Source organism: Quercus lobata, chromosome 5, assembly GCF_001633185.2.
Source record: "Quercus lobata isolate SW786 chromosome 5, ValleyOak3.0 Primary Assembly, whole genome shotgun sequence".
Lineage (NCBI taxonomy): Eukaryota > Viridiplantae > Streptophyta > Magnoliopsida > Fagales > Fagaceae > Quercus > Quercus lobata.
Genome location: NC_044908.1, coordinates 3,711,631 through 3,783,698, shown reverse-complemented (window position 1 = coordinate 3,783,698; position 72,068 = coordinate 3,711,631). Strand labels below are relative to the sequence as shown.

At 35.1% G+C, this 72,068-nt stretch overlaps 4 protein-coding genes, 1 non-coding gene and 1 pseudogene across 9 annotated transcripts; 3 read left to right on the top strand and 3 right to left on the bottom strand.

Annotated features, from left to right (window-relative positions):
* Nucleotides 1–11,707: 11,707 nt before the first annotated feature.
* On the top strand, nucleotides 11,708–19,558 carry LOC115988954 (oligouridylate-binding protein 1B). Of its 2 annotated transcripts, none has more exons than XM_031112591.1 (12): nucleotides 11,708–11,963; nucleotides 13,937–13,998; nucleotides 14,348–14,450; nucleotides 14,603–14,679; nucleotides 14,753–14,814; nucleotides 14,920–15,007; nucleotides 16,302–16,377; nucleotides 16,474–16,504; nucleotides 17,024–17,143; nucleotides 17,523–17,605; nucleotides 18,273–18,449; nucleotides 18,901–19,558. In XM_031112591.1, exons 1-12 carry the CDS (start codon nucleotides 11,859–11,861, stop codon nucleotides 19,183–19,185), a joined length of 1,269 nt encoding a protein of 422 aa, XP_030968451.1. In that variant the 5' UTR covers nucleotides 11,708–11,858; the 3' UTR covers nucleotides 19,186–19,558. The 2 variants fall into 2 exon arrangements, with proteins under 2 accessions (XP_030968451.1, XP_030968450.1); XM_031112590.1 differs by having other exon boundaries at nucleotides 17,520–17,605.
* A 766-nt stretch (nucleotides 19,559–20,324) lies between these two features.
* LOC115988953 (protein FLUORESCENT IN BLUE LIGHT, chloroplastic) lies at nucleotides 20,325–24,706 on the bottom strand. 4 transcript variants are annotated; one of them, XM_031112586.1, is made up of 5 exons: nucleotides 24,556–24,706; nucleotides 23,153–23,262; nucleotides 22,381–22,552; nucleotides 21,489–21,809; nucleotides 20,325–20,783 (listed from the first exon to the last, which is right to left on the bottom strand). In XM_031112586.1, the coding sequence occupies exons 1-5, from the start codon at nucleotides 24,656–24,658 to the stop codon at nucleotides 20,581–20,583; spliced, it is 909 nt and encodes a 302-aa protein (XP_030968446.1). In that variant the 5' UTR covers nucleotides 24,659–24,706; the 3' UTR covers nucleotides 20,325–20,580. The 4 variants fall into 4 exon arrangements, with proteins under 4 accessions (XP_030968446.1, XP_030968447.1, XP_030968449.1 ...); XM_031112587.1 differs by having other exon boundaries at nucleotides 22,381–22,549; XM_031112589.1 differs by lacking the exon at nucleotides 24,556–24,706 and having other exon boundaries at nucleotides 22,381–22,549; nucleotides 23,145–23,241.
* A 2,724-nt stretch (nucleotides 24,707–27,430) lies between these two features.
* On the bottom strand, nucleotides 27,431–30,375 carry LOC115989369 (annotated as a pseudogene).
* A 6,417-nt stretch (nucleotides 30,376–36,792) lies between these two features.
* Nucleotides 36,793–37,326, top strand: LOC115989367 (secreted RxLR effector protein 161-like). Its single transcript, XM_031113036.1, has one exon. It carries the CDS (start codon nucleotides 36,793–36,795, stop codon nucleotides 37,324–37,326), a length of 534 nt encoding a protein of 177 aa, XP_030968896.1.
* Nucleotides 37,327–54,248: 16,922 nt separating this feature from the next.
* Nucleotides 54,249–54,357, bottom strand: LOC115993404. Its single transcript, XR_004092945.1, has one exon. It is a non-coding gene; the product is annotated as a small nucleolar RNA R71 (small nucleolar RNA).
* A 361-nt stretch (nucleotides 54,358–54,718) lies between these two features.
* LOC115989363 lies at nucleotides 54,719–56,632 on the top strand. Its single transcript, XM_031113033.1, has 3 exons — nucleotides 54,719–55,859; nucleotides 55,925–56,509; nucleotides 56,601–56,632. The coding sequence occupies exons 1-3, from the start codon at nucleotides 54,719–54,721 to the stop codon at nucleotides 56,630–56,632; spliced, it is 1,758 nt and encodes a 585-aa protein (XP_030968893.1).
* The last annotated feature ends 15,436 nt before the right edge of the window (nucleotides 56,633–72,068 follow it).

Genomic DNA, 72,068 nt, shown 5'->3' with positions numbered 1-72,068 from the left:
AACCATAGACTTACAAGAAAAAGAGAAACAAGATGCTATAGACACAAAGATAAAAGAAATATGCAAAACATGTGAAAAACAATGCATGCAAGAGGATCTCGATCGATCGAGAGGTGTCGAGACAGGTGTCGAGAGAACAGAACGTCGACAGATGCAAGTGTCGAAAAGGTATCGAGGAACAAACCAAAGACACAAGAACAAAATCTTAATCGATCGACCCAGCTGATGAGAAGTTGTTGAGGAGGTAGGAGAAATCTCAATCGATCCATTAGGTATCGAGAAGCTATCGAGAAGGCAGAAGCATTCTCAATCGATCCACCAGGTGTCGAGGAGCTGTCGGGATTGCGATAAGAAAAAGCTGAAGAAGCTCGACAGACAGCAAGGTATCGAGGAGGTGTTGAGCTAACTTTTAAAACCAGTTTTTCGAGATGTGAAAAACACAGACATGAATACAATCCAACATGCAACTCAACCAACGATCCAATCAACATATTAAGCTCTCAAAATCATCTTTCAATAACAATTTTAAGCACATGGATCTTCAAAAAGAAACACACACACACACACACACACAAAACAAGTCTAACCAATTTTATATTTTAAAAACAAGTCAAGCCAGTTTAGTGAGCATACATTAACACATGTAAAACCTTGTGATAGCCAAATCACATTGTACCTGTACATGTATCAAGAATAGTAAAGAATATTGCGTGTTGTGTGTGAAAAACATTGCAAGATTGCATAAGTGTATACATTTTATGACGATTTGAGATATGAGAAAATCGCTTTAACTCGCACATAATCATAACTGCTTGATGGGGACTATCACCTTCGAGGTACATCCTATAACTCCCACATCTCTTATAATACACGCTTGCAATCATATTTAAAGCATTTTTTATCTTTTTGCTTTTGATTTTTCTTTGCATATTTTTCTTTTAAGCATATCATGTATGGGCATATACAAGAGAGAGAAAAGAAATACCCAATGATATTTGACATTTCAATTTTGCTATGCCGAAGCATATAGGTGTCATTTTATGATTGGCGGGCAACAGTGGTGAGATGGTTATTTATACCTTTCTCTTAGGATTTTCTAGTCCTTTCCGTCAAAAAGAGTGATATGAGTGTTAATTATAAGAGACAACTTAATCTTACTCATCACAAACACGAGCCACAAAGCTCACTTGCTTAGTTGTGCATAGAGATGCTCATCTAAGTTACAAATGATACAAAGTTTAGAAGACTTTGTTTTAATGGCCATCCAAGGTACACAAGTACCAATGTACACAAAACACACATTGTTTTTGTATTTTTATGATTTTTCAATTTTTTTTTATATGAAAAACAAAACTAAGCAAAACCAAAAAAAACAACAAAAACATATTAAACAACCAACATGAAAGCATGAAAGAAATATGCATAAGCATGAAGTCATGATAGACGGGTGCAGATGCATGAAAGCATGATTCTAAAAGCAGATAAGAAATCAAGTAAAGAGAGTCCTACTTTAGATAGAAATAATTAAAGTAGGGGACAAACAGAAAAGACAATTAAGTCTTAGGATCCTTTATCACCCACACAGTATGAGTCTTTAGCTGTGAAGATGAAAAGACACGTGTCCTAGTATGACTATTATAGGACATAGAGGAATTAGAATTCCCCTGAAATTGAGTTAAAGAGTTCAAAACTTTTAATAACTCACCAAGAATAGGTACAGAGCCTTTAGACAAAGGATGAGACCTATTTGACACTCGCTTATGAGGAAACAATTTGAAACAATTAGAACGAGTGTGACTGGAAGCACCATAATGGTGACAAACATGAGTAGTTTTCGAACTACTATGCTTCCTAGAAAAGGTCTAACCTTAGAGGTTGACAAATTAGGACAATTTGGCCTAATATGACCAACAATATGACAATGATGACAAGTGGGGACAAATTCAGAATTTTCATTCTTCCTAGGAGCAGTTTTAAACATAGGTTTAGAAATTTCAGCGTTAACATCAGAATTTTTACCTTTGTCTATCCTAACAATATTAGCCTTCAACTCTTCATTATTCCTTTTACATGGAGGAATATAAAAATCCTTTTTTTTTTTAGTTAGGCTCAACAACAAGTTTGGCACTAGTTAATTTTTCAACTTTAGTTTTAGATTCAACTAGTTGCTCTTCCAAACTTTTAATTTTGTCCACCTGAGATGAAATTTGATTTTTAAAATTCTCATTCAAATTTTTGGCTTCATCCAATTTTGAAATCAAATAATCTTTTTCAAGCTTGACCTTTTTAAATTTAGCTTTTAATTTTGCAGAATATTCAAGAGATTTCATACAAAAATTATAAAGCTTGCAATAAGCATCTTGAATATCATTATCATCATTCAATATAAGATCATGCAAATCAAAATAATCAAGAGTTTCCATGACAACAGAGGTCAATGGATCACATAACAAAGATTAACCCTAATCAAAATGTGTCTGCTCTGATACCACTTGATATGCCACAAGCTGAATGACCCCTTGTGATATAAATTAATTAATTAATTAGCCAAGTTATTAATTAATCAATTTATCATGCAAACACGTGGTAGTACAAACAAATCATCAATAAACTAATAACGCAGCGAAAAATAAATAACACGGTGATTTGTTTACGAATGGGGAAAACCTAACGGCAAGAACCCCACCGGGTGATTTTCAGGTCACCACTCCCGAAACTCCTCTATTATCATAACAAGCAGTTACAAGTAAAGGAATCCCAAGTACCTTACCAACCTACAGTTGAACCCTTACCCCAATACCCAATTGGACTTGTTCTGTAGTGACAGTTCCTCCTTTTGATGCACGGCTCCCAAGTACATGACTAACCAATTTGATGCGCGGATCTCGGTACGCGGTTTACTCCTTTGCACGAATTCCAGTACGTGACTAACTCCACAACAACCCTTTGATTGTTGAAGTTGATTTGCAGCAGCTTCACATAGAAACACCAATAAGATCTTCAATATTGGTGCAAGAGACTTTGCTTGGTTACAGAACCCAAAGGCATACAAGAAACTCTTTCTTCTGTAGAAGGCTACGATTTCAAAAAGAAAACCTTATGAAACTCTCTAGGGTTAGGTTTTTCTTTTTCCACCTCCTTTAAATAGGAGCTTAATGGGCTCTCTTATTCCAAATAGGTTTATACAAACCTTGGGCTTTCCTAGTCCAATAAGAATTATACAAACCCATAAACAAATAGCATTTTAGAATAAAAACATTGCTGGCTATAATCTAAAAACCCGTAAGCTCGATCGATCGAGACATCTATCGAGCTTTAATGAATCTCGACAGATTGAGCTTCTGTCGAGGAGGATCGAGGCCTGCAGATTTGCACTTTTCTTGAGCAGTCTTTATGTCTTCAATTTAACCATTTGTAATGATCATCTTGAACCTACTTAGATTTACCCAAATACAAATAAAGTGCGTTTTGTCAAAGGATATGTCAATTACATAAAAATATGTCCCCAACAATAATCACTATTCACAGCCTATATTAATTTATTTATAAATTAATGCGCTTTTCTTGGCATGATGTCACAAAAATCAAGTCTATCCCATCCAAGTTACTGATCAAATTACTAAGCCAATCCTATCAACAACAACGACAACAAAAACTAAGCCAAGGAAATGTGAATAGATAGTAAGATTTAATTTAGATTATTTACACATTGCCTTGCAAATTATAAGTAAGAAGTTTTGGGAGTCACATAAAAGTATATCATGCATGCACACGTGGACACGTATACTCACAAGTATGTTGACCCCTTTGTTGGAGTTGTTTTATTCTTTTTACTAATTAGGAGAATTGAGTACTCCTTAGAATTTAAATGTTAATTACATAAAAAGGGTATGAAATGTTATTGTTATATAGGTCTATATTTTTAGGTTGGCTAATCATATACTATTGTAATAGTTAGAACTTACACAGTTTGTCTTGTTAGTTGGTAATTGGTATCGATTAAATATTTGATAAAGACAAATCAAGGTTCAAATAGTTAAATCTCCTACGTGTGGTTACATTAGTAAGTACTACATGAGGTAACATTAGATTAAATGTTAAATATTATTTATAAACTTTGATTCTATTTTAGTGGATTTTTTGCCTTGAGAATTGATGGTTAAATCCCTTCAAGTTTTTAATATGAAATGGTTTGTTTTATCGGTTTTCTTGAATTATCAATTTGGTGTTTTATGTGAGTCATGTTTGTGTGATGTTATTCAATTAAGATTTAAAGTATAATTAATCTAATTAGATAAGAGTTGGTTAATATTATGACAATTGGGCCTAAAATCCTATGATCAGTTATTATCAGTTATTAGATCAAACAATCATTTTTTTTCCACTCTAAAAAAAACAGGAAAAAAAAAAAAACCATATAATCATTTGCCTCAATTGATTGTACAAATGAAATGGACGAAGACAACATGATATGAATCGAGGGTAGTCTCTAGCTAGACCGACATACCATGATATTCTCACATAAAACCTCGATAATGGAGATCAACTGTGTGTAAAAACATGAGCCAAATTTGCCATATAACACCCATTTTCAAACATATTAGTTAGTAAGCATCGTTTCTAAACTTATTAGCAAACTAACATCTCGCGTCTCTCAGACTCAATTTCACTGTAGGAACTCAAGTTTTAAAAACTCGAATTCCATGTACTGGTAGTGCTGAGACAAACCTAGAAAACACAGAAACCACTGATGGAGACAAACCTAGAACCCAGAAAACTGATCCTCTTCTTCTTCTTCTTTGGACCTCTTCTTCTCCCTCTGGGAAAAAAAAAAAAAAAATCCACCAATTCCTGCAAACCACACCATTCTCTCTCACTTCCAGCCCCAAAAACCCAAGAATAAAACCAAACATAAAACCCAAAACAAATACCCAAATCAATCTTGGTAATTTGGCAGAGGAGAGGAAGTAGCTTCCCTGCCCACAGCAGCATTGATTTTTTAGATCTTTTCACTAGCGATTTTTTTTCCTCTTTTTTTTCCTTGTTCCTTGTTCAATCTGGGCTAGTGTTTTTTTTTTTCTTCTTCTTGTTTTTCCTTGTTCCTTGTTGAATTTGGGAAATTATTTGTGTTTGCATTTGGGCAATGAAGGAACTCTTTACCTGCAAAACCAAACCCACCTGCAAAAAACTCTTTCTTCTTTCTTCTCTGTGTTCTCCAGATGTGTAATATTTCTTCTCCAAAGCATAAATCGAGTGTATTAGACTCGAGTTCCACATGTACAAAAAATTCACATTAGTCTCTGTTAGAGCATAAATCGAGAGTATTAGACTCAATTTCCATCATTGGAATTGACTCTAACAAACTTGAGATGCAAGTTTGCTAAAATGTTTCAAAAACGCGTTAAGTTGCCAAATAACGAAATTGTTGCTAAATGGAAAAAAAAAAAAAAAATCCTAGATACATGCACTTATTGCCTCCCTCTCCCATTTTGACCTCAAAGTTAGTGTTTATTAGGATTTTCTTGAATAAGAATTGTCAATAGCCTATGTGGATTTTAATAGCATTTGAGATTGATTACATATATTGTTAGTGCCTCAAAATCTATGAATTTTGTTAAAAATATGAACATGGATACAAAAATTTTGCCTCATATTTGTAAAGACATTCTAAGCAAAGGTAAAATGCAAACAAATTTATTGATCTTTTTTTGTTTTAATATTATTATTATGTTCTTGTTCTATGTTTTTGGTTGATTTCTAGGGATGCTAAGCTCATTAAGATGATAGGGCAGAGTCAGAGTGTTATGTTGTCAAGTTTTGATAGACATTGAAGCAGTCATTTGATGAGATTATACTGAGTTACTCATCCATTTATCCATCAAGAACATTATAGAACTAGATGTCATTATTTTAGTGCTTGTTTGGTTAGAGGGGAGAATGGGAAGAAATAAAAGGAAAAGGAAATAGAGTGGAAGAGGCTTCTCTCTTGCTTGATGAGATATAAAAAGGAAGGTCTAGGTGGGAAAAGGAAAAATATTCATATCAAATTAGCAAAAAAATATTTTTCAAAACATAAGAGGAAATATGATTAAAAAAATGAAGGAGATAAAAATAGAAATTGAAATGAGTAATCTAGTACCACATAAAAGTCACAACTTTTATCACAACTATCTTATGTGACAAGATATGATTGATTGTTTGTCACTTTCATGTGGACCCATTACTTTTTTTTCACCACTCACAGTTTGCCATATAAGATAGTTGTGACCAAAGTTATGATTATTTATGTGCTCTTATAATTTTTGTAATGAAATGACAAATCACAATATCCCCCAATTCATTTTTTTTGGTGAAACTTATTAGAAGTTAGAACTTTGTAATGGACATCTATACTTGCGCATTAGGGGAAAAAAATCTATACTTGCAAAATTTGTAGGATGAGATTTTGGATGTGTTCCTAGGAACTCTAATTTTTGTAACTATAATTTAATTGTTTGGGTTGATTCTTGTTATGCATGGAGGCCCATTCCCATCTACTCTACTCCTCCTTTGGGTTTGTATGAAAGAGTGAGATGGACTGGTCCATCTTGTATTATTGTCTACTCCAAACTTATAGAATTTTTTGTGCTTTATTTATTTATTTATTTATTTATTGTTTTCTTTTATTCTAGAAAAATAATAATCTAGAAACTTGAAAGTTCAATTAGTGTATAAAATACCTTGAACGTTTAGACTCCCAATATACAAATTACCAATTTAAGCTTAATATCAAACAATTTATGTGCGGAAAATGAACACAAGCTTATAGCAGAATTGATAAACAATCTAAAACAAATAAAATCACATCCACAACAGAAATTAAATGGCAAAGATTAAGGGAAGAGAGATGCAAACACAGGGACAACACAACGATGTGTTATCGAAGAGGAAACTGAAACCCTTGGCGTAAAACCTCTACGCCGCCCTTCAAGCGGTAAATAATCCACTAAAGAATGTAATTGGGATACATGAATAGCAGAAAACCCTCCAAGCCTAATCTATCCAGTGTACCTAAGCCCTCCAAGCTCCTACTCCAACGAGGTTGCGCCGAACTTATTTCTTCTTTAGCTTACTGGATTTTGCTACTAACCATAGCATCAACCAATATGAAATTGGTCCCTTCCTTAACTGCTTCCCAAAGTACCAAAAAGCGTTCTCACAGATATGGGTATGATGAGAAAAGGGTTTGGCTAAGAACCTCTCAAGGATGTAACAATGGAGAGGAAGAGAGTAGAGGAATTTGAAGAGTTTTTATGTGAAGATTGGGGATGAGTCAATTTTGTTTTTTTCTAGGGTTTCTCTCTCAAATTTCTCTCTGAAAACTTTACATTTCGTGGGTATAAGGGGTATATATACTAGGGTGAGAGTGGAATGCGAAGAGTCAGTTTTTCAAAACAAAGTTAGCTGGCGGTCAGATATGGGTATGGTGAGAAAAGGGTTTGCCTAAGAACCTCTCAAGGATGTAACAATGGAGAGGAAGAGAGTAGAAAAATTTGAAGAGTTTTTATGTGAAGATTGGAGATGAGTCAATCTTGTTTTTTTCTAGGGTTTCTCTCTCAAAATTCTCTCTGAAAACTTTACATTTCGTGGGTATAAGGGGTATATATACTAGGGTGAGAGTGGAATGCGAAGTGTCAGTTTTTCAAAACAAAGTTAGCTGGCGGTCACATATGGGTATGGTGAGAAAAGGGTTTGGCTAAGAACTTCTCAAGGATGTAACAATGGAGAGGAAGAGAGTAGAGGAATTTGAAGAGTTTTTATGTGAAGATTGGGGATGAGTCAATCTTGTTTTTTTCTAGGGTTTCTCTCTCAAAATTCTCTCTGAAAACTTTACATTTCGTGGGTATAAGGGGTATATATACTAGGGTGAGAGTGGAATGCGAAGTGTCAGTTTTTCAAAACAAAGTTAGCTGGCTGCTTGGCCTCGCAACTTGACTGAGCCGCGAGTTCCAGCCGCGAGGTAACTGAATGGCCAAACTGGACTTTTTGTCCTGTAGTGCTACAGGTGGCATGACGGTTCAGCTTCTTTGCAAGCTTGGCACGTGTGCAACTTCTGGTGGCTTGCAAGCTGCGAGCCACCTGCGAGATTCAGTCACGAGTCTTTGCTTCTTTGCACAATCTTGAGCATTTCTTCATACTTTCTCACACACTATCCTTACATGATTCCCATCTAAATACAGGGTTACTAATTGCTAAAATACAAGCAAATTAGGCACGGAATAAAGCCAACAAGATGGTTGATAAAATTCAACTTTACAAAACCCTTAAGAGTGGGATGCTTACAGCATGGGTCAAAGCATCAAGAGTCCTGAGTTCAACTAACATGTTTTTTCCTTTTTGATAACATATTGGGTCATTGTCTCTGCCTTGTTCAATCATTCTATGGGCTTATCCATTATTGGGCAGCCCATCAAAGTTACTTGGTGCCTTTTTTTGTGTGTGCACTCAAAAGCTTGAAACTGATTTTTGCAATGCAAAGGCATGCATTAGCATGGGCTCTGTATTAAGTATTAAGTGGTAACTTAGTTTTAAGAAGTTTAATTCACAATTTTTTAAAGTGAATTATTAATTTATTTTAAGTTGGTTTAAAAATATAAAAATAGACAAAAAAATAATCGGAAAAAAAGAGAGAGAATGTTATTCTCAATTAGACAAAAGGAGTTCCACTATCAAATAATTGCAATTATAAATTTATAATCACTATTTGCAAACCTGTATTTATTCATCGATGCACCTTTCATTGATATGATGTTACAAAAATAAAGTCTATCACATCAAAGTTACTATCAAATTTGTCAAACCATGGAAATGTGAATAGTATTGACTAAGTAACATCTAATTTTAGACTATTTACACCATTGCTTTACAAATTATGAGCAAGAATTTTTTGGATATAAAAAAATGTGTTGTGTATGTACTTAGACACGTATACCCACAAGTGTGTTCATTTTTCCATTGGAGTTGTTCTAAGTGAGGAGATTGACTTTTTAAAATTTAGATGTTAATCTCATAAAAGAGGTGAAATGTCATAATAAATGGGTATTTGAATTAAAACAATTTAAAAAGTCGAAATAACTCTCCTCTCTGTAGGAGCTCTCTCTCCCGTGCTACCGCGTGGTATCTCCCTCCCTTGGTGCCTTACTAAGGGTTTGCTTTTGCTTTTATCTTTTTGGACAACGATGGCGGAGGACGTGATAAACAGTTTGGAGAAGATGACATTGACGACGGAAGAGGAAGAGGTTATAGCTTTGACGGATGAGGGTAGAAAGGAAGAAATCGAGAGCTGTACCCAGAGCCTGATCGGAAAGTTCCTTACCTGCAAACCTTTTAACAAGAAAGCTGCTCTGAATACTTTGAAGAGAGCCTGGGGGCTGGAGGAGAGTGTACAGATCGTTGAAGTGGGAACAAGCTTATTCCAATTCAAGTTTAATACAAAATATGATCTGGAGAGGGTTTTCAGGGGTGGTCCATGGACCTTTGACAATCAGGCACTTATGCTCCAAAGGTGGAAAAAAGGGATGACAGCGGAGAACGTTAGGTTCGAGTCTGTCGCCTTGTGGATTCAAATATGGGGCGCCCCATTTGATATGGTGTCCCCCAAGGTTGCGACGGAAGTAGGTAGCCGACTGGGTAAAGTAGAGGAAGTGGAGAAGCGTCGGTGACAAGATCCTCTTAATGAAAGTTTGTTGATGACACTTTCTAAATCCTCTCCAAAAACTACCTACAGTTCCTATAAAAAAAAAAAATTGCCCATTCCCAAGTTATATCAAAAACACAAAAAAAAAACCCTACCCACATCACGTTAAAAAAAAAAAAAAAACCCTCATTATACGTGCAAAGTGCATTTGATGAGGCTAGTATTCATTGTTACATTAGTTTTGTAAATTTTTTCTAGAAGCTTTAGCATTTCCTAAAAAAGTTATGACTTAGTAGTAGAATTTCAACTCAATCACCATTAAGTAAATTAGATAGTAACTAATGTACGTTTTTAAACCCTTTAATACAAGTTGTTTAACCTAATATTAAGCCAAATCGATTAACAAGTTCGTTAATAAGATCTAGGTTAAACCAACATGTGTAAGACAGATATAATGCGGAAAAATAAAGAACACAAAGATATGATGACCTAGGAAAACCTAACCGGTAAAAAAATCTGGGGATAATTTAACTTAGCTATCCTCAAGGTAAAAACAAATCCACTATAAAAGAATTGAAGTTTGTACAATAAGACTTAGACCACTAATATCCTATTACTATCTCAAGTAGAAAACTTACTACCACGACCACTTGACAGCTCCAAGTCCATGAACTATTTCTTTCTTTGATCTGCAGCAACCACAAGTTCTCCTACTTGTGACTTTGAAACTTCACTTAAAGGTTTCAGATCTTCTTTTAAGTTTTTTATGCAGCAACTGAAGAGATCATCAAGTTCTTGATGTGAATCTTGACCTTGACAACTCTATGTGTGTGTATGAAGGTAAACACTTCTCAGATCTCACAGAAGATTCAATACACAACTCTCCAAAGACTTCTAAAATATAGTCAGGGTTTTTCCTTTTATACTTGAAGTAAAACACTTAACCCTACACGTCATATAGGCTTGGGCTGAATTGGAATTTCTACAGAAAATTAAATCTGTATGAGTTTTGATCAATCGAGTCTAATTTTCGATCGATCGAGCCTTGCAGATTTTGTCCAATAAATCCTGCAATCACTCGATTCCAATTACACATTAAGGTTACGTTTGGATTCAGTTGAAAAACCCAGCGCGTTTATGTCTGGCATTTTTTTTTTAGCACGCGTTTGAGAGACAAACCTCACTGTTACAACTATTGTTCATGCACTGTTCATGAACAGTAACCGCAATGTTTGACTTTTCCCACTCTTTTCAGCACATCAGTGGGTCCCGTATACTGTTCACCAGACTCACAAACCTCATTTTTCAGCAACTTTTTCATTAAAAATAGGTCCCACGGTACTATTCACACATTTAAAAATTATTTTGCTATAGTGTTTTTCAATTTTCAGCTATATCCAAATGGATCCTAAATCACACTTTGATCAAATCTAAATTTAAACTCTATGTTTTGATCATGGTTTGTCAACATAATACATATTAAAGTTCTAATATATTAGTTCCTAAAGTCTTAGAATTTAACAGCTAATATATATAAAATTAAAATATATAACATTAACTAAATACTTTTTAAGTGATCTTCAAATATGAAAAGGATCATTTAAAATTATTGCCTTAGAACTCAAACGGTATTGAGTAGACTAGAAAACAGAGAACCGTTGTCCTTGTAATAAACAAAGAACCCTTTTTACTCCTTACTTACGAGTATAAAGTGTTTATATTATAGCTTGAGTCCCTCATCATGTACCAGAAAATTAAAAATTCCTTTTTTGTTTTGTTTTGAAAATTCTATATCATCATCAACATCATCCAAGAAAAGATCCAAAATCTTAGTATATAACCATGGAACCACTTGTCAATACATAGTTGGAAAGTACTTCTTTTTCCCCCAATCACAATCCTTGTAACGTTATCATCACTCCCCACAAACACACTCACACACCAAAAAAAAAGAAAATTCCCTCTATAAATACTCATCTATTATTTCACTCATTTCTCTTTTTCAGGCCTCTCTCTCTCTCTCCATTTTTTTTTTTCTTTTTAAAAATCTCAATTTCTCTCTCTCACTTTCTCGAGGCCCATACAGTCTCTCTCTCTCTCACCATCTAACCCTAACTTTTATTTTTCTCTGCTCGGAAAAAAAAAGAAACCGATTTTATCGGAAAATCGACCCCCCGAGAAAATGCAACAGCAGCAGAGGCTGAAGCAGCAGCAACAAGCTTTGATGCAGCAAGCTCTTCTTCAACAACAGTCTCTCTACCACCCCGGTCTCCTAGCTCCTCCTCAGGTTCCATTTCCTTCTCTCTCTCTCTCTCTTGCTCAATCTGTTTGATTTTTTCGGTTTTTATTATGATCGGTGCGATTTCAAGACTGTGTTGTGTGCTTTTTTGTTTTTGATCGATGAGTTTTTGGGTTGTTGGTGGTAGTGTGGAATTGGGGATTGTGAGAGAGCTAGGGTTAGCTGGGGGTTGTTTGTACCTGATTTAGAAAGCTAGGTTTTTTTTTTTTGGGATTATATTGTGTTTGGTTTTATGAGAGTGAGAGTAGTGTGAGGGGGAGAGAGAAAATTGGGTAGGGTTTTTTGAAATTTTTGACATTTGACTATGTTTGGTTGCTGGGAAAATTTGGGGATTGTACGGACATGCATTGCTAATTTGAATTCAAGTTTTGCTCTGGCCCTTACTAAGTATGCTATTGTGTCAGTCTTAGCTAAGTAAACAGAATTTATTATCTTGTTTTGTTTTTGTAAATTTGCATGATCACCCAATGAATGAAGCTCCAGTTTTATTTAATTTTCTGATGTTTTGTGACTCTTTATGCTTGTTTTGGCAATGTCAACTGGTGCTTCCTGTTCTTGGCCAGCGTTTCATAAACTTTTGTAGACTATTCTCACTCTCTAGTGGTACCAAAAAAAAAAAGGTTAAAGACCCAGTATATCATTTTTGGTAGTTGATATTTAAAAGTTTATTTTGGGAGTATTTAATTAGGTAAAAAGTAACTGGAGTAGAAACTTCGTCTGTGGATACTATCAATAAGTTTGAACGGTACTAATGTTGTATTTTCCTTAGTAAGTGCAAAATTATTGAGGACAACGTTTGATCTTTTTTTCTATTAGTAAGGACCATGTTTGATCTTTACCTGAAGTTTTTAATGCATGCAAATTCATATGAAAGTTAAATTTACTGGCATTCAAATTTATTTCTTGCCCTCATCATTGAAAACTGAAAAACCTCAAGGGTAGCATAAGCGGCTGGGATCACTAGTTCAAATCTCTCCTCCCCTATCGGGCCAAAACTTGTTTTGAAAAAAAAAAATCATTGAAATCTGGTACATGCATTATTTTTTGACATAGTACCAAATATTGTGTGTGTGTGTGTGTGCATGCATGCATGCAAAATATCATTGTTTATTTCCTTTCATATGCCTTGAAGTAAAAAAACAAAAATAGGATGCATAAGCTAAAGCCAGTGGTTTGTTCCCTTTGTTTATTGAAGGATCTTAATATATATTTTTTTAAAAAAAATCCATGACCAGATTTTAGGTGGGTTGAAGTCTCAGCTGTAGGATATTGAATGAGCGTTTGAATGGCACTAACCTTTTTTTTTTTAAAAAAAGTTCACTGTAGTTAAGCCTTTTCTATTAGAAATATTCAGCGTTGTATGAACCTGAAATGTAGTCACAAGTTTCATAGAGTTCACTTCACCCAGCGAAGAAAAAAGGGAAAATTTTAAATTACTTTTCTAATAAAGTGGGGAAAATGTCTTTCTTATATTGTAACTTCTGTTCTCTCAAATTGATCACCACATGTAGAATTGAAACAGAAGTGGGAAATTGAAGTATATTGGATGGCATTATGTCAAAATGTCAAGAGTCCTGCGGAAGTGACTAGGTCTTTCTAAGAACCTTGTTGCTCAGTGGCATTGCCTCTTCTTCTTTATGAGGAGAACATTGGATCAAATCCTCCTTCCTCATTGTTCTAACTTTCGGATTTATTAAAAAAAAAAAAAGAAGAGACCAGCCATTGTCTTCTGTTAGGTTGGAATCAAGAACTATATTTTCTTTCCTGCTATAGGTTGGTCAGCGTTGATTTCTTTTATATGGAATTTTTTTACAAAATACCTTCTTAAATTTATTTATTTATTTTTTTATAAAAAATTCTTGGATTATAATAGTCTTGATGTTGGTAGATAAAACAGGAATTTTTTTTTTTTGGTTCTTTTTATTTTATTTTATTTTCTTTTTCACTTTTTTATTTTGCAGATTGAGCCAATTCCAAGTGGAAATCTGCCTCCTGGTTTTGATCCAAGTACTTGCCGCAGTGTGTGAGTGTTTGTCTAGACATTTTCAATTTATTTTTGTTTGCCTTTTCACCTTTTTTTGCTTTTGTGTCTCCCAGTTTTTTAAATGCTTGTTTCACAGACGTGCTTGTGCAACTTATACATCACTCTTATATTCCTTATGCATGAACTGATAATAACTCTCCTCTGAATCTCTTTAGCCATATGAAGAACTATCACTTTTTTAAGTTACTACTTTGTTGTTAACTATGCCATTAAAAAGTATTCTGAACTTGTTTGTTATCTCCTGTTTTGAGAGAAGAGATTGAATACATTTTTTTAAATTTAATCTTCTTTTTCTACAACTCCTTATCTCTTTATAACTGAAACGCAGTTATGTGGGAAACATCCAGACACAAGTAACAGAACCACTACTCCAAGAAGTTTTTGCGAGTACTGGTCCTGTTGAAAGCTGCAAGCTTATTAGAAAGGAGAAGGTAGGATTTCACTTTTCAAGATAGTTTGCCAATTGTTTTCAAATATTTTTTTATTGATTTATAATTACTCATTCCTGAGTTGTTTAGCATGCTATATACTTTTCTAAATTCACTGGCTGCTTACATATTGTCATTGTCTCCGCATTATTCAGTCATCCTATGGGTTTATTCACTATTTCGATCGGAGATCAGCTGCTTTTGCTATATTACATCTGAATGGAAGGCATCTGTAAGTAGAACCCTCATTAATTTTGCTGATCTGGCTTTGGGTGTTTCCTTACATCTTTTCATGTGATTTTTAGGTTTGGGCAGCCTATCAAAGTTAATTGGGCATATGCTAGTGGTCAGAGGGAGGATACATCAGGTTGGTGCTTTTTTTGTGTGCAAACTCAAAGCTTAAAACTGGTTTTTGCAATGCAATGGCATGATTAGCATGGGCTCTGTTTTATACTGTTATAATGATGTGCAGGTCACTTCAACATTTTTGTGGGTGATCTCAGTCCTGAGGTTACAGATGCTACATTGTTTGCCTGCTTTTCTGTTTATCCCAGTTGTTCGTAAGTTTCAAATTTCTGATCCATCATTGATATCCTTTTCTTTTGTTGGTAGAACGAGGTATGACAAATTGGAGAATTTGTCAACATGTCTTTGGAGTCCAAATTTTCTGTCCCATTTTTCCTGCTCCACTCTATACTCCACCAATAAAAACATGCCACGTGTTCACCTAATTAATTAAATATTATCATTATTGACTTATTGATACTACCGTTATTAATTAATAGTAGTATTTAATTAATTAAGTGAACACATTGCATGTTTTTATTGGTGGAGTATAGAGTGGAGCAGGAAAAGTGTGACAAAAGATTTAGACTCATGTCTTTGTGGTGAGTTAAGTTAGGAGGATTTGTGGGTCTTGGGTTTATCACTTTTAAGAAAGAAGGGTTACAGTTAAAAAATGACAAGGGTTATGTAGAGAGAAAATATTTTATTGAGGGTTGAAAAGAGGTAAGAAAAAACTTAAATCAAGTATGTCCACACTGTGAACAGTGCACATGAATATTCACAGAATATCAGAGAGAGAGAGAACATAAAGTTTACCGTGCCTCGTTACTAAAAAAATACTTTTATTGACAAACTCCTTTGTTTGAGCACAATAAAACACTTATAAACCTTAAATCTTAGCTTTTCAATTAGAATTCCTACTTTGACCAAGTAAACCAAACCCTAATTGAATTGAACTAGAGCCTACACATAAACACTCTTGATTATTAATAAAATAAAACTAAAGGCACATAAATACGGTCCTTGCCCAAAAATTACAGAATTACTAAAATACCCTTGACTATAGATTAGAACAACCAAAATAAAGCATTAACTAAAATTTAAAAACCTAATTAACTAAAACAGATTCTTATTTGTAGGCTTTGCTTTAACTTTAGGCTTCTGAAGAGGATATGGACAAATTTTGGCTCCAAATATGTTTGAAGCTATCTTTTCCAGCCCATTAAATGACAAATTATAAGATTGTCCAAGTGTATTATTTAAACAAGTCCTGTAACTCATTAAAAAAGTCATGTGACTAAATCTACACATTTATGGTCTCTTCAATTGCCACTTAGTAGGCTGGAGCAAGATAGCTCCAAACATGTCAGGAACCAAACTTTTTCCTTGTTTCTCCAACCATGCTATGCTTGCTTCTTCATAAAATATGAAGCTTGATGTGAATATTCTTTAAAAATTCAGGGAATACAAAATTCATTAGTTAACAACTTTATTCATCATTGCATGATGCTTACTGTAATAGTTTGCATCTTAATGGATGACACCCAATCTGATGTTTTCTGTTTTCAGAGATGCAAGGGTTATGTGGGATCAGAAGACTGGGCGGTCAAGAGGGTTTGGATTTGTTTCTTTCCGAAGTCAACAGGTGATAATTTTAATTGGTGTTTCCCTGTGTTTTGTGTTTCTTTTCTGTACTGTTATTCTTTATGATCCTAATTTGACATTTTCCTCATCTACTCAGGATGCCCAAAGTGCCATAAATGACCTAACTGGTAAGGATTATGCAGTTATATGTCATTTTTCCCCTGGCAAAATGAACCTGTGATTTTAAGTTTTAAGATGCTCGGTTTTCTTTTCTGTGACCTTGGGTAAAATTACCAGGATTTAATTCATTTTTTGTCAATCTATGTAATATGAGATTGTCTTAATGGCAATCAGGAAAAAAAGAAAAGGTTGAGGAATAAAGCATTATTAGTAACCCCCAGGTGTAACACAGTCCACTGGGGACCACGTTTAATGAAGCAGAGGTCACTAGTTTGAACCTCCCCCTCCCCCATGTCTATGGGCCAGGAATTATAAATAAATGAAGCATTGTTAGTAAATTCAATATTTTATTTACTAGAATACTGCTATCATCTCCCTCCATATATATTGTTTCTGTTCAATATATATGCCTTCACATCTTAATTTCATTTGTTCTGTGTTCACTTATTTTAAAAAAAAAAAAAAAAAAAAAAAAAAAACATTTGTTCTGGGTGACCAATATGTTAAACTGTGATTTAATTTTTCAGGAAAGTGGCTTGGCAGTAGACAGATACGCTGTAACTGGGCCACTAAAGGTGCTGTTTCCAATGAAGACAAGCAGAGTTCAGATGCCAAAAGCGTGGTAGAACTAACAAATGGCTCATCGGGTGAGTGAGTTATACAAAACCTGATATAATAACAAGAATTGATGGTGGATACTATAAAACATTTCTTATTTAGATTTCAAATGAATTTAAACCATCAAGTTGGGGGTGGATCACCATTATCTTGTTTCCAGATGTGGGAGGCTTCCATTACTTTGTTTAGTGCTGCGCTACCTCAAAATTTTCTACAAGGATAATTTGTTTTGGGGTGATTATTGTTGATTTCCTTATGCTCTTTTCGGTTGGCTAGAAGGTGGAAGGAGAACAGATTTTGCTTTAAATAAGTTAAAAATTGTGTCTATTCTTCTTTGACTTCATGGCTAACTGATGGTATTCTAAGCTTATGACAAACTTATGTTTTGTTATCTTGACTGTGCAGAAGATGGCAAAGAGACAACAAATAGTGACGCTCCTGAGAACAACCCTCAGTATACCACTGTTTATGTGGGCAATCTTGCTTCAGAGGCAAGTAGTCATATCAGCTCTTTGTTTTGTTCATTTTAACACTTAGACTTGCACACATACATGGTGCACACCCAGACAGTTTAATTTTTGTTCTGCTCTTTTTTCTTACTACTCTCCTTGATTGGAGCATACCTTTATCACATTTTTCTTGTTTTTCACTCCCTGTTTTGCTTGATCATTGTAATTTTGATTCTTGATTTTTGCCCCCACAGTACATCCCCAATGTACTCTGGTTGGCCTTTTCTTTATTAATAAATTTTTTTGTTATCTATCAAAAAAGAAAAAAAAGAAAAAAGAAAAAAAAAGAGATTATACCTTGGGTTACAACATTGAGTTGGATTTCTCCACTAATGTCTTTACCTTCCCAGAATGACTCCACATCTTGCCGATGAGCTCTAGCTCAACTGGCACTGCTTCCCCTTATAAGTGCTAAGTATAGGGTGAGGTTGTCGGTTCATGAGCTGATGGGTGCCCCACATATTTTCTGAGATGTGGGGCGAGGAGTGATAGGAATTTCTTTGTTCTGAGCTCTCTTCATAATGTTTCTTAGAATAGATCAAATCATCAAATACCCTTAGAGATGCATTTTGTAGTTGTGGAGTCTTTCTGAAATTTCAGGGATGGTTTTATAATCTCTAAGAAGTTGTTATGATTTTCTTATTTGCAGGTTACCCAGCTCGATCTGCATCGCCACTTCCATGCTCTTGGTGCAGGAGTGATTGAGGAGGTTCGGGTCCAGCGGGATAAAGGCTTTGGTTTTGTGAGATACAGTACTCATGCCGAGGCAGCCATGGCTATTCAGATGGGAAATGCGCACTCATATGTCTGTGGCAAACAAATTAAGGTGTGGTTTTCTGATTATTGGTAAAGCTGTATTGTGGCAATGAATTGATATAGATTATTCTCGCCATTCCTAGTAAAGACATGGTACTTATGCACCTTTTGTGTTACTTACAAAAAGAAATTTCCTCCCTTTATGCTACTGATTTCTCAGTTCTTGGTAATGCAAGTGTTTCAATTTCACCATCTTTTCCACAATTTAGAAATCAGTAAAGCTATTCCCTATGAATATCTGTTGTCATGTGTAAGCTAGGATAGCAATCTAGTGTTTAGAGTGCTAATATTTGTATTAATTTTTCAGATAAGGAACTTTTAGAAAATATTTTATGTTTTCTTATTCATTTTGTGTATGGGAGAATGCACTAAAATGTCTTTTGCCAGATAGTTTGGGAATCTTAGTATGCTTTTTTGGTTGATTGGATATTGACTATCCTGTGTTTCTCTCTTGCCTATAGTGCTCTTGGGGTAGTAAACCTACGCCGCCTGGAACAGCTTCAAACCCACTCCCCCCACCTGCAGCTGCCCCCATTCCTGGCCTCTCAGCGACTGATCTTTTGGCCTACGAACGGCAATTAGCAATGAGCAAAATGGGTGGTGTTCATGCCCTCATGCACCCTCAGGGGCAGCATCCTCTCAAACAGGCAGCAATGGGAATGGGTGCCGCCGGAGCCAGCCAGGCTATATATGATGGTGGGTTCCAGAATGTTGCTGCTGCCCAGCAGCTCATGTACTACCAGTAAGATATATAATGAGAGTAAAGTTATATGGTGAAACCCATATTCCCTGCCTCTGCGGGATTTATTTCAGTTTGTAAACCTTTAGGAAGCTTTTTGTTATCCTTTTTTTTTTTTTTTTTTTTTTTTTTTTTCCTTTTCTCCAACGGTGAGGTTGTTACCTATCTTTTCGTATGCTTGCGATCTGTATGGATATATGTATCATTGTGCTTGTTTTGTGTTCTCTACTTTTTAGCGACGAGTGTTTTATTGATTCTTAGAGGGAATGCAAACAATAGTCTCTTTCTAAGGTTTTTCAGAGTATTCTAACAATGATCTCTTACATGAGAATATATATAATCGGTTTTGAGCTATAATGCTGTACCGCGGTGCTCTGTTACTCTACAGTGTCTTTGGTTTTACTCTGGATTGGAAGTTTAGCTAAATTATAAACTTTTTGGTCGCTGTCTTATCTTGGATTTAACTTTTCATTGATGGCAATTTGTTGTTTTCTCGCCCCATCTGATTGGAAATTTACTAGTGCCAAACTTCGACTTGTGCAATAAGTATTTCTGGCTGGGCAAACTTTGATCTCATGCAACAAATTGGCTTGAATGTAGGCTGTGCATGGGTTAGGTTGTGAAACATTCCGAAGGATAGAACCATTTTGAAATATGAGGTTGATGACTAAATGTATAATTCAAAAAATGAAAAGAAAAAGAAAAAGAAACACTTAACCAAACTGGGCAGACCCATCAACTCAAGAAAATCAAGCCGATGTTGGTTGGGTTGAATTGAGTTTGTCAGATTGGCGGGATAAATCATAAATGCACACCCTTATTTAAAATTAAAACCCATTCTAATATTTTGGATTCTAAAAGTGAACGGTGTAAACTGAACATCACTAGAAAAAATGATTTTAAGTTTTGCTCCGGTTCTGAGGGCTCACTGTATCCTAAAACCATTTAGGTGTACCATCCAGACTCAGGTCAGCTTTGAGGTCTTATCAGGGTTTCACTTTCATGTAACCTGACAGTATCTTTAACATGAATGAGAGCTGATCGACTATTAGTCCATCAACATCAGCTAGTCTGTTGAGATATGGACTTTTGAACAATCTGATACTCGAAAAGATCCAACCACAGTTCCCTTTATAGTCAATATCCAAGTAAAATAAAACCCATCTCTGTAGGTGGCATATCAATCAACAAATAGATGGTTTTAGTTTTACATACAAACAGAAGGGCTAAACGGATATTCTCTATCAAGTAACTTTAACATAGATACAAAAGTGACCTTAACATAGATACAAAAATGAGATGATCCGCAAGGAATTGGTAACCGGCTGTCTGAAAAACTCAACGAATATTACAAGCTCTAGATTATTAATCAAGAAAAAACCTACTGCTTAAGAGGGACAAATCAGTCTGTTTCCAACCCTGAAATGTATTTGTCATAGAATTTCCCTGCTCGCTCAAGATCTCCAAGCTCGGTATAACAATCAGCTATTGCTCCATAAGCTTCCGTGTTTCCTGAGTCCTCTCCTTCGCGCTCAGAGATTGCCAAAACCATAGAATGGTATTTGATGGCTTCCCTATACTTACCTTGCCTTTGCAGTGAGGCTCCTGAAAGGACAATTTTGAATCAATAACTTGAGATTGATAGCAACTGTCAACGAATTACAAACCATATGGTGACTCAACTTCTAGGAAATTATGTTGTATTAAAAAAAAAAAAAAAAAAAGCAAAACTGTGTGAAAACGTGACTAATGAAGAAATATTAAGTAGAACATAGAAATTAATTATAAAAACAAATTATGACTATTGGGAAAACTAGAAAAGCATATTTTCAACTGAAACTAATGCTCAGAGACACAAAATAGACTCAATTCGAAGAGTTCTGACTTCTTGAAGCTTGAAAGAATATATGATTCTGGTCCTCAACTAACATGTCCTCATAACAGGTTTGCATATGGTTGGTTTCAATTAATTGCATAAAGATGGTAGCAACATTTACTTATAAAAAAAAAAGATGGTTGCAACATTTCTAAAGGCTTGAATTATTGAGCTTACTCAGTGGGCGTTAAAGAAAAAAGGTCTTAGCAACAGTCAGCCCAAAACATGGCTTAATGCTTCTGATTCATTCCGGGAAGGAATTAAAATTTTTTGTACTAGATGTAGAAGACTCTAGTGGAACCTCTACAGTACCAGTAATTGCCTATTGTATAGTTTATTGATTTTATATAACCCACAGTACTTATATTACCCAAAACACAGGTAAGTGAGGTAACCATAGGAGGAAAATAATGGCCAAGGGAATGTAAACAGACCTAAACCTCTTGCAGCCTTCTTCTCCTCAATAGGATCTTTTAAATTCTGCGCAAGTTCAAGAGCTGTTTTAAACTCCAAGAATGCTTTCTCTAGTTCTTGATTTCTCAAAAAATTCTTTCCACTCTTCAACCGAGAAATCAATTCCTGCTTCTTTGGATCAACAATTACTTCAGTCTCTGGTATTCTTCCACCAACAGGAGCATAACTCAAGGTGGGAGCATAGGACTCAATCTTAGCTTGCCTTCTTAGAGCTGTATTGATTTGGCGTAGCTGTTCATTCATCCGCTCCAATTCCCCTCTCCTTTGGCGAGCAAGCAACCCTATCATACAAGCACTCAAAAATTATGGAAAATTTACATAACACGGCTATAGATCTACGCTTCACAAAAAAAAAAAAAAAAAAAAAAAAAAAAAAAAAAAATCAGGATGGAAAGACAAAAGGGTCTTCAATTTCCTTAGTTCACATAGCCACTCCCAATTATAATCCTAACAATGAGGCAAGAAAAGAAAAATAATACTTCCATCCAGGTGATGTTTTGAATACTCTTATCGTGAATTAGCATTAATACTAAAAAAAATTATGCATTATGCATGGGTTGAGGTGTCAGAAACATCAATAAGTCATGTATGTTGGGGATTCATTACGCAATTTCCATGCCTCAATCTCAAACCTCTATGCAGCTGTTTACGTAAAAAATCTAGCCTCCAGGGTATGTGTGGCATTTTCTTTACTTGCTCATCAAGATACTAAAAATATAATAAATACAAGCAACTTTACCAAAAATTATTTAAAAAAGGAAAAATAAAACTCCTGATAGATTTTGAATACATCCTGCAAAGTAATGAGAAGGAATAGAACCAAAGGAGACAATGAAGCCAATAGTACCTTACCTCCAACAGTTGCCCCTATAAGGGCCACGACTAGCAATAAAGGCATGTTCATGTTGAAGACAGAGTTATCAGCTTCACATGTTTCTGCTAAAGCTTTCAAAGGTGTACTTAACATCAAGGCATTACTGACAAGAAATGCCATTGTTGGAATTCCTACCTGTTTGTTTTCCTGCTAAAGAGGCAACTGTCGATCAGATAATAAAAAGAATGACCGTCAAAGAGGGAATTAATAAGGTATAATGGATGGAAACTAAAATATATTGCAGTAATTGGATCACACACATTTTTCTTGAGATATGAACACTTGATGAACTCTATTTATTTATCTCTTAGGTAAGTTGATACTGAAGTACACATGTTGAGCCCATGACCTCATCCTCCACCTACTCCTATAGGAGGGGAAGCGCCATTTGATCTACAACTCATTGCAAGGGATTGCATTAAGTCATGATGCTTTAGTTCTGGTTGTGGGAATCTGACCGTCAAATGAAATCCAAGCCTGATAAAATTTATACACAAAGTTGACTACTGAACTTGATGGGAGCCTTTAAATTGCAAGATAGGTCTTTTACAGATAAAAGAGAAACACCCTCCCACAAAGTTTACAGAATAATGTTCTCTAGGGCAGTCTTTGTAGGGATATTGTTAAACTCTACATCTTATAATGTGGAGTTCTCTTATGCCACTAATAAAGTAGTAGATGCAACATATATCACAACCAAAACTCCTACTAAATACATAACAGCTGATATTGGGAAACTCACCATCATACCTGACAATGTAAGTTTGGCAACATTTGGCACATCTCAGATGACCCATTAAAAGTACTTCTCAAGGATGATACAAACCTCTCCACTTTATATGAAAGAGTAGCAATCTTCCCTGATTCAACCAATGAATATATCACCATAACAGTAAGAGGATGTTCTCCACATTCAATTCAAGAAGTTTTACAAAACCCTCAACCAACCTATATATGGCCTTCCAGTATATGGGTAAATTGATGGTTGTTTATATAACAAAAATTAAATATGTATGAGTTAGGTTCAAGCTACATCAATAACTTTAAATTATGTAGAGCCATTGTCATGAAATTATATTTTTTTATTGGTAAAGGTACACATGCAATAGTGGGTCTTGAACCCACAACCTCACCCTCCATCCCATTATTATGGGAGGAGGAAGTAGCAATTGAGCTGGCTCATTGGCCCATCATCATGAAAATCATGTAACACAACCAACTCAAGAATCCCCTATCTTCTCTCTCTTCTAGCATCACAACTTGCAATGTTCTCAAACACCCTTAACTCTGTAAACGAATATATCCAATTTTAATCACAAAACAAAAAATGTTCAAAACCCCACTAACATACTTGAACAATAAAACCTCCTACATTTCACATTTAGCTATAGCCTCCACAAACTCAGCTTACACATAAAAATCTCATATTTAACCTATTATACTACAAAAAAAAAAGAAAAAAAAGAAAGAAGAATCCCCCCCCCCCCCCCCCCCCCCCCCCCCCCCCCCCCCGGTGGACAATGTAATATTTCAAAAATGTTGTATGGAATTTATTCACTTCATTTTTCTAATACCTGAAAAATAAATCCTTCCACATTTCACATTTAGGCTATATCCTCCACAAACTTACACTTACACATAAAAATATCACATTTAACCCATTATAATACAAAAGAAAAATAAAAAATTGATCCCCATTAGCTAAAATAGTTAATTGTTTTAATAGACAATGTAACAATTCAAAACCTCCCACATTTCACATTTAACTGTATCCTCCACAAACTAAAGCTCACACATAAAAATATCACATTTAACCCATTATACAACAAAATACAAATAAAAAATTAAAACCCAATAACTAAAATTGCATATATTTTTCTTGGACAATGCATAATTCAAATATACTGTACAATTTATTTTCTCAGCAACCAAACATAGCCTAAAATGTAAAGTCCTGAGAAATGAAAGGTACACTGTTCCACTATAAGAGATCATTGTAAAGATTTTAGCTTTTAAAGAGCTTAATAAACAAGCAATAACAATTTCAAAGCAGTGAGTTCAGAGAAAGTAAGTAAAAAGGTGCGAAATGGTTGGATGAGAGAGAGAGAGAGAGAGAGAGAGAGAAGAGATTAGGTACGGGCGGGAGCACTTACCGGGAGCATGTGATTTTCTGTGGAGTGGATCGGTCGGTGGGGATCGGGCGATGGAGTTTGGAGAAGTGAAGAAGCAGGAAGAGCAACGCAGCATAACCGCCATTGCTTCGGATAAAACGTTGGGTAGTGTTTCTGTGGGCTTTTTTATATAATAATGATAAGAATGTTTTTTCAATGTAAAATTCCCTTGGAGTTGTTCCCAAAAAAAAAAAAAAAAAAAAAAAACCCTAGTTCCCAAAAATAACGCTAAACGACCACTATGGTAAAGTTTTTGTAATCAAATAATGGATTTGGTTTGAACCTTTTTTACACTAAAATCAATTGGTTTTAACTTTTAACACAATGGAATCGGTAGGAATACTCATCTATATTGGTATAATATCAAAAAGTTGAAGTGTAACAAGAGCAAATTTGGTGGATTATAATAGATATTGTAATTCAATAGTTATTTTTATGGTTTTGTGATTTAGTTTAATTATATTTTTATCATTACAAGAATAGTCCTTCATTATGAATTACAATTCTTTAAAATAAAAGATACCTATTATTTATCAAAATCTCTAGAATCAAATAAAGAATAGCTATTACTTATCAAAACCCCTGTAATTCCTATTTATTTGCCTAACATAATAGGCTTGATTAAGAAAATTCCCAAAACACCAAAGCAAGGCAGCTCCTCTTGAAATTTTCTCTCCATTTTCTCGAAAATTTTTGACTTCTTCTTCTAGAGTTCTCCTATTTTTACAAGTACTATCTCTCTCTCATTCTTAGTTGCCGCTCTCTCTTATTGGAAATATTTTTTATCTCCTTATTAGAGCTCTACGATTTTCCCATACTCTCTCTCTCTCTTATTTTTTGTGGTTTATAAATATTGTTGTTGTCCTTAATTATTGTTTTTGCATCGTGTATTTCTCGCAATACTTATTCATATTGCTACATAATCATCGTTACAATCTACCAAACGTGCTCAAAATATTAATGTATGCAATAATGCATTATGCCTTTAGGGTTTGTTTGGATTTATTTTGTTGAAACTTAAAACTTATTACTGAAAGTGTTGTAGAAAAAGGAAAAAGTTAGTTGAAATAGTACAGTAAGACCCATGAATAGTGCCAAAAGTACAGTAAGGCCCATGAATAGTAGTAAAAATAAGCTGAATAGTGAAATAATTTATAATTTTAATCCACATCCAAACACACACTTATTTTCTTAAAACTAATAATTATAACTTATCAATCATGGTATGATCATCACTTTTCACTACTATAACTTTACACATTCTTGAACCTAAATATAACTTATAATAGAAAATGTGCAATTATACTTCCAAAAATATGTCAACTGTGAAATGCCAAAGGATAAAAGAAGAAGAAGAGCGATAAGTCTCACCGGAAAAGCAGCAAAGGGCAAAGTGATCTTTTTGACAAATGAATTAACCAGGACTCTTTTAGCACATTCAACAAATATATCTGGCATATTAATTAAAACTAGAGATAATTACACTTTACCCGCCTGTGGTTTGCCTCTAATTTGACTTGCCTTCCCATGATTTCAATTTTGACACTTTGCCCACCTGTGATTTCCTCCATTACTAATCCGTAACCCACCTCTGTTAAAATTAAGGGTAAATAGGTATTTTTGCTCAAGTTTTTATGTCTCTCTCCTCCCAAAACAAAAAATAACACAAAAATGCAAGAGAAAGAAGATCAAAAGGTGGTATTTGTCTTTCTCTCCATTCACACAAAGCTTGAACATGAAGAACATACCCAAAAAAATAAAAAACCCAGATCAAAAAGAACATGAAGATCTGCATTCTCCAAATTTTAGAAATTTGGCTCAAAAACTTTAATAGAACTAGATAAAGTCTACAAATTATGAGTCGAATACAATTAAGAGTAAAACAAAAAAAAATAGACCATCTGTATATACAACAACTCTGTAGCAAGATCAAGCAAAATTAAAAACAAGACAAGAAATCAAGCCCCACAACCCCACCATGAGAAGATAAGAAATCACAGCTGCAAAATAAGAAAAAAAACCTAGTTTTAAGAACACTAGTATTCAAAGGAAAACAGCAAACCCATCTCCACTGTTACTCTATCACAGACTTCTTCAAAATTCAGACAAACCATTCAAAACTCTTTGCAAGAAAATTAAAACCCACAATAAAAATAAAAATAAAAATAAAAAAGAAATCAAAGAGAAGCAAATTGCAGAGAACCACCGTTTCTAATTCTATCACCACATCTCTCATCATCTTCATCTTCTTCTCTTCTCAAAGATATCTCAAATTGCAAAACCCTAAAACGCCCTTCCCCAATTTCCACTCCCAATGCCCTCGTTTCTTCACTGCCTCCAAACACACCCGTTGTCCTCCTCTATCAGTTCACTACCCTTGCCCATGGTAGATCAACTGTGGCCTGTGGGTTTGATGGTGTGAGAGTGGCCCTAGGCTGGTGATTTTATCTTGATAATCGGTGTTGGGTGGAGCTCAGTTGCAGTTCTGGATCACGAAAGATGGAGGAGAGAAAAGCGTAGAGAGAAAGAGTTAGGATGAGAGAGAGAGAGAGAGTAGTGATTCTAGTCTAGATTAATATTCTTTTTTATTTCTTTGCTGAATACCAAAAACGTTGTTCAAGTAGCTATTTTCAGTCTTTGACAGTACAAGTTAATCTTTGAGCAAATTTTGTGTTCTATTGAAGTTTTTGAGCCAAGTTTCTATATTTTTACAAAAGTCACTTTTTGATCTTCTTTTCTTTGATTTTGTTATGTTTTTTATGTTTTAACGGAAAAAGTATCGAGGTGGGTTACAAAATTTTAACAGAGCTTATCTCAGGTGAGCAAAGTGTCAAAATTGAAACCACAAGTAGGTAAGTCAAATTAGAGATAAACCACAGGCAGATAAAGTGTAATTATCCCTTAAAACTACGTCTTTCAAGGTCAGCGGTAATTTCTCTGGTAGTTTCAAATTAGGGCAGAGTCTGATCTCTAATTCTCTAAGGAGAGGCATGGTTCCTTCCATCACAGTCCACTCCTCCAAATTCTCCAACGTTCACAGTTTCAAAACACGAAGTTAAGGAAATTCCCCAGCACGACATGTCATATCTTTTCCTAAGTGGGAATTATGAAAAAGCCTGAGACAGTTTAGGAGAGGTAGCTGACCTAGGACTGGCATTGGATCCTCCTCCAACTTTGATGCTGACAAAGTGAGAACTTTGAGGTTTGCAGGAAATAGAGTTAATAGACTCTTAATAGTTCCTGCTAATCGTCCCACTAAATACAATTCCAATAGCTTGTGCTGCCTTTTCAAGAACCCGGATTCAAGAGTTGAAGGTCGATCAAATTCATCAATTGATCTCAACCTGAGGGACCGAAGATCGTTCAATTTTGAAATCCAGTCACCTATTCCCTCTGCAAACTTTGAATAAAATGTCAATTTCAATTTCCTCAGGCGAAGTAACGTGTACAAGTAACTCTTCGCCACACTCTTATTGCCTACAAACAGCCCTGACAAAGTCTGAAGTTCAGACCTTACATATGGCTTTTCAAAGGACATATCAAAATTATTCTCGTTCAGGTAGAGATGTTGAAGGTTCTTTGCCTTCCAAATAGAACTTGGCAAAGTGGTCATGTTAGTGTGCTTCACATCCAAAGTCTCTAGTATGGCAGATTACCAACTGACCTTGGAAGTGAGTCTAAAAAAGTCCGTCTCAAGCCTAGGTGCTTCGGGTGTAATAATTTTCCTAGTGTCTCAGACAGCATAGCAGGTTTGTACACGTTTTCAAGGTCAAGCACTACAAGCAATCCGAAGCCTCCGGGGGTGACAAGAGCGTCAAGAAACTTACCAGATGATTCTGTGTTAAAAGATAAATAAGAACGTAGATATTGTAAGCGATCATAGAATCGAGGATCGATCCCCTTGGCTACATAGTTTGTTAGTCGCCGGATATCAGACCAACCATAAGGAACATACGGGCCATACTGAAGTATTTTGTTGCGGTCATGAGAATGAACTAAAACCTCTGCTGCTGTAGAGAACAAATCCCATATAGTAGTTGGCATACGACATGTTTTGGGGATTCCATCTAATCTCACTTTTGTCACTTCAATCAGGTTTCTTCTAATTAGTAGTTTCAAGCATTCCTCAGCAAGATCTTCAGAGGCCATATTCTCCTCATCAGGCAAGGCAATAAACAATCCCTTTGCAACCCAAAGATGAAATAACCTTCTTACTAGGATCTCTAATTAGGGGTGGCAAAGTAAACTCAAACCCATTTGTCCACCCAAACCCACCCACTCTAATCAAATCCAAACCCACCCAATTATTAGTTAGGTTAAATGAGCATCAATCCAATTAAACCCAATAATTATTGGGTTTTAACTAAAAACCCATTGAGACCCATTTAACCCAAAAACAATTCACCCAAATTTAACCTAACCCTTCTCATTAAAAAAAAAAAAAAAAAAAGCCCTCAGACATTCAATGTTTCTGGTTTCTCATTTTCCTTCATTTTCTAGGCATCCAAACACTTTGCTCTCTCTAAATTTAGGCAAAGCAAAGCAAAGAAAAGCAAAGCAAATCAAAACTCTCTCTCTCTCTCTCTCTCTCTCTCTTTGTAGATGCTCTTTGAAACTTGTAACTCGTCAATGCGACTCACCACGACTAGGCTGAGTTCGACTTAGGCTGTTCCACCTCATGGCTAATAATCCATCGAAGGCCACTAACGATGATTTCCTTGAGCAAATTCTCGGCCTACCCAGCTTCACTTCAGCTGAGGCTGGCTTGATCGGTGCTGGTATGGCAATTCGGGGACCGATCCGTTTTCGATGATGCTTCAGCTAAGCTCTGGTGACCTTGGCGATGGAGATGGTGGCTCTGGCCGTTTTCATGGACAGGTGTTTCCGTTAAGGCTGAGCTTGGAGCAAGGGAAAGAAGGGTTCTTAAAGTCCGATGAGGCCTCCGACAGCAACAAACATAAGCTGGAAACTTTTTCTCTATTCTCTGTTTGGTTAGTTAGAAAGTGACGGAATTTGAAGGAAATTGATAGTTTTTTTAACCCAAAAAAAAAAAAAAAAACTTAAAAATGGTCATTTTCACTTTAATGGAATTTTAGTAATTTTGATAATTAGGTAATTGGGTGAGTTGGGGTTTACCCATAATAATTGGGTTGGGTTGGATTTAGATTAAAAGTAATTAGTTAAATGGGTTTTAATGGGTAAATGAGTTTTATATACCCAACCCAATAATGGCCACCCCAAACCCACCCAAACCCGCCCATTTGACACCCCTATCTCAAATGCTTTGGGGAAGAGCCCAAAATAAAGAAAACAAACTTTCATTTGAGAAGAAAGGTCTTGATAACACAAATTCAAGATATCTACGAAATGTACTTAAATTTTATGCTCAATGACTCTGGGCCATTTCGTAGTTAACAATAGTCCTCCCATTATGAGAATTGTTCGAGGTGAACCACCATAGTTTTTCAGGATATTCTCCTTGAATCAAGTTGTCTCTTCTGCTATTGGTGCCTTCTTACAGAACAAAGTCCAGCTCTCCTCCTCTGTTAAGCTTCATAGTTTGATTAAGTGGCTGAAACCAGGTATGACTTTAAGGGAGGCAAGTTCTTTATCTTGCGTGATAACAATGAGTATTAACCAAATCCCATTACTTGAGAGTCCACACATATCGAAAAGTCTGTCAAAATATTCGAGTGCCGAGAAACCATAATCATCATCTACGTTGCTCAGGAAATCATCTATGTTAGAAATTGGGCTGGTTTTGACCCAATCCATAAACCATGGCCCATGGATTGTCCACATGGGTTATCTGATAAGTAAGTTTAAATTTAAACTTAACAGATATTGATATGAGTTATCAATATCAGCAGTAGAGTAATTTAAATTTAACAGATGAGATCTTTTAGGGATCACATATATCTGATAGTAAGTGAATATCTACTAGTATTTAAAACACTCCTACATCAGTCAGATTAATGAGAGATATAGTGAGTGAACATATGTATAGTTTTTGAGTGCTCTCTCAAAATAAGCCATCTCTCTGGGACACCATCTACTGTTTCCTAGAATTTGGAGCGTGGAAATTAGGAGAGACTCTAGTAGCCTCTCTTGCGACTTGGAGGTGTTCCATAAAGGAGATTGTGAGGAGTTTGTAAAACAAGCAAAGAACAAGATCCGACAATTTGGTGATCTATTCCACCAAAGGTATGTGTCTATATGACCTCTAGTAAAGAATATAATTTTTTTTCAACATTGGTATCAGAGCCATTTTATGCTTGTTTTCACCCTTGATGATGCCATGATCTCTGATATATGTAATCCTATATGCATGCTAAAATTAAAAGTTTAAGTAACATGCTAAAATTAAAAGTTAAAGTAATTTTTAATTTTCAGATCTATAATTTTTAGAAGCATGTTATGGTATGTAGAGAGAGAAATGAAAAGCTGTAATTTTTTTGATTGTTTACATGTAATCCAAAATTTACAAGCTTATTTTGACCCATTAAATCTTGTTTAATGTCAAATATTTTTAAATGCTTTGAAAGTACATTCCATAAGCTTTAAAACGATAGTTTACACGCTTAATTTAGACTTTAAATGAGAAAGTTGTGGTCTTTTAAAGATTATGGTTGTATTTGATAAAATCTAAAAAATTGATGTCTAAGAGCATCCACTCAAAATCTTGTATAATAGAAAAAGACACCACTTTTATACATTTTGTCTCAAAATTGCTCCACATCAATGCTTCTAAAATTTTGTATATTTATCCACTAGCTACAGTAACCCTATATATATACATGGTTATTGTAGCATGTGTATATAATATTTTAATAATTTCTGATTCGCTCCTTTTTTTTCTCTCTCTTCTCCATCTGCAAAACTAACCTTCCATTATCATGTTCTTTCTTCCTTTGATACACACACTCCCACAAACACAAAATCAAAAATCAACTACAAACATAAAAAATCAACCACAAAATCAACAACAAAATCAACCGCTAGAACAAAATCGTTGGATTGGTGATCAGTGATTGTGGATCGTGGATTGGAGAGGCGATTTGGATCGGTGATGTGGATCGGTGTTGATGGAGATCGATGATGGGTTGATGTGGATCGGTGTTGATGGAGTGCTTTGATGGGTTGACGGAGATTGGTGTTGATGGAGTGCTTGTGATGGGTTGACAGAGATCGGTGGATTGGAGAGGCGTTGTGGTGCTTCTGATGGCTGTGGTGTTGATGGAATTCTTGCTTTGGTGTTTCTGGGTTTTGAACATGAGAGAAAGAAGAAGAAAGAAGAGGAAGAAAAGAAAGAGGAAATGGTAGAGATAAGGAAAAAGAAAGAAGAAGAAAGAAAAGGAAGTATTGGAAAAAGAAACAGGTAGTTAAAATAATATTAAAAAAAGAATATAAAAATATTATTTATATCAAATATAGTGTATAATAGATGGACTAATATGGGTGTTTTGTAAAATTGATTATGCAAAATAGAAAAAGTAGATTTTTTTTTTTTTGTGTAAAATAGACAGAATCTTTTGCATCCACTGTTATGGTTGCTCTAAGGTTGAAGACGATGAACAATAAAAGGAAATACATTTTCTCACATATGGAAAATTGTTTTGTAATAGTGTACCGTGCGGGCTCCACTAACCACTAATTGTTTGAGTGGTTATCTTAAAAAATAAAAAGATAAAAAATATAATAATAAAATAATAGAGCCCCACATTGATGTTAGTGTATTAGTTACACTTGAACACTATCCTTGTTTCAATTACACAGCCCCACGTTGATGTTAGTGTATTAGTTACACTTGAACAATATCCTTGTTTCAATTACACACAAATAAAAGAGCCCCACGTTAGTGTATTAGTTACACTTTGATAAGGATATTGTGTAGAGCCCCACGTTGATGTTAGCCTCACTTGCACCGTGGGTTTTCTTATTATTTGTTTTAATTTTCTTATTATTTGTTTTAATTTATAGTAAAACAATATATATTCTTAATTTTGTTAAGACCACATTTTTTTTTTCTAATGTGACATATATGTAATTGTAGTGGCATTTTTTTTTTAATAACTGTGACGTTAAAATAGAATTGTGATAATATGAGAAAATTGTGAAATTAGTTTTCTAATTTTCTGTATAATTATGCATGGTTTTAATCTTTGAATTAATTTATGATGTCTTTTTAACATATTGTGATATGATTGAATTGATATTATATGAATGTATTATGTGATGAATATGTGTCCAAAGGGTTTATGAGACTCTTTGGCTCATCTCTATAGTTAAAGATTGTATTGGTAATTTATGCAACATGTATATTTTTATTTATTATTATTATGGATGGATAAGACAATTTTTGAAATTATTTGGTAATGTGACATCCCCAATTTTTTTAATTACAAATAGAATCTTTGTAGTAGAGTACTTGAATAAGTAATTTTTTGGGCCAATGTTTTTGGCTATTTTTTTTTTTTTTTTTGGGGCCATTGTTCTTGGCAATGTAATTTAAGGCTATGTAATTTAATTTTGGAAGCCATGTAAGGGGATGTGTTTCACGGTTACCTATAATTTTCAAATTTTGTTTGAGCATGTTGTATGAAATTACCAATAGGGCTTATAGTGGAGCCTATGCACAATGTGTTGTGCACAAAGATGTATGGACACATGTTATATGTATGATTTAATATGTGGATGGTGTGATGTTTTATTCTTCACAAAATTTTATTTAAAATCAATTAGATGTGTTATTCCAATTTACATAGTGAGAGATGATTATGAGCTTAGCGAAATTTTCAATCTCACTATGTAGAAAGGAATATCATGGTTTAGTTGGATTTTTGGAAATAAAATTTAAAAATGTATGTGCTAATGTTAACTTGTGTAATGAATGTAGTGAACATGGCCACTAAGAATGTAGCTGCTGATCTAACTAAGGGAGAGAAACTAGATGGAACAAACTATGATATGTGGCATAGAAAAATTCAATATCTGTTTAATGAACAAGAGGTCCTTGAAACCCTAACCAATGTGATGATGCGACTTGAAAATGGGAATACTGCCCAACATCGCCATGACTTAGAGGCCTATGAGTCTTGGATTAAGAAAGATCATTGTGCACGCTTCACTATGCTGAGTAACATGCACAATGATCTTGTTGGGGAGTTTGAGGACTACCCAAATGCCCAAGAGATGTGGAACTAGCTTAAGATTGCCTATGGAGGGACTTCAACAACTAGGTTGCGAGCTCTTACTTTGAAGTTTAAGCAATATGTTATAGATTCAAAGAATAGCATAGCTGAACATCTAAGGACAATGTCTACATTGATCCGTGACCTAAAGGCTGCTAGCAATAATCTTTCTGATGAACAACAAGTCACAATGGTGATAGTTCATTGCTTGAACCTACTTGGGGGCAAATGAAGCTTGTTTCGACAAATAGTGAGAATATCAAGACTTTTGCTGATATTTCTTGTCATCTTGAGCTTGAGGCAGAGTGCATGGTGGTGCACCAAAACACCCTTCTTGTCGCCCAATCTGGGCAGCGGAAGCATTCAGGCCTAAACGTAAAGAACAAGGGAGGAATGCCAAAGGAGCTGGTGAACTTGGGCCTAAAGAAGGCAAGATAGCAAAGTGCCAAAAGGGCAAGTGTGCTAAGAAGGACAAGGCAAAGATCAAGTGCTACAATTGTGGTAAGAAGGGTCACTTCGCTCGTGAGTGCATTGAGCCGAAGAAGGAATCCATTCTTAACAACTCTGCTATTACTTATGTTTGTACACATGTTTTTGTTGCTCATACTATTCCTGGGTGGATTGTAGATTCAGGAGCAACCAAACATATAGCCGGAGATAGAGTTAGGTGTGTGGATTACAAAAAGATACTAACAGGCACACAGTACGTTATTTTGGGTAACGGAGCTCAAGAAGAAGTCATAGTAGTTGGAACCTACCAACTCAAATTGCGTCTAGGATGTACGTTACTTCTTCATGATGTGCTTCATGCAACTGGTGTCCAATGTAATCTATTTTCAGTACTTACTATACTTAGACTTGGATTTAGTTTCCGTTTCGATGGTCCTCAGTTGGATTTTTATTTAAATAAAAACTTGTATGGACATGGTTATTTATCTAATAATTTCTTTATGTTGGATTTAGATCATTCCTCTTTTTCTTTTATTGCTCATAATGATGATGTTTCTAATTTTGTAATATGGTATGCTAGACTTGGACACATAGGAAAAGATAGATTGGCTAGACTAGCTAGAGAAGGCCTATTGGGGTCTATCACTAATGTAAGCCTGCCTATGTGTGAACCTTGTCTAGCTGGAAAGGCCTATAGGAAGCCTTTTGGTAAGGCTCTAAGGGCAACTCATCATTTGGAATTAGTCCATTCGGACATATGTGGACCTATGAATGTTAAGGCACGCCATGGCACCTCTTATTTTCTCACATTTATAGATGACTATTTATGTTTCAGTTATGTTTATGATCTCCCTCGCTTTGAAGCATTAGATTACTTTAAGTGCTTTGTGGCAGAGGTTGAGAATCAGAAAGAAAGGAACCTAAAGGTTTTTTGAACTGATAGGGGTCGTGAATATTTGTCTAAACGATTTCAAGAACTGTGAGAGGAAAAAGGGATACGCAGGCAATTGACAATTCCTAGTACCCACAACAAAATAGTGTTGCAGAGAGAAGGAATTGTACTCTATTAGAGATGGTTAGATCGATGATGGTGCAAGCCAACCTTCCAATTTTGTTTTGGGGGATGCATTGTTAACTATTGCTTACATCCTTAACCGTGTGCCTTCTAAGTCAGTTCCCACAACACCATATGAGTTATGGATTGGTGCAAAACCCAATTTGGAGAACTTGCAGCCTTGGGGTTGTGTAGGTTTTGTTCATAATAATTCCCATAAGTATGGGAAATTGGGCCCTAGAGCAAGTAAGAAAATCTTTATAAGATACTTAGAAAGCTCAAAGGGGTATGTAATGTACAGTGAACATTCTGATGGTGGAATGATTGAGATAGAGTCTTGTGATGTCAACGTCATTGAAGATGATTTTCCAAGCATCAGTGAAGCAAAACAAGATCTTCAACTTTATGAGTTGCAAGAACTTGAAGGTGTCATACCATCTTTGGGCGAGGGTGGAGAATCACAACTTCATCCTAAAATCGCCAAAGATAATGGGAGTGATTTGGCTCCTAGTGGGAGCAAACCGCTAGATAGTGACACACAAGGATCCAAGGTACGTAGAGGTGAACATGGAACTATTCCCCGTCGTCATTTTGAGATTGAGGGGGAATCTTTTATATGTGATTCACTAGACCTTAATGAGCTTGCTTCCTATAAGGAAGCATTAGCTTCACCTCCTTCACATGAATGGATAGTTGCCATGAGGGATGAGATGGATTCTATGGCAAAGAATCAAGTTTGGGAGTTGGTTGATCTTCCGCATGGGCACAAGACCATTGGAAACAAGTGGGTCTTAAAAATAAAGCGCAAGGCAGATGGATCAATTGACAAATATAAGGCTTGTCTCGTGGTGAAAAGTTATACCCAAAGAGAAGGGATAGACTATGAAGAGACTTTCTCCCTAGTAGTGAGATTTGTCTCTATTCGCCTTATTCTAGCTATTGTTGCACATTTGGATTTGGAACTCTTTCAAATGGATGTAAAGACTACATTTCTCAATGGAGAACTAGACAAGGAGATCTATATGGATCAACCTATCGGCTTTGAGGTCAAGGAACAATGGCTCAAAGTGTGCCGCCTTAAGCGTTACATTTATGGCCTAAAGCAACCATCTAGACAATGGTATTTCAAATTTCACAAGGCTATTATTTCAATTGGTTTTGAAATGATGGAAGAAGACCATTGTGTGTATGTCAAACGACCAGGAAATAGTTTACTTATCCTGTCTTTGTATGTGGATGACATTTTGTTGGCTGGAAATGATATAGAGATGATTGTCACCATCAAAAGGTGGTTGTCCTCTATTTTTGAAATGAAGGACATGGGAGAGGCTAACTATGTGCTTGGAGTTAAGATCTTCAGGGAATGCTCAAAGAAGCTTCTTTGTTTGTCTCAAGAGACTTACATAAAGATGATCTTAGAGCGATTCTGTATGCATAATTCCAAACCCATAGACACTCCAATTGAGAAGGGACATACATTAAGCCTTTGAAGATTGCCCTAAATCAGAAAAGGAAAAGAGAGAAATGGCAAGAGTTCCCTATACAAGTGTAGTTGGAAGTCCGATGTATGCTATATTGTGTACTCGACCAGACATCTATTTTGCAGTTGGTATGGTTAGTCGTTATCAAAGTAATCTAGGATCTGTTCATTGGCAAGTAGTTAAGAGGATTTTTCGATACCTTCGTGGGACATCGGATCTCATTCTTTGCTATCAGGGTGGAGATTTGAGATTGAGAGGTTATTTTGATGTTGACTGGGCCAGCGATAGAGATGAGCACAAGTCCACTACAGGTTATGTATTTCTACTTAGTGGTGCAGCTATCTCTTGGTGCAGTAAGAAACAGTCTTGCATTGCTTTATCCACAATGGAGTCTGATTATATTGCTTGTTCAATAGCAACACAAGAAGCTGTTTGGTTAAAGAGTTTTTTCCAAAGCCTAAGCGTGACATCTCTTGTAGATGAAGCTATAAAGATGTATTGTGATAGTATGGCAGCATGGCTCATGCTAAATATCCTAAGTATCATAGCAAAAGCAAACACATACAGACTCGTATAACTACATTTGTCTTGCTATTACACAAGGAGAGGTGATCCTCCAACATATCTCCACTAGTAGGATGGTGGTTGATCCACTTACTAAAGCCATTGCTAGAGACGCCTTTTAGGCTCGTGTTAGGAGTTTGGGACTTTGTAGGATTTGATGTGTTTTTGGATACCTTATGGACATTTATGTTTATTCATACTTTATGCAATAATGATGTTATTCATTTTCATTCATCTTGTGATGTGATTGATATTGCATACTGAGCACACACTATTTGAGATTATGTCACTAGGCTTAGATCGGTCTACTCACATAGACAATCACCCTAGCGCTTGAGTAGCGAGCAAGATGAGACATAGTGATCACTTTGTTTTTCTGTAAATCAAGTAAGTGATCATCTTGACGCTTAGGGAGGCGTGCAAGATAATATAATGAATGTCGCCTTGAAGTGTATTCACAAATTCATGAAGCCTGAATAAAGCCAAATGTGAGATCTTGGATAGGAACTTGATGTGTAACTGTGCTAAGAAACTCAGGTTAGTTGTCTTTATGGCAATTGGACTAAGATTTGTACGGTGTTTGAGTGTGACAAGCCCAGTTGAGTGGGAGCTCCACCGTAGCATACAAATTATATTGTATGTGCTATAGCCAACCAATTAAGGGAGTGATTGGATAGATCCCTACTCCGTCACTATGTGAGCCTTAGTCAACCATTATATGGTCCATTCTGTGCCCTTTTTTCAACCTAGAACTATGTCATGAAGTGAATGTTTGATGTCGCTACTTTAGCATGTCATCTTAGGGCCATTATATATATAGTCTCACAGAGCATGTTTAGGAAAGCGATCAAGTGTGAATGAATTAACATGAGTGCCTAGGAAAGATTATTTAGAATACACCATTTATTTTATGGCTCATAGCCCAGGCGATTATGAGGAATTTGTTTTTCAACCTAATCATGAGCATATTATATGGTATAGGATTAAGTGTTGTTTTGAGTTTTGAACTCATGAGGGATTAAAGAAACTTGATTGGGTGTAATAAATAATTTGGGGCATAGATGAGATATTATGAGTGATGTACAATGTTAGTTTAGATGGTGACTTAATATAGTATTCCTACCCTACACCTTCTCATCAGGTCACACACTCCATTTTTCTGTATGAAGAGAGGATTGGACAAGAGATTGAGAGGAGCCAGCTCTAACTATAGTACCTAGTGTGGATGAGTGGGAGATATTAGAAATTGGGCTGGTTTTGACCTAACCCATAAACCATGGCCCATGGATTGTCCACATGGGTTATCTGATAACTAAGTTTAAATTTAAACTTTAACAGATATTGATATGAGTTATCAATATCAGTAGTGGAGTAATTTAAATTTAACAGATGAGATCTTTTAGGGATCACATATATCTGATAGTAAGTGAATATCTACTAGTATTTAAAATACTCCTACATCAGTCAGATTAATGAGAGATACAGTGAGTAAACATACGTATAGTATTTGAGTGCTCTTTCAAAATAAGCCATCTCTCTAGGACACCATCTACGGTTCCCTAGAATTTGGAGCATGATAATTAGGAGAGACTCTAGTAGCCTCTCTTACAACTTGGAGGTGTTCCACAAAGGAGATCGTGAGGAGTTCGTAAAACAAGCAAAGAGCAAGATCCGGCAATTTGGTGATCTATTCCACCAAAGGTATGTGTCTATATGACCTCTAATAAAGTATATACTTTTTTTCTCAACAATCTACAACTATCAGACAACGCTTATTACTTGAGAACTTTAGTAGCTTCAATTTCAGCTCTTCATAAGATAAATTTTCATCCAAGAACTTCCAGTCCCAATGTAAGCTGTGTCAAGATGTCTATTAAAAATTCTCTAGATTTAAAATCTTCAGACAAATTGACCCAAGCACGATCGTCGAAATGACGCTTAACCTTTGTCGTGTTATAAACTGCTTTTGTCAGAAATGTCTTGCTAGAGCCTGGCACGCTAGTTACTGTGATGATATTAGGCATCTCGCCGTCACATAGTAACCTTACTACTTCATCTACTTTATCGTTGAGACCAACAAAGTCTGAATCATCTGGCGCCGGATAATGTAAATTTCTTGGCTGAAGAGGAGAACTGGTGGTACCTGTTGTTGGTCCCAGATTTTCTAGTTCCATGAAGAGTTTGGTAGTAATCTTCTTAAACTTTTTGCTCATTAGACCAATTCAATCCTGTTGAGGTCTCAAGCAAATGAGAGGAGACATGATCTTAAGAGAATCATTCCTTCGCTGTAGCTCTATTTCCCCAACAAGGTTGTCGATGACGTCTTCTAAATCATGTAGCCCTTTCAGAAACCATCTAGGGAACTCATAAATGATATCTAAGTTAGTTTTCTCCGTGTCTCTTAGCCTTGTGCTTATCATTTCTAGTTGATCTATAGCCTCTTTGACTGGCACTTTTGATTTATAGTAGAGCAGATTCCGTAATTTATGCAATAGGAGCTAAGCTATCGCGCAAACAATTATGAATTCTCCTTCTCCATTCATTACTCTTCTTAATTTTTCCATCACCTCCCAAGCAAAGGTCCAGAAATTAGTGTCCTTAAAGGATGTGGTGAAAATGTAGTGTCTTCATTTGCAAAAGAATACAACAAATCCGTCTTTCAAATTAATAATAAGGAAGTACTTCCAATGCTATTTAAAAAAAAAAAAAAAAGATTTGGTGTGAAGTAATAGGGTGAAGTACTTTCAAGCATCCTAATTTCTGCTTGGGATGATTTAATGGCATGGGGAGAAACTGATTTAAGAGGAAGGGCTGTAGTATCGAAAATCTGATTATCATATATGGTTACATCCAAATGCCTTGGCTCATAATAGAAAATAAATCCTATAAGGATTGAGTGTAAATTCGTGTGTTTACACCCACCAATTAAATGAAGTCACATCAGAATTTTTTAAATACAAGAATAGAGAGCCATCAATTTTGAAACAATATATTCTGAAAAATAAAAAAGACATCTCCCAATAAAAACAAAACCAAAGAGAGGCCATTTTAGTCCTACTCACTACTTCGTGGAGGAGGTCATCACCGTTGGCGGATTTGGAATTTGGCTCGCAAGAAGATGCATGTCCTCATCTTTATTTTCTTTTTCTTTTTTAAAATGTTTGTCTTGACTATGGCACAAACAAAAACAAGGATAATCGCTACATCTATATCTCTACTTGATCTATACTATGTTAGTGAAAAAATTTGATGTAGCACTCATTTATTGGAGGGTTTTACATAGGTAATTTTACACCACATTCTTATCAATTAGCACTCTTCATCAAATCAAACCAATTCTAACTTCTAAGCAAGGAATGTACAAACTAAAGAACAAGGGGGAGTCAAGGGGATCTTTTAAAAATAGAATCATTTGTAGTGTATGGAATATTAGTTTTCAATCTCTAGTTAAGACCAACACCAGTGAATGGATGGTGTTTTTTGTTTTTCTTGATAGTTGATAGTTCAACATTGGTCATTTGTACATATTCCTTATTCTGAAATAATATTTTCATTCTTAATGAATTAAAAAACTAAGAAGAAGAAGAGGAGAGACAAGAGACTGACTTACAAGATTAGGTAGATTCAGTGGACATGATTCAGGGATAAAAAAATAAAATAAAAAAGTGGTGCTTAAAAATTTAGGTATGCTTGGTAACTGTTTTTTTCCTTTATTTTTCGTTTTTAAAAGCAACTAGCTGAATTCCTGCACGATGTGTGGCGCAACTTATTATTAGTTTTCTCCAATATTTCAATAAGTTTTACCAAGAATCTTGTAGCTTCCAATAGAGACATTCATGATTTAAATCCCCCAATTATTGATGTATAAAAAATTTCAATAAATTTCCTTGTAAAATTGTAATATTTAGTTATTTTATAGAGAAAATAGAAAGAGACTAAGATTGCATGATATAGTGATTAATATTGATAAGCATTTTTCATGCCTACTAAAAAAATGCATATATCATTCAATTTTTTTTTTTTTTTTTTTTTTTTTTTACATTCTTGATTGTTTATTACTAATTTTTCCCCATTTTTGTTGGAGCTTCAATTGTTGCATGATATAGTGTTTCAATTGTTTCTCACATTAAAAAAAAAAAATTATACTATAGCAAAATAAATATATTTATTCTAACACACACACACACACACATATCTCATGTGACTGAAAGGAGTTAGAAAATTTAAAGGATTAAGATTAATTTTAGTGAATTCACAAATATTTAATTTTTTATGGTTTTTGTGTTAATTGTTGTCAAAGCAACTAAACATAAGTAAGAATGTCATATTCTAAATTTTTTATTATTATTCCAACTAAAAATTATCTCTTATAAAGAGCTTATAAAAATAATCATATAAATTTATTTAATATAAATAATTAATGCACAACTATAGATAATCAATATATGCATTTACTCTAATGGTTAATTCAATGAACTAATACTTTGATATAAATGCAAACTTTGTTGATTTAGAAGCCTAAATAAAGAAAACTTCAAGGAACACGCCACATGGTAGAACCTCATGCTTTCCCGTATGAGGTCTTTGATTTTATATATATATATATATATATATATATATATATTGATTCTCTATTTTTGAGACTAAAAAATTTGTTTGGGATCCCAAAATGGACTGAAAACAAAAACTGTTCTCAAAACTCAATTTGTGAAGAAAATTGAAAGCATGCAAAATGCTGTTTTCAGTTTTTAATTTTCAAAAGTTAATGAAAACACGTATTTAATTTAATGAATCTATCTCATTTAATGAGTTAGCATTAGAGTTCAAATCATAGTAACAAATATTTTAGTATTTTCTATTTTTTTCTTCAAAAAACTATCTTTTTAATTTCAACTAACCAAACATGTTTTTGATTTCAAAAATACAAGAAAATTATTTTTTCTTTATATTCACAAAAACAAGTTTTTGAAAATAGAAAACAAAACTGTTACCAAACATAACTAGCTTTTAGCAACTTAAAAATCACTTTATTAATTTTACCACTTTATTTTACAATACACTTAATATTAAATGTTCTATTTTAACATCCAACACATTAAAAAAAATAATAATAATACAATTTCTACATGCAAACACCTACAAACATCTTTCCGCAACCCTGAAACACCCACAATTAGTCATACTCACGGCCAAACACTTACCCATAACCTTAGAACACTCATACCCATAGCCAATCACATATTTTTCACATCAAGCCACCAACAACTCTCCCACATAAAATTCCTTTGAAAACCCAGAAACATTTTGGTCAAATACAATCCACATACACCCTTTCATCTTCAACCTCAAGCCAAAAGCCCAAATCCACAACAAACATGGCAATCGAAACCCAGTTGCACACCAAACACAACCCAAGACCACGAACGTGACCCACCACCCACGGCCAAGACTAGTAGACCATCACACTACAGCAATTATGCAAATTTACACCGTTTTAACTTGAATGATATGGATGATTTTGGAGCTTGGATGTGTAAAATTAATATTTTTTTTTCTATTTTACATTGTCTAATGCAAATACCCTTAACGACAATCTTAGAAAAAATTTATAGAACTGGAAATTTTCTTTGTTTACTCATTATTGTACCTTGTTAGAGCATCAGCATTAGTGGTGCTAAAAACTATATTGCTATTTTTAGCACCACCAAATCACCAATACTAAAAAGCATACTGCAATGGTCAAGGAAAAGGAAAGAAAAAAAAAAAAAAAAATTGACTGTTAAGCTACAGTGCATAGCCAAAGATGGCTGTGCACTGAAGCTAAGATGGTAAAAAAATTATTTTATTAAAAGTTATATTATTTTATTGTGTTGGTTGTGGTGGTTGTTATTTATTGTAGTAGATATATTATTTTATTTTGTTGTTTATATTATTTTATTTTGTTGAATGCTAAAATAAAACCTTTGATGTCGGTGTTTTGTAAAATGAAGCAGTAAAATAAATAAATTTGTTTTTTTGTAGTGCCAAATTGCTAAATTTTTAGCACCACTAATACTGATACTCTTAGTTGGGTCCAATTGTCAATTCGACACAACTAAGTAAGGGAAATTATTACTACTTTACCTTGTTAGTTGTGTCTTACCTTCTTGACAGATACTGCATTTAAATTTTAATGGCTATTCAATCAATCAAAATTCAAAAATGAATAGTTTGATGTAGTTATCTATGTTATTAATGTTGGAATATTTAAACAAAAATCATAATTTTGATTAAATGGTCATTCAAGTGAAATGATGAAGTGGAATGCTCACAAAACAACTTTGCGTATAATTTTGTGCTACAACTTGCTGGGTGACGAGTTGTAATCATAATTTTGATTAAATGGTCATTCAAGTGAAATGATGAAGTGGAATGCTCACAAAACAACTTTGCGTATAATTTTGTGCTACAACTTGCTGGGTGACGAGTTGTGAGTGGTGAAAGTGTCCCCACATGACCCACCATCACACTTCCACCTCTCACAACTCGTCATGTGGCAAGTTGTGGCACAAAGTTATGTCACAACGTTATGCATAAAATTGTGTCCTGAGCATTACTCATGATGAAATAGGCCCTTTTGTAGTGATATTTTAGGTTAAGTAATGTATTTGAACTTGGTGAGAGAGTGTAATTATGTATCTGTGTTTAGCCGTTAGTTTGTTTAAAAAAAAAAAAAGTGAAATGATTGAATGATTTTATATATTTAAAATTCAATCAATATAATAATGTCTCTAATAATAACATCGATAAAATGGGCCATCCTATCATGTCAGTGGGTCACCCTGCTAATCTTTGGCCCAATACCTCGTTCCTCTCCCATCTGTGTGGCTTTGTCCACTGTCAACTCCTTTATCCTTTCCTCTTCTCTCTTGTCTGGCGCTGGCCCTCCATTAATTTTCCCTTTTGAGCTTTGAGTCTCTACGAATCTCAATCATGGATGTAGTTGGATTAGAAACATGATATGATAGGTTTACATCCAAAACATTATTTACACTCACATTATCTATATTGTAAAATATGGATAATTGTGTAAAAGTGAATTTTTAGGTCTGAGTAGGACTATGTGTGGGTTGGATTGTGTGTGGGTTGGATTGAACAGGTAAATGGAAAAGTTTTCAACAAATTTTACATTAGCGAATTCAATCGAGTCTTATCAGTTTTGAAAAACTCAACTCTCCATCATCTAATCCATTTTTTAGTTGAACTCACCTCTTTCGCTTGAAAATTATTATCATATTTATGTGAGATAATGCGATGCGGAATAGGTCGTAGGTTTTGGGCGAATTGAGTAGAATGATGCACAGACCTACAGTGGAGAATATGTAACAATAATTACCTTTTAGATAATGACTCATTATTCCGTTTATTTTGATGGAAAACCTTATACGAAGATTGTTTTTTTACGTTTCTTTATATTTGATAGTATTAGAAATTTTTTTTGGAAAACAACTCTATTTCCTGCCAAGATAAATAAGGGAAGATAAAAGATAATTTTCCAACTCATTTTGTGGTCTCTATCAAACATAGGAAAAAAAGATTGTTTTTGTTAGGTTCTAAATATTTAGAATTAAATGTTTAGGAACTAAATTTGTGTATGTTGGCAAACCGAGTACAAAAACTAGTCTAGTACTTTGAAGAAGTTTAGACATTACTCAAGATGATAAAAACTAAGATTCAAGTATATTCAAACTAAAGAAAGAAGAATCCACAAACTGCTAAAGCTCGACCGATTGAGAGAAAGCTTCGACCAATCGAAATGCTGCAAAAAGAAGAATTGTGAATCTGCCTAGCTCGACCGATCGAGACACGAATTTTACATATTTTAAATCAAACCCAAAAGCCTGCGAAATGTTTAGGGTTTGAGTTCAACACTGCTAGGTATCAAAGGAAAACTCTAATACATATTTTTCAAGTCTTGTGAGTTACTCCTAAGAGATTTGTGAGGTTTTGTAACCTTCTAACTCAACAAGCATTTACCATAAAAAAAAAGATCCAAACACAAGTATTGGTGGAGATAAGTTGCTGCAACAAGATTAACTACTACTGATAATCTAAACCTTTGAGTGGAGATCTCAAAGTCACAAACTAGAGTGTTTGTGTGCAACAAATTCATAATAGAAGAGTCTGTGGATTTGAAGTTGCGAATGGTCACATGAGTAAGGTAGCTTTAGATTTAGGGTTAAATCTATTGTAAAAACTTCCATTCTATTGGTGAATTGTTGCCTTGTGGATTGTTTAGGTTAAATCCTCCCTATGTTTTTTACCTTGAAACTGGACAGTTTCATTGGTTTTCTTAGGTCATCATATTATTGTGTTCTTTACTTTTTTGCTACTTATGATACGATTGATGTGTGTTTAACCTAGATCTAATTATTAAACCTAAGTAACAACTTGGTTAATATATTAGGTTAAACAAACTGAGTTTTTCAAGGGTCTAAACTTTAACAAGTGGTATCAGAGTGGGTTAGCTCTTGATTCAGTAGTCTTACCTAGAGTTGATCCTTGGACCTTGCTGTCATGGATCGTGGTCACTCTCTGGTGATCCCTCCCCACTTTGATGGAAATAGGCTTGTCCATGAGTCGAGCCGGGTCGGGTTTGGACCTAGCCCAGACCTGACCTACCGGCGTTAGGTGGAAGGCGGAAGGACCTGAAATCAACCACCAGCATCAATCAATTGAGTCGGTTTCAGGTTTGGATGGTGCTTGGGTCGATTTTGTCAGTGAAGAAAGTTGCCAGAGCCTACAAATGTCACTAGAGTCTGCAAAAAAAAAAAAAAAAAAAAAGGGTGTTGAAATATGCAAAAACCCACTAGATCTGCATCGAAATCACCGAAATCTACATCGAAATCATCGAAATCATTTGGGATTTGGCTGGATCTGGCTAAATCTCACCAGATATGATCGAGATCTCCTTGGATCTCCTTGAATCTAAGCTTGGTCTTGTCGGAGTTGGTCAGATTTCGTATATAACATTGGTTCAAGTTAGGTGGCTTAAGTTTTGGAGAAGAAAACCCGTCACTCGACCGACTAGCATCGGTTCTTGGGCGCGAAAACGTACCACCGATCAACTGGAGCATTGTATCGGGCTGAAATCAGGTGGGGATTAGGCAGTTTGGTCGGTCCGGGGGGTGTGGGTTGGGTCTAGACACACCTAGAATGGAATAACTATGCATACTAGAAGGTGAGGATGAAAGCCTTCTTGAAATCTTTGGATGAGAGAGTTTGATTGTTTGTGGAAGCTAGTTGGGAAAGACCTGCCACTCCTGTGGCTCAATGGACTGATGCTCAAAAGGAAGTAGCTAACTTTAATAGTAAGGCTATGAATGCGATATTCAGTATTGTTTCAATAGAAGAATTCAAAAGGATTTCTAAAATAGAGATAGAACACACTACTTGGAATATCCTACAAACTATGCATGAAGGAACAAAAGCGGTAAAAATCAATAAATTACAACAGTTGAATTTATGTTTGACAGCATTAGAATGGCATATGATAAGACTTTTGATGAGTTTTTTGCCAAACTCAATGACATAGTAAACTCTTCTTTTAATTTTGGTGAAGTTTATGCGGAACCTAAGATAGTTAGGAAAATCTTAAGATCCTTGACTAAAGACTTTAGGCCCAAAGTCATTGCCATAATAGAGAGCAAGGATGTGGACACAATTCCTGTACATGAACTTGTAGGATCCCTTCAATCTTATAAGCCTAACCTACCCAAGACTAACAAGTCCAAGTCTATGGCCTTGAAATTTGTAGATGATGTTGATGAAGGTGTGTTTGATGATGAGATGACATCCATAGAGATTGCATATCCTGCCAAACATTTTAGAAACTTTTTGAAGAATGATAATAGAAGGGCAAGAAACCGAAATTTTGCTGACCCTAAGAATGTGAAGAAGAATGAACAACCTAAAAATGGTTCTTCAGAAAAACCTAATTCTAGTAAAGATAAGGTTGGTCAATCTTCTAGCAACTCTTTAGGCCAACAATGTTTGGGATGTCAAGAGTATGGACATGTAAGATCTGAATGTCCCACATACTTGAGGTTAAAGGGTAAAGCTATGGCTGTTACTTTTAGTGATGATGAAGAGTTTGGTCACGAGTTTGATAGTGATCAAGAAGGAAATTTCATGGCTTTCATTGCTACTGCTGTAGTTTGTGAATTTGAAATTGTTGATGAGAACCTTTTTGATAAGGAACTCTCTGAGAATGCTGACTTACAAGAGGCTTACAACAACTGTGCAAGATTGCAACAAAAGATGCCATGAATGTTGACCTTGGTTTGAAAAACATAGACACTCTTGAACATGAAAAGAAAAACCTTTTGGTTAAATTGTTCGATGCTAATGAACTCATTAATGCTGTTAAGATTGAGAACATGTCTTTGATTGAAAAAAAAAATTAAGAGTTTAGAAACTGACTTACATGTTGCTCGAGAACAACTTGATAGGACTTCTAATTCTAAACTTAGTAACATGTTGAGTGTTCAAAAATCTTCATCTAATAAGACTGGGTTAGGTTATGTTAAGGGTGGTTCTTCCTCCATGGTGACTCCTACCAAGTTTGTTCCTTTTGTGTCTGTGCCTAAACCAGTAGTAAGGGTGTAGATACTCAATTTTGCACCTATAATTTAACCTTGGGAGATGACCAAACTAATCATTCTAAGTACCCAGAAATCATGATTACATTTCATGCATTAAGTCATTCATCACAAATTATAAAATGATCTTGAGATTCAAACAATCGCAATGATATGCTCAGTTTCTAAATCGGACTGTCAAATTGAAAGATATCACAAGATCAAGTTTTCACGGTCTACATGCATTCATTTGGGTGAAACTGATCACAAGAGATTAAATGAAATTAATTTTAATTGGCCGAAAAATAAAATTAATTAAATGAATTTATGTGATTGGTAGTTTATCTTGATTAAAATAAGTTTGGTTGCATGGGAATAAAAGAAAAAAAATCTGATAATGTTGAAATTGAACTGATAATTAAGTTTCAGGGTAATTATCTTTGAGATAATTATTTTAAAAGACTTAATTATCAAGTTAAGGTGAATTCTGTCAGGAATATAGTCCAAGACATGTCCAAGTACAATTCCCAACTCAAAAAAATGCCCAAAAAGAGTCCAAAACGTGCAAGAAGGCAAAGTTTGGCAAAACTGTTGAGAGTGCCAATTGGCACTTCAAAAGTGTCGATTGGTAGTTGAAAAGTGCCGATCGGCACTTCAACAGTGCCGATTGGCACAAATCCTGAAATTGACCCATTTACGTTTTGTTTAGGTCAAAATTCACAAGATTTGATTTTTTAAGGACAAGGTCTGACCCAACTTGTGTCTTTTGACTTCCAAAGCAACCCTAGCTTATTTTTTAAGCAATACAACTCTATAAATAGAGGAAAAAAAATCCAAAATTCAGCACCCTCTCCTCTTAAAGTTAAAGAAATTCTAGAAACTTTGCTTAGGATTTTCTTTTCTGTTAAGTGAGCATACTTTAGATCTTAGAGAGATCCATTCTCTTTGACCTCTAAAGTAATCCCTTCTTGTAGAATCCATTCTTGCAAGTACTTTTTATCTTGTTTCTCATAATTTTTTTTTCCTTATGTCTCTTTCATAAGCATTTATTTCTCTCTTTCATTTTTTTATATCATCATGTTCATAATATGTTTATTGCATATGTTTATTGCATGCTTTTCCTTTTAAAAAATTCACATGATTAATTTAGTTTTTAATGTGTTGATCAATTAACATGCATAGATCTAGGGTTAAATCTCCTTAGATTTGCAAGAAAATCCATCGCAAGAAACATTCTTTCATTCTTTTTCATCTATAAAAACCAGATCTGAATTTTTATTCCAAAATTCATTATTAACTATTTGTAAAAAACCACTTCTATAATTTTCATATAAAAACCAAATCTGTATTTTCAAACAAAAACCTGATTTGAATTTTTCATACAAGAACCAGATCTACATTTTTTTGTACAAAAACCAGATCTTCATTTTCATTAAAAAAAAAAAAAAGATCTGAATTTTATTCAAAATTCATTCTTTCTCATCAGGGAAAATCATATCTAAATTTTTAATCAAAAATTTCATTAAACTTTTACAAGGTTGTAGATCTTGGATTCTCAAATAGCATTTTAACCCTAGATCTAGAACTTGCCATGGCATTTGTTGCATCTCACTAACATTTTGCATATGGGTACTTACTAATTGTTCAGAGTCTAAAAGATCGGACTTTGTCCGGGTAGGATGGGTGTCTAACATCTTCCCATCCTATAACCTAGTCCCCAAGTCTAGATCTTAGGTTTGTAGAGTAGTGCTTTATCATCTTTTGGTAGATTGTATTGAGGAATGTAGCTTTATATTTTTTACTTAGATTGTATTTAGGACCAAAGTATTGTAATTTTCTTCTACCAAATTGTATTTATATATTCAATCAATGAAACTTGAGGTTATTCAGATATGCAATTTTGCATTTTATAGTTTTTCTTATTTTTTGTAATATAAAAAAATAAGTGGCAACTCCACAAAATTCCCAAAAGAGAGGTGCCGATACTATTTCTTTTTGAGGGTCAAGTTTGGTCTCTCACAGTAGTGACTCCACTGGGGATGTCGAGGGCTAAGCATTGTATTAGGCTTAGGATGATTAATTAAGTACCCCTGTTTGTTTTGTTTGATACTGTATGAAATATTGTATGAGATGTCATGTTGTTTGTTTATAGCTTTTTTTAACTATCATTGTGCATGCCATGAAACAACAAATTATGCATGAACCCATTTCAAAAATCTAGTAGTAGTAACCATGGATCACCAGTCTTCCTTAAATTCGAGTACCTAGTGATGAACTCACCAACTCCTAGCCCAAAGTCACTTGATCATTTCTTGTTGATTGTAAAGGACAAACCATGCTGTTTGGAAAATAAAGGCCGTTGGAAACCCTAAGTGTGCGTACGCATAAACGCGTATGTATACGTACATAAACACGTATGTATACCCCAATGTGCGTACACAACTAGGGTTCTAGAAAACTATGTAAGGAAAGCTCTTCGCACATAAATCTGTATTGAACGAATCTCACATCATCTGGAAGCCACCCCACACCCCTATTTTACCATTATAAAAAGCCATAAAAGGCCTTTTTTATAGGGAGGCGAATATACACAAGAGCCACTAGAAAATAGTGAATTAAAGAGGGATTTTTTCACAATACATCTTCAAGTCAAATTTTACTTCGATGGAACTTGTTTCAATTTTGGCCTTTGATTTCTAAAATTTAGTAATCTTCTGGTTTGTTGTTAACTAGATTGATTGAGGTGAATGGTCAAAATCAAGCTCTAGGAGGGTTCTTGTGTTAAGGTAAAGATTCTAACTTTGGCTCTTCACTTTTCTTGTTTTGTTGTTTATTTGTATGTTTATGTTTTTAAAATGTTTGTTTAGTTTAGGTTTACTCTAAGTTTGTATTATAAGTATGATAGGTTGTTAGATTTCCTGTTTTTATTTGTTTTATGTTTTGAGTTACTGGGGTAGGGTTCTGGGCATGTATGTGTGTGCATGCTCTTTGTATGCGTGTGCATGCGTACGCATACTGGAAGTATGTTGGGATGCACATGCATACCCTATGTATGCGCATGCATGCCCTATGTATCTACATGCACACTCATGCCTAGAAACCCTAATCCATTTCTGTTTGCTTTTCTTTGCCTTCTTTTACATGTTTAGCCTCGGTTTAACATTGTTTTTCATATCTTTGAGTATCTGTTCTTCTGCTTTGTTTTGTTTTGTTCATTCTATCCTTTTAAAGTTTATTAGGGTTTAGATTGTATGAATACCATGAACATGAACATGCATTGATGCATAGGTGTTGTGATGCAGTGAGGTAAGTCATGCATAGATCACATGAACATGCATTCTAGACTTGAATAAGAGATGTTTAATATGTTTGGTTGAATTCCATGAGCTTCGATGCTTGGTTGCTTAGATATGCTTATTTGAATTTGCCTCGTGATGTTTTTGCCTTTGGTGATGTATGCTTAGTGCCATGTTATATGAATGTTAGGTTTGAGGGATGATATGCCATCTTTGGATGCTTTAGATGCATGTTAGAGTGTGTGTGAGTTTAGAATGACATGTTAAATAAGCCTTCAATGAGAGTAAGACTTGGAACACAATGAATGGAGGTCGACCCATGGGTCAGGTGGGGTTGGGTGCCAAACACCTTCCCATCCCCATACCTAAACTCCGGACATGTGCTCTGGTAAAAATCAATCCTTCCACAAGGGCATTATATATATAGTTCCTAGACCTAATCTAGGTGGCGACTCCATTTACACCCTCCGCCATGGTCTACCCTAAGCTAAGGTGTACTTTTCACGGTTCCTATAGGGGAAATCCCTAGGTGCACTCTTCGTAGGTTTTTGCGCCCACAATGGTGACTCCACTAGGAATAGAGAGTTTAACTCTAATGTGTTCCATTTCTTAATCTTGATAAAGGATTTTTTTTTAATATTGTTTTGCACACACTTTCAATTGGTTCTTTTGTCCCTTTGTCATGGTTGGTGATGAGTGGTTAAGTGGAGGCTTCATTTGGGCCAAGACTTTCCGAAGTTCATCCCACCAACTCACAATCTGTGCCATTACTATGATAGGCTTTGAGTACATTAACAGTTTACCACCAATCCATTACAGTCCATTTAGGCCCAAGGTTGGAATCATGGCTCACCTAGTGGTGAGTTACCTATTGATCTATCCCTTTAGCTTTAAGGAGCTTACCCACACATAGAGAGATCCTTAGATCCTATCAAAGAGGATACATTTCATATCACTTGTTTGTTCAACCATATATCTTGTGTTCTGATGTGCATGAAATATATATGATAAAATACTCTCATATTTGCATTTTTTACCATATTTTTATGCTATCTTGTGATTGATTATATATTATCTTTGTTTAATAGGTGATAAGGGTTTTACATGCAACGTGGAGCTAAGTCAATCGCTAACCCAACTTGAAGGACGTGGAGGGCATGAAGTAAAGAAAAGAAAAGCAACACGAGCTAAGCAAGTAGAAAGAAAATTAAAGAAAGGAGGTCCAGGCCTATTGATTCAAAGCCAACATGAAAAGAATAAGGACCTGGAGACACGTGGAGTGCAAGAAAACGAAATTAAAAAAATAACAATAGAAGTGCTTTCGTGGGTCAAAGAGATATACAGTGGGCTTGGGGTTTTAATTGCTCTTTGTTAACTTGGGCTTTTCTTTTGGGCTGGTCTTTGGTTTCGGCTAAGCACAACTTGAAGTGTAGCGTGTGGCTTACAATCCTAGTTTCATTTGTATTAGGAATTTTCATAGAGTCAGGCGGCTTCTCTTTTGAAGTGCGTGTCTTTGTGTGATATAAATAGAGAGCAAAACAGAAAAAATAAGGGGACTGAATGTGTAGAGGCTGCGGCTAGGACTGGTGCGTAGGAGCAAAACGTGTTCTTTTTATCTATGACTTTTCTCTAGCACTGTGACTATTTCTTTCTCTATTCTATTTGTTTAGTTTAATGATTAGTATTTTATTTTTATGTTTTCTTTCAATTACTATGAGTAGCTAAATTTATAATTAGGGTTGAGGATGAAACCTTGTTAAGGATTATTAGTGATATTTATGTGATTTGATTTTTCTCACAATAATTGTTCTTTAATGATTTAAATTGTTCTTGCTTCATATCAATTGATTAAGATGAGATTCTAGATATGAGTTCAATCATGTTTTTCTCATGATTTAGGATTTGTCTTAATTAATTGAATGCTTGGTTTATTAATTCTTGATTATAAAATCGGATATATCTTGTGATTTGTTTGACTACGGATACAATTTATGATTTGATTTTATACTTAAGAAGCGAAGAAGAACATGCTTTTGATTTTTAAAATAAGGGTTTAAATGATGATATTTTCCATGATAACAAGATTGATTTCTAGATTATCATGTAGTGAGTTGGGAAAAATTAATGATCATAAATATATGCTGATATGACTTACAAGGCGGATTCCAAAACCTTAATTCCTTTCTCTTGATTGTTTACATCTTTTTATTGCTTTATATATTTTTCTTAGTTTAACTATTTGCTTAATTTTATTAATTGCTTAGTTTATTTTATTGTAACCAACCAATTTTTATTTAAACTAGATTAGGATTGATTTGGTTAAGGTTTAATTAATTTTCCTACATTCATACAAGTCCCTGTGGGTTCGACCTCGTTCTTGTCCAACTATACTTCGGTACGGTTCGTACACTTGCGAGTATTTTAAAATTTCACAACAAGTTTTTGGCGCCGTTGCCGGGGACTTGGTTAGGAAAATAAATTAGGTCTTAATTGAATTTTTCCTTCTACTAGTTGTAGTTATTTTTTTTTTTTTAAATAGAAAAAAAACAAAAAAAAATAATAATTTCTTTGTGCTTGGTGTATGAGAACTTGGATACGTGATAAAGAAAATCGTCTTGTTAGTTTTGATTATTCATCCACAATGGGAGAAACTGGAGATGATTCAAAAACTCTTAGGGAGTTGTTCTCACCCATAACCACCAACCCTCCATCTTGCATAGTATTGCCTGCAACCACTGCTGCACATTTTGAGTTAAAGCCACAGATAATCCACCTTCTTCCTACTTTTCATGGATTGGATAGAGAAGATCCTTATATGCATGTGAAGGATTTTCTTGAGATTTGTGCTACTTGTAAGTTTCAGAATTTCACTGATGACTCTGTTCGCTTGCGTTTATTCCCTTTTTCCTTGAAGGATAAGGCAAAAGCATGGCTTAATTCTTTGTCACCTGGATCTATCACTTCATGGGAACTGTTGGTCACAAAATTCCTCTCTAAATTTTTCCCAATGGCCAAGACCAATGCTTTAAGGAGAGAAATTGCAGATTTTTATCAGGATGAACAAGAGAAATTTTATGAGAGTTGGGAGAGATTTAAGGACTTGATCTTAAAGTGTCCCCATCATGGTTTTGAAACATGGAGACTAGTACAATATTTTTATAATGGTTTGACTCAGACAAATCGTAACATGATTGAGTCCATGAATGGTGGTGGATTTTTGAGTCTTGTAGATGATGAGGCTTACAAATTTCTTGAGAATTTTTCTGAAAGTTCACAACAATGGGATTTTTCCAATCGTAAAGAGAGATGTGCCCCTGCAATTAAGAAATGAGGATTGTATGAAGTCAGTGAAGATTTAGACATAAAAGCTAGGTTGGACAATCTCACTCGTAAGGTTGAAGCTTTAGCTTTAGGTAGAGGAATGAATTCTGTCAATCAAGTTCAAAGTGAAACATGCTCTATTTGTGCTAGTCCTATGCATACAACACAAATGTGTCCTTCTGCAGCTGGGTACCCTGATTTTTATGCTGAGCAAGCAAATGCACTGAATAATTATGGAAAACCATTTGCTAGTCCATTTTCAGAGACATACAATCCAAATTGGAGGAACCATCCTAATTTCTCATGGAGGCAAAGTCAGCCTCCCACAAATGTAGGTGGACAACAAGTGCATCAACAAAGTCAATTTCGTCCACCTACTCAAGCATATCCTCCCATTCCTCAATCAACACCTCAGTTTGTAACACCACCAAGACAACAACCATCTTTGGAGGAGTCTCTCAAAACTTTCATGCAGTCAACTAGCCAAGCCATTCAAGAGATGAAAAGTTCCACCCATTTGAATACTCAAGCTATTTCAAAGTTGGAAAATCAAGTTGGCCAGTTAGCAACCCAAGTTGGAGAAAGGGAAAAAGGAAAGTTTCCTAGTCAACCTATACCTAACCCAAAAGGACAGTATGCCATCAATGGTTCTTCTAGTTCTACTCATGGACAAGAACATGTTCAGTCTATTACTACCCTTAGGTCTGGTAAGCAAGTTGATAATCAAGTGAAAATGCCAGAAGTGGAGGATGATGAAAATATTATGTTAAAGGAAAAAGGAACTCATAGTTCACATGATGATCATAGAGAAAAGAAGGACAACCCACCCGCCACTCCAATTCAGGATCTTAATTCCCCCCTTGATAAGAGGTTTGTTCCTAAAGCTTCATTTCCTCAAAGGTTAATCAGTCCTCAGAAAAGTGCACAATTTGGAGACATTTTAGAGGTCTTTAAGCAGGTGCAAATAAACATTCCATTTCTTGATGCAATTCAGCAAGTTCCTGCTTATGCCAAATTTCTAAAAGATCTTGTGACAATGAAGAGAAAGACAAATGTCCCTAAAAAGGCATTTTTGACCGAGCAAGTCAGTTCAATCATTCAGAATAAATATCCAGTGAAATGTAAGGACCCTGGATCTCCTACAATTTCATGTAGGATTGGGGATCATCTCATTGAGCGAGCTTTGCTAGATTTGGGGGCAAGTGTGAACTTATTGCCATATTCAGTATACTTACAGCTAGGTTTGGGGGATTTAAAACCAACAACCATGACACTTCAATTAGCTGATAGGTCTGTGAAAATCCCTAGAGGTATTATTGAGGATGTGTTGATTAAGGTGGACGCATTCTATTTCCTGTTGATTTTGTTGTGTTAGACACTGAACCTACTCTAAATGCCAATACACAAATCCATGTCATTTTAGGTCGCCCTTTCTTAGCCACATCCAATGCTTTGATCAATTGTCGGAGTGGTGTGATGAAGATTTCTTTTGGGAATATGACTGTTGAGCTTAATATTTTTGACATAAGTAAGCAAGTACTAGACAATGAGGATATATGTGAGGTTAACATGATTGGGAGCCTAGTCCATGATACTTTCCTACAATCAAGTTGTGAGGATCCCCCAAATGCTTGCTTAACCCGTTTTGATTGTAATTTGGATACTGAAAAATCAATTGAGGAGGTCAATGCATTGTTGGATTCTATTCCTCTCTTAAGTATTGATAGCTGGCAGCCAAAAGTGATCCCTCTTCCACTTTCTTCATCCCTATTCCCATCTATTGTAGAACCACCAAAGTTGGGTGAATTTTGGGAACACCAATTGATAAGTATACTTCAAGAGTATAAGGAAGCTATAGGTTGGAAAATTGCTGATATTAAGGGTATTAGTGCTTCTGTGGTTATGCAAAGAATTCACTTGGAAGACACTGCAAAAGCTTCTCAACATGTTTTTGACCCAGGTAAGTTACAATATCATTAGACTAGTCCATTCATAATATGAATTATTTATCTCCATGGTGTTGTTGGGATTTGGATGGTCCTGTTTATCAGGATTGATCTCCAGTTGTGTTAAATCTTTTTGAAAAAAAAAAAAAATTCTTTTTTATTTTCTGATTTTAGATTAATCTTTGTGTTTATTTTCTTGTTTAGTTTTATTTTCTTTTGTTCTAGCTGATATGTGACAGAAATTAAAATTTATAACAATCAGCTTGATTAAGGTACGTCTCCTCCTTCTCCTTACCTTACTTTTCCAACTTGAGTTTCTCATGATTGCATATTCATATTTTGGTCTCTTTTCATTCAAGACATATATTTGAGAGTATCATTTTTAACATTGAGGACAATGTTTGGTTTAGGTTTGGGGGGGATGCATATAGATTTCTATCTTTTTGTTTTGTTTAGTTGTGTTAAAAAAAAAAAAAACTTTTGCCTAGCTTGAGGTTTATGTTTTGAGTTCATTATACTACTCTTGCTTAAAGAATTTCATTGCTTTCATGCTCAATTCATTGCACATGCACGTAGCCACTCAGACACAACTTGTTGTTGAAGGATAAAAATGATTAGAAAATCTTGATGATAATAATGTGGAGACTGTAACCCCTGTGAGTTTTGAGCCAATCATTATTTTTGGAGGGTTATTTATTGTTTCTAATCTTAAAATTCATTTGGATGTGCATAACATATTTCCCTTGTTGTAGTCTCATTGTTTTTTTCTTTTGGCCAAGAAAAAAAAATTTATGATTTTATGCCACACTTTAATCTTTTGAAGTCATTGATGTTGAATGAACTATACTAGTCTTTGAGAGATGAGATTAGGCCATTTTTGTCTACTTTGAGCCATATATGTATTTTTCTTTTTTTTGATACATTATCGCTAGTCACCCCGTTGAGCCTTTTAATTAGCCTTTCTTTCTTAAAGCCCTTATCCATAGTGTTTCAAGATTGAATTTGATCAATTTGTTTCAATGTGGTGGTTTGTAAGAGAATTCAAAGAAAGAAAGAAAAATTCAAAGAAAAAAAAAGAAAAAGAATTGAAAAGAGAAGAAAAAAGAAGAAGGGAAAAGTGTCAAAAAGAAGAAAATAAAAAAGGTTCTCATCAAATTTTGAAAAGTGAAATGTAAGGAAGAAGTACTACTTTGAAGAAGAAGAGTTGAAAAAAAAAAAAAAATGCTGAATGAAAATTCCAAAAAGAGTTGACATTCCGACAAATCTTGAAACACTTCTTATATTTACCTTCACCCATTTTTATTTCATTCCCTTTACTTTTACCTTACATTACGTCCCAATAAAGTCCTTATTTGATCTTGAAGATTGTGTAGTTCAGATATTGATATGACTGAGAAGAAAAAGGTGTGGTATAAATTCTTTTTGGCATCCTTTCATGAGACTACTTGTTCTTTCTTGATTAAGCGTTTTTCATGGGATTTATATGTGAGGTATTTGATTTTGCTTACATTATTCCGCTCACATATATTGTTGAGAGTGTTACACCCCATTTCAGAGTGATTTCAATTGTTGAGTGATAACACTAGAAAGATTTGAGTTGAAACATACTTTCAAATAGAGATTCGAGTCAAGTTTATTCTAAAACTAAGAGTATGTTTGGGTTGGCTACCACTTTTCACTCACATTGAGTTTTGATGGCATGAGAAATTTCTTTAGCATTTATAGTGTTTTTGAACTTGAACTAATCCGCTTTGCAAAAGGCAATTGAAAAAAAAAAAAAAAGTTGATTTTCTTTGTTTTGTTTATTTATTTATTTATTTGTAATTTTTTTTTTTTTAGTATTCATTCTCAGAATTTTGTGGGTAAATTCCCTGCAAACCCTCACAAGACTACAACTCGTCCACTAGTGTAAGCTAGGGGTTTAAAGGCTTGTTGCATACGCTAAATGCAATCGAAAATTCCAGCGAAAGTGGATTAGTTAGGATTTTCTTTTTCTGTGTTTTTAATTTCTTTGTTTTGTTTTGCTCTTTATCTGTTTTGCTCGAGGACTAGCAAACTGTAGGTTTGGGGGTATTTGATGTGCATGAAATATATATGATAAAATACTCTCATATTTGCATTTTTTACCATATTTTTATGCTATCTTGTGATTGATTATATATTATCTTTGTTTAATAGGTGATAAGGGTTTTACATGCAACGTGGAGCTAAGTCAATCGCTAACCCAACTTGAAGGACGTGGAGGGCATGAAGTAAAGAAAAGAAAAGCAACACGAGCTAAGCAAGTAGAAAGAAAATTAAAGAAAGGAGGTCCAGGCCTATTGATTCAAAGCCAACATGAAAAGAATAAGGACCTGGAGACACGTGGAGTGCAAGAAAACGAAATTAAAAAAATAACAATAGAAGTGCTTTCGTGGGTCAAAGAGATATACAGTGGGCTTGGGGTTTTAATTGCTCTTTGTTAACTTGGGCTTTTCTTTTGGGCTGGTCTTTGGTTTCGGCTAAGCACAACTTGAAGTGTAGCGTGTGGCTTACAATCCTAGTTTCATTTGTATTAGGAATTTTCATAGAGTCAGGCGGCTTCTCTTTTGAAGTGCGTGTCTTTGTGTGATATAAATAGAGAGCAAAACAGAAAAAATAAGGGGACTGAATGTGTAGAGGCTGCGGCTAGGACTGGTGCGTAGGAGCAAAACGTGTTCTTTTTATCTATGACTTTTCTCTAGCACTGTGACTATTTCTTTCTCTATTCTATTTGTTTAGTTTAATGATTAGTATTTTATTTTTATGTTTTCTTTCAATTACTATGAGTAGCTAAATTTATAATTAGGGTTGAGGATGAAACCTTGTTAAGGATTATTAGTGATATTTATGTGATTTGATTTTTCTCACAATAATTGTTCTTTAATGATTTAAATTGTTCTTGCTTCATATCAATTGATTAAGATGAGATTCTAGATATGAGTTCAATCATGTTTTTCTCATGATTTAGGATTTGTCTTAATTAATTGAATGCTTGGTTTATTAATTCTTGATTATAAAATCGGATATATCTTGTGATTTGTTTGACTACGGATACAATTTATGATTTGATTTTATACTTAAGAAGCGAAGAAGAACATGCTTTTGATTTTTAAAATAAGGGTTTAAATGATGATATTTTCCATGATAACAAGATTGATTTTTAGATTATCATGTAGTGAGTTGGGAAAAATTAATGATCATAAATATATGCTAATATGACTTACAAGGCGGATTCCAAAACCTTAATTCCTTTCTCTTGATTGTTTACATCTTTTTATTACTTTATATATTTTTCTTAGTTTAACTATTTGCTTAATTTTATTAATTGCTTAGTTTATTTTATTGTAACCAACCAATTTTTATTTAAACTAGATTAGGATTAATTTGGTTAAGGTTTAATTAATTTTCCTACATTCATACAAGTCTCTGTGGGTTCGACCTCGTTCTTGTCCAACTATACTTCGGTACGGTTCGTACACTTGCGAGTATTTTAAAATTTCACAACATGTTCACCTAACTCTAAAGGAAAAGATATAAAATTGAAAGGATGACTCAAAAGTTATGGTATAACTTAAGACACTGGGATGAAAAGAAAAGAAGTTCTCACACATAAGAGGCTTGTCCCTAAATCCAAAGGTATATCTTAACTTGAAAGGTTCAAAGGACTATAGCCTATTTGCTATCATAAGCCCAAAATCAAAGGCTTCTTGAAAATGAAAGTCTTTGGCCTTGGTAACAAATATGTTATGGACCTAGCATCCAAGATCCTACAAAGTCAATATGAATCTCCCTAATCTTGGGCCTCCTTGTTGCATGTAAAGGTTTAAAATGATGAGAGATTCATAGGCCTTGAGAGGAAGGTTGTGGTGTATTCTAGCTAAAAGGCTACTTCCAAAAAAAAAAAAAGATTGACAATGAATAGAAAAATAAAAAGAGAGAAGAGCCCAAAAGTGATGAATACACTATGGCCCATATTTGAGACAAAGGGTTGAAAATCTCTAAGTACATTCTAATGAAGCCATAAGTGTAAAATGAGAGCTTTGTTTTAAATGGACCAAGCCCTATGAAATAAGGGGCAAGGCTCATGAGAGGGAAGGGAGTGACTTTGTAATTAAGCCTTCATTAGAATGGACTTAAAGGCTTTCTAAAAACATTTGAATGAAAGTTTTTTTTTTTTAGGGCATGTGTTCACTTTTTGAAATGGTTTCTTGTAGATCTCACATGTACCATGATGTCTGGCTACAAACCTTAAGAGTGTGCTGATCATGTTATGATTGAAAGAGTCATTCGTATGCTTTTCTCGGTGCTGAAAAATATCCTAGGACCTTGGACCTTCACAAGGACTAATGTCAATGACTTTTCCAAAGTAGGAAGTGTGAGATCTTTGGAAGATCAAGATTGGGAAGATTGGACCTCAACAGTGGGGACAACCTAATACGTTCCTACTCGCATTTTGATTGAACGAGATTCCACCTCACCTCCCAATAAAGGAAGATACTTTGTTTTGGCCAAAAGTGAAGAGGAAGAAGAAGAAGATGACGAGGAGATTGGTCACATGAAGCATTGGACCGAGAGTGAGCATGACCGGTCCGTTAGAGTAGAAGATTGCACCTTTTCTGACTAAGAGGGTGCCTTGTGGGTTATAGCTGAAGCCATACGCGTGTGGGGTCCTTTGGAGTACAAGAGGCTTGGTTCCTGGAGCTAAAGACTTTGTTTGAGGAGGAAAGCAAGGAAGAAGCCAATTACGCCTAAAGGGAAGAGAGACAGAATAAAAAGCCATATTCATTTTGCCTACTAATGGGCGCCTTAGCAATTGGATTTAGGTTGGGTTTACTAAAAACATGGGGGAGATATCTTGTAACGGAAGTTTCGATGTACTTTTCAACATTTTTATCAAGATGATTTCTAATTTGGCTTATTTTGATGTGTCCCATAATATTGAAATTCTGCACTTAAATGATTCCAATGAATTTGAAAATGAAATTATTAAACAATTGGAAAAGGAAATTGAACCTATGGAACTAACTTTTAAAACTCTTTTTTTGGGCAATGATGGGAATCCATGCTTAATTAAAATTGGCTCTACTCTAAATGAGCAAGAAAAGAAAAATCTTAAAAAGTTTCTCATTGAATTCCAAGAAGTTTTTGCATGGTCTTATGAAGATATGTCTAGCATTTATCCTGAGATAGTACAACATCACATTGATACTCATTCCCACATGGTGCCTGTCAAGGAAAAATTTAGGCGCATGAGAACCGAATGGCTCCTAAAGATCAAGCAAGAAGTCACAAAGTAGTTGAAAGCAGGGTTCATCAAACCCATACACCAAGCCGAATGGATAGCTAATGTCATGCCTATACCCAAGAAGGATGGAAAAGTAAGGATGGGTGTGGACTTCAAAAGTCATGCCTCGAACCCCATTGGGTGCAAAGCATGAGAAAAGAACCATTAAAATAAATTATAGGGTTTTTTTTTTTTTTTTGATAAAGATAAATAAATATTGTGAACTCTTTACAATATAAGTTAGAGCTTTATGAGACATTTACAAACAATACAAATTACAAATCATGTCTCCAAATATACATGAAATTCCAAAACTCCAAATGGATCAACATAAAAGCACAATCCTTCCTAAGTAGGCAACCTCAACGACAGACTCTAAGCCTACCATGCCCAAGGCTAATGAACCTCAAGAGCCCAACCTTCGATAGAATTAGCTATGGTCTTGATAAATTTAATAAGTTGAGTCACCAACTAATCATAGCATAAATCTCTCAATTAGCATAATGCTCCAATCACCACCAATAAAACAAGCTCCATGCCCGAGGTATAGCAAATTTATCTGAAAAATTGTTGGAGAGTGGGATGAGCTAAAGCCCAATAAGTAGCATAATTAATGGGGGTGGGGGAAATGCAAGACCCATGATAATAAGCATTTTACAAAACTTTTCATAATTTGGATCATGCAAAACCATTTTTCTTAATAAAACGACAAGAATGATTAAAAGAATGTAACACCAAGCTTTCTCAAAATATTTCAACATGAAACTACATAATATATATACTGTGAGCAATAGTAAAATGCTGTTCCAAAACCAAAAAATCCAACCCAAGGCCACATGACAATGCCATCACAAATACGAAACTCATTGCTGACACACAGCCAGAACTAATTTGCCGTCACAAAGATGGAACTCAACACCATCACAAAGACGGAACTCGTATGCCGTCACAAAGTCGGAACTCGTATGTCGTCACAAAGACAGAACTCGTATGCAATCACAAAGACGGAACTCATCGCCGTCACAAAGACAAAACTCAATAACTATCACAAAGACGGGTGCTAAGATATCAATGTCACACAGACTATTGTATCTAGTTAGGTAATCACCTGGTAATCACACGTCTTGACAAAAGGGTAAAACATAGAAAGCTCACAGATTACATGAATTTGAAACACAGTTCATTTCCAAGTAGTTTCATAAAACTTTTCAATATCCAAGCATTTCACAAAGTTCCCAAAATTTTCAAAATCATTTCTTGTCAATAAATTTTCTATAAATTTCCCCAATAATACAAGTTAAGATAACACATCTCTTTTTGTATATAATCGTATATAGTAGGGTCAGGAAAACATAGTTCCACGAATAATTTCCAAAATATGTTAAACCCAAAACAAAGTTTATGCAACATGGTTATTTTTCAAAAATCCCATTAAAAGTTACTTACCTCAGCAGTCCAATCCAAATTTACCTCAACCAGGCACTGCATTCAACCAATCAAGTTACTAGTTCCATCACCAAGTACATTAGAACCTAGGAACACAAGTATCAAGCCTATTAATAACAAGGCATACTACAAATTACACTATCAAATTTGTCTCCACAAATCGAAAATGATTCCCTCAAAAATCAAACCTAAAGCCCTAAAAAGCCAAGCTTGATTATCTCAAGACAAGTACCCCTACCCAAATGAGAACCAAACAAGCATACAAGAAACTCATAGGACTATAACACAACCAAAGCCTTTAATTTCCCTATTGCAAACAATGTGCATTTACCAACTTGATACAAAGTATGTCACTACCAAACCATGATAAAATTAGCCAAAGTAAAACACTTGTCAAAGAAAACACATATAAACTTACAAGCTAAACCACACAACAAAAGCTTGGAGTAAATTCCTTAAAGTCTCAACATCCTAATCACACTTTCAGATAACTTACAACATGTTAGCCCTTTTTACAAAATTCTTTTGGTCCACTTAGTGTTATCCAAAAAGCTTGAAATTAAATAGGGAGGAGCCTTTATATGTTGAGTATGTACTACCAAAAAATTGACTCAAAATGATTTTCTATAGTTTATTAAAAATAACATAATACAACTTACTTAAATCTATCAGGGATAGAATTACAGTCTCAAAACAAAATTACTATAATCTTAATTATATGCCAAAAACTTTCAGACTTGATTAACCTTGAAGCTACATGTTTTAGCACATAATAACAACTAGTAATGGAACCCATAACCTCATATAATAGTCACCACAACACAAGTTAAGAAATTCAATCCTCTAACTCATATAGGCAATTTACTACACACTTGGCATGCAACAAGCACATGCCCACATTCACATATGTCAATATATGAATATTGACATATGTGAATATGGGATTTGGTTACTAGGGGGACTAATGGAGAGAAGTCCTCACTTCCTTGGAGGTCTTGATTTGAGAAAGGAAAAATGATGAAGGAGACATGTGGTTTGAGGATTCAGTTATGAGGAAGGGAGAAGAAGAGAGAGAAAGGAGGGAGAGAGGAGCCGTGAGAATGATGGGAGGGTTCACGTGTGGTGATAGATGGGGGAACTTATGGACACATAACAAATATCTTGTTGACTAGTTTTACAAAAATGTTCTCACTAAAAAAATGCCCACATATATTTAAAGAAAAACTTGGGATTTACATCAAAGATCTAAACAAGGGTTATCTTAAGAATGATTTCCCTTTACTCCATATAGATATCATAGTGGATAACATTACCAATAGTGCTTTGATATCTTTTATGAATGGTTTTTCTGGATACAACCAAATCAAGATGGCTTCTAAGGACATGACTAAAACTACTTTCACCACTGAATAGGGAGTCTTTTGCTATACAGTGATGCCATTTGGGTTTAGGAATGCAGGCGTGACCTACCAAAGGATGGCCACAAGCTTATTACATGACATGATGCATAATGAGGTAGAGGTATATGTCGATGACATGATAGTGTAGTCCAAAGATAGAGAATGTCACATAATCAACTTGAGGAAATTCTTCAAAAGGATCAAAGAATACAAGCTTAGATTGAACCCCCAAAAATGCACATTTGGAGTAACTTCTGGAAAGTTGCTAGGCTTCCTAGTAAGTGATAAGGGGATAGAAGTTACCCGTTAAAGATCAAGGCCATTTTGGACGTGCCTCCACCTAAGAGAAAATGAGAAATAGGGATTCTTATGCTGACTACAGTGTATTAATAGATTCATTGCCAAACTCACTTCCACTTGTGAACCTATCTTCAAACTTCTGAGGAAGAATAATCCCTGTACATGGAATGATGAATGCTAGAAAGCCTTTAAGATCATCAAGAAATACCTTCTCCACCCACCTGTCTTGGCACCTCCAGAATTTGGAAGACCCTTGCTCCTCTATCTCTTGATCATAAAGGATGCAATAGGAAGCATGTTGGCTCAAGAAGATAATGATAAGAATGAGAAAGCCGTGTATTATTTGAGCAAGAGGTTGCACAACTATGAAAGTAGATATACACCTATAGAGAAATCCTACTTTGCTATTGTGTGGGTTGTACAGAAACTGAGACATATTATCCTACAATTTCAAGTGTGGATAGTCACTAGAATGGACCCATTGAAGTACTTGTTTGAAAAGCTTGCCTTGAGTGAAAGGTTGTTGAGGTGGTTGATCTTACTAGCCAAATTCGATTGGAAATATGCGGCTAGAAAGACCATCAAAGGAAGTGTCATATTAGACTTTTGTGCAAAGAAACCCATAGAGGGAGAAAGTGGTAGAGAAGACTTCCTAAATGAGAATATATTGAACATAAAACTATGGGCATGGAAGATGTATTTTGATGGAGTAGTGAATCAATAAGGAAATGGGATATGAGTACTTTTGATCCCTCTGATGGATCTTATGTACCTTTGGCCGTCAAGTTGAATTTCGAAGCAACCAACAAAATTGCAGAATACAAGGCTTGTATCATCGAAATGGAAGCCCTATGAGAACTAGGGGCAAATGAGGCCGAAGTCTTTGGAGGTTCGACCTTGGTCATAGCACAAGCATAAAAGTTATGAAATGTGAAAGAGGAGCACTAGAAGCCTTACCAACAATACTTGGAAGAATTGACAAGAACTTTTGATAAGATTGAATACACCATTATCCCTAGAGCCTAGTTTAGACATTGCATTTTGTACCCCTTGTGACTTAGGCCCCTGTTCCTTAATGATGCTGAAATTTTGAGACTCAAGGTTGGTTTAGGGCCCAATCAGATGTTAAATTGACTTGAGAAATGTTAAAATGAAAAATATAACTTTTAATGAGCAAATAAATCTATTTTTGAAAAAGTAAAGCCAAGAGAATCTCGGCCTACTCATGCAGGAATCTACTTGCGCACATAGTTATCATACATGTGCACGCAGGCTCGATCTTGCACACGCATGTAGGGTTCTAGAAACTATGAAAGAAAAGTTTTCTGCATTAAAGAATTAGGATTGAAACAAATTCCACATCATTTAGGAGTCGTTCCAAACCCCCATTTTCACAATATAAATAGCCATACATGGTACCTTTTCAAAACATGCAGAGATCCTAAGCGAAAACACTGAAATTCACTAGAAATAGTGAATCAAAGAGGGAGTTTTTCACAAAACATTCTCAAGTCAATTTTCTTTTGATTAGGGCCTTTTCTGGCCTTGATCTTTGAGTTTAAGATTACTAATCATGTTTCTTATTGATTGTGAATAGATTTTATTGAGGGGAACAACCAAAAATCAAACTTGAAGAGCTTTTTTGTTTGAGGTATTAGTCTAAACTTTCTTTTCTTTTTATGCATTAATCTTTTTGTTTGCTTTAGTTTTTTTTGTTATTATATGTTTTAATATGTTTGAGTGGCTTGGTTTTAAGAAGTTTTTATGTTTTAAAGCATGTTAGGTTGTTAGAATTATTGTTTTTGAAGTTTTGTTTTATTTTCTGTGTTGCTGTGTTCTTAGCTAGGGTTTTTCGGCTGAACCCACATGCGCATAATCTTGCCTATGCACACAGGCTAGATCATTAGCACGCAGGCTTGTTCATGCGTGCGCATGATCCTGCCCAGAAACCCTAACCCTAGTTTTCTTTATTTTTTTTTTTTTCTTATTTCACATGTAATGCTTCTATTTTAGAGACAGAAATCACCCAAAGGCAAGAGCCACCCGAAGAAGTTTGAGCAAGAACCCTAGATGGACACCACATATATGTATCATTTTAGCTCATAAGAGCACCTTTTTTGTTTGGTTGATGGTTGAGGCCATTGGCCAAGTTTCTTTTTCTTTTTTATTGACTCTAGGATAGTGAGTCACTCAACTTTTGCTCGTAATTGGCAAACAACGGGTGTTAGTCTTTTTCCAAGTAACACCTGTGGGACATCGGACATACGAATCTCACGTAACTCTGCAGAGTTGCATCCCGCCTCATGTATGCAATTAACTGTGTGCGTGGGTTGGGCCCGAGTCGTACATTGAAACAAAATGTTTTGTCTCTTTTTCTTTTGATTCCATTAGTAGAGCCAATGAATTAAAAGAGGGGTAACTATAGATACCCTATTTTGTACCACTTACGACTCGACCCCCATTTCCCAATGATGGCAGTACTCTAAGGCCCAAGGTTGATTTGGGGCCCAATCTCGTGAAAATTGACTTAAGGAAATATTTATGAAAAATATAAAACTATTTTTAGAAGAATAAAGCTATCTTTAGAAAATAAAGGCTACTAGAAACCCTAAGTGTGCGTACGCATACATGCATATTCTTATGCACACTTAAGCCATGCGTACGCATGCTTAGGGCATGCGCATGCATACCCAAGTATGCATACATAACTAAGGTTCTAGAAAACTATGTAAGGAAAGATTTTTTGCACATAAATCTGTGTTGAACAAATCCCACATCGTTTGGAAGCCGCCCCACACCCCTATTTTACCACTATATAAAGCCATAAAAGGCACTTTTCAGAGGGAGGCGAATATACACAAGATCCACTAGAAAATAGTGAATAAAAAAAGGAGTTTTTTGTAAAACATACTCAAGTCAAATTTTACTTTGTTTGGACCTATTTCGGTCTTGGCCTTTGAGTTCTATAGTTTACTAACCTTCTGTTTGTTGTTGATTAGATTGACTGAGGGGAACAATCAAAATCAAGCTCAAGGAGAGTTCTTGTGTTGAGGTAAAAGTTCTAACTTTGGTTCTTCACTTTTCTTGTTTTGTTGTTTATTTGTATGTTAATGTGTTTTTAATATGTTTGTTTAGTTTAGGTTTAATCTGAGTTCGTATTATAAGCATGATAGATTGTTAGATTTCCTTTTTTTATTTGTTTTCTATTCTGAGTTGCTGGGATAGGGTTTTGGGCATGTATGCATGCGCATGCTCTTTGCATGCATAGACATATAAGCACACATACCTTATGTATGCAAATGCATATTTGTGCCTAGAAACCCTAATCCATTTCTGTTTGTTTTTCTTTGCCATCTTTTACATGTTTAGCCTCTGATTAACCTTTTTTTTTTTTTTTTTTTTTCATATCTTTGAGTAACTATTCTTCTGCTTTGTTTTGTTTCATTTTATCATTTTAAAGTTTGTTAGGGTTTAGATTATGTGAATACCATGAACATGCACATGAACATGAACCTACATTGATGCATAAGTGCTGTGATACAATCAGGTAAGTGAGTTAAGTCATGCATAGATGACATGAAAATGCATTCTAGCCTTGAATATGAGATGTTTAATATGTTTGGTTGAATACTATGAGCTTTGATGCTTGGATGCCTAGATATGCTTATTTGAATCTACCTAGTGATGTTTCTACCTTTGGTGATATATGCTTAATGCCATGTTAGATGAATGTTAGGTTCGACGGATGATATGCCATGTTTGGATGCTTTAGATGCTTGTTAGAGTGTGTGAGTTTAGAATGACACGTTAAATAAGATTTTAATGAGATTAAGACTTGAAACACAATAAGTGGAGGCCGACCCACAAGTCGGGTTGGGTTGGGTGCCTAAAACCCTCCCATCCCCATACCTTAACTTCGGATACGTGCTCTGGTAAAGATCAGTCCTTCCACAGGAGTACTATATATATGGTTCTTAGATCTAATCTAGATGGTGACTATTTACACCCTCTGCCATGGTCTACTCTAGGCCAAGACGTACTTCCCATAGTTCCTATAGGGGGAAACCACTAAGTGCATCCATTGCGGGCACTTGTGCCCACATCTCTCCTCTTTTAATAAAAAAATATCACTCTCATCTGTCTTTCTTTCTCTCATCCCCACCTCTCAGCTCTCACCAATGTTTCTCCCTTGCCTCATTGCCCTCCTCTCTTCAATCTCAACTAAGTCTTTTTGCCTTTAGCCGCATAGGTTCTACTACTACTGTCGCAGTCGTTCCTTTTGCTATTGCTATCGATGCTTCTTCCAAATTTCTCTTTTAGCTGTGTCCACAGCTTTAGGTGAGCCAATTGGTGTGGCTCGGTTCGGCCTTGGCTTACTTTCTTTACCAGCGCAAATTGCTATGATCTCTCCTCAACTCAATAACCGATTCTCTTATTGCTTGGTCTCACACTCCTTTGATCAATACCAAGTTCATCGTCCAAGTCCACTCATTCTTGGCCATTACGATGACAAGGAAAGGAAGGATGATTTGGGTATTGATGGGTGTTTGCTATTTATGGTGGTGTTTGATTGGCGTTGGTGGATGGTGATTCCGCAATGGATGTGGATCTTGGTGGGTTTGGTATTGGCGATGATGTTTTTGGGTTTGTGGTGCAGTAATGCTGTGGTGGTGGTGGCTGGTGATTTGTGGGTCTAGATTTTTTCCAAAACCTTTTGTCAATGAGTTGGAAAACTGTGTCTGTGCATCAATGTTTCTACATTTTGTTCAATCAATTAATGTGCAGTGTCATTTTCCTAGGCTGACATCAATCTATAATCAATCAATCTATAGTGAAATTGATATTATTAATTATTGGTATGTACATTTTTTTTTGAAGTATATATAAGTGGTTGTCGGGGACATATTGCAACAAGGGCCAAAATGCAAGATTAGCCCAAATCTCCCCTTGGGTTCTTTAGAAGTGTTTACTTGTGGAGAATCAAGCCCAAAATTCCAAATGTATAATGAACAAAGGCTAATGGTGCTTTAATAAGAGAAAAATCAAAATGCATTAATTGAAATTCAAAAAATGCATAAAAAGTACACAGGTTCAAAACTTGGACCCACACTCAGCGAGAAGAGGGAATTGAGAGAGGTTATGAGAAAGAGAGGAAAGGTTCCCTTGTACCTATATTTCCACCCCAAGTTTTGGAATTGTGAGAATGTTAGTTGGCTAAATGAGTTTTTGCTTTAAATTTTCAACTCTATGGGGAAAACCTGGTTGGTTTTGTTTTGTGCTGAAGGGGGAGTTTTATAGAGGTCTTTAGGTGTCCTTAGTGACTAGTTTTTATGATAAAAGATGAGGCTATGGACCTCCAAGGTGCTAAGTTAATGTTGGGTTCAAATTCGCTTTAGTTGGGTAAAAGAGTTAGCTTGCTTTATGCATAATTTAGGAAAGATTTGACTAAGCTCCCATTGGCTCCTTATTTTCAGTTGTTTCACACTCTTGGGAGGCTTACCTAAGTGAGGGCTAGTAGCTGGAGTTGGCCAATGAAAGCCAACTATTTTTAAAGGGAAAAATGGGTTTAGGCAAAAACTTTGGGCCACAGTAAACTAGAGCATAAAAGCTCTTTTGGGGTGGAAATTTTAGGCACAAAACGTCATCCATGAGCCTAAGGTGCTACTAGTGTCCCTTGCCCACTTGGTAGCACGCATGGGTTGGAGTCAAGTAAAAGGTCTGAAAGAAACCGACCTATATCCTCCAAACCACACTTCCTTAATTTCTCCCAATATGTCACATGGGCTTGGGCCATGCTTAAAAGAATAAAATATAGTACAATACATGAATTGGACTTGTAAAAATGTGTCGCGAAAATGGGTATCAATAGTGGTTAATTGAAAATTGTTCATTTGATTTTCTCATTCTATTATTTACAATTTATGCTTTGAAAGGGCAAAAAATAAAGTAATTAAATTTAGTCACAAATTAAATGAGGACAACATAAAATAATAACAAAAGTTTATTTAATAATAATAGTAATAATAATAATATATTTTCTTTTAAATGAAGAATACTTTTTGTTATTACGAATCTACTTATAATATTTATAAATTAATAAATTAAAAAAAAAAAATCGTGCGAAGCATGGTTCAATAACTAGTGTATAATGCAAAGACTTCATGCAGGAGAGTACAAGGTTATGCCATGTGGTGCTTTGTATAAGTTGTATTTCATTTAGCCTTTTACCCACCCCATCTTATTAATGACCAATTTAAGCCATGAATATAGAAGATTAAGAGATTTGGTTTCACCCCCTTTTCCAACTTCTTGAACTCATCCACTTTAATTTCATTAATTTCAAAAATGAAAAGTTTTCTCCATTCAATGTTAGTTTTTCATGTTATAATACTTGTTATTTTATATATTCTAGTTTCGCAAAACATTGAAGAGCAAAAGAAAAGTAGGAGAGAGAGAGAGAGAGGGAGAGAGGGAGAGAGAGTCAGTGTCAAGAAAAGTATGAAATTAACTTTGGTTTTAGGTGCATATGATCTAAACTTCTCAACAACATTGTCAAAACTTAATACAGTGCTTCAACAACATTTAGGGTTTCTAAAAGGTATGTTTAGGGAAGATATAGAGCCTTTATATGTGTTATTTGTGTTTATTTATAATTTTGGGAAGTGTTTAATCTTTTTAAGGGATTGAGATACTCAAATGTATGTAAAACTAAACTTAAGATATGTGATGATGTCGAAAATAGATCAGTAAGCTACACGGTTCTCACGTGCTCTAGACAAAACTTGCACAACAAAGAAGAGGAAAAACCTTATAGAGAGTACCGGTGTGGTACCAGCTAAATACCCTCCGAAGATCAAGTTAGAGAATTCTCACAACTCTAGAGTGCCAGAGATGGGGTAAAATTATGCGTACCTTGTTTTCTGAGGGCTTTGGGTTTTTATAGTGGTGTAGAGCCGACTTTCGTTTCTTCGGTAAGAAGATGTTTCCTTGTGGGGAAGATCTTCAACAATATACGTGTTTTGCAGGATTCTTCCCATATAGGGACTTTATTGACCAAGGCTAATCGTAGGGCACAAGACATTTCCATTTAGGATTCTTTAGAGGCCACTTAAGTCACGTGGG

Coding starts and splice junctions, on each gene's coding strand:
- LOC115988954 (XM_031112590.1), top strand. CDS start 11,859: ATGCAACAGCAGCAGAGGCTGAAGCAGCAGCAACAAGCTTTGATGCAG. Junction 13,999..14,347: donor CCAAGTACTTGCCGCAGTGT/GTGAGTGTTTGT, acceptor ACTGAAACGCAG/TTATGTGGGAAACATCCAGA. Junction 16,505..17,023: donor TGCCATAAATGACCTAACTG/GTAAGGATTATG, acceptor TTAATTTTTCAG/GAAAGTGGCTTGGCAGTAGA.
- LOC115988953 (XM_031112586.1), bottom strand. CDS start 24,658: ATGGCGGTTATGCTGCGTTGCTCTTCCTGCTTCTTCACTTCTCCAAAC. Junction 22,553..23,152: donor TGCCAAACTTACATTGTCAG/GTATGATGGTGA, acceptor TTGCCTCTTTAG/CAGGAAAACAAACAGGTAGG. Junction 21,810..22,380: donor TATAGGGGCAACTGTTGGAG/GTAAGGTACTAT, acceptor CTTGTATGATAG/GGTTGCTTGCTCGCCAAAGG.
- LOC115989367 (XM_031113036.1), top strand. CDS start 36,793: ATGGCAAGAGTTCCCTATACAAGTGTAGTTGGAAGTCCGATGTATGCT.
- LOC115989363 (XM_031113033.1), top strand. CDS start 54,719: ATGTGTCCTTCTGCAGCTGGGTACCCTGATTTTTATGCTGAGCAAGCA. Junction 55,860..55,924: donor GTCTGTGAAAATCCCTAGAG/GTATTATTGAGG, acceptor TTGTTGTGTTAG/ACACTGAACCTACTCTAAAT. Junction 56,510..56,600: donor TCAACATGTTTTTGACCCAG/GTAAGTTACAAT, acceptor CCTGTTTATCAG/GATTGATCTCCAGTTGTGTT.